The following is a 72,089-nucleotide window of genomic DNA, read 5'->3' as shown; positions in this document are numbered from 1 at the left end:
CCTCCACGCTCCTCCCTTTCCACCACCCCTAGTTCATTTCCCAGAGTTAGGAGTCTCTCATGTTCTGTCTCCCTTTCTGATATTCCCTACCCATTTCTACTCCCTTCCCCTCTATTCCCTTTCACTATTATTTATATTCCCCAAATAAATGAGACCATATAATGTTTGTCCTTCTCTGATTGACTTATTTCACTCAGCTTAATACCATCCAGTTCCATCCACGTCGAAGCAAATGGCGGGTTTTTGTCATTTCTAATGGCTGAGTAATAGTCCATTGTATACAGAAACCACATCTTCTTTATCCATTCATCTTTCGATGGACACTGAGGCTCCTTCCACAGTTTGGCTATTGTGGACATTGCTGCTAGAAACATCGGGGTGCAGGTGTCCCGGCGTTTCATTACATCTGTATCTTTGGGGTAAATCCCCAACAGTGCAATTGCTGGGTCGTAGGGCAGGTCTATTTTTAACTCTTTGAGGAACCTCCACACAGTTTTCCAGAGTGGCTGCACCAGTTCACATTCTCACCAACAGTGTAAGAGGGTTCCCTTTTCTCCGCATCCTCTCCAACATTTGTGGTTTCCTGCCTTGTTAATGTTCCCCATTCTCACTGGTGTGAGGTGGTATCTCATGGTGGTTTTGATTTGTATTTCCCTGATGGCAAGTGATGCAGAGCATTTTCTCATGTGTGTGTTGGCCATGTCTATGTCTTCCTCTGTGAGATTTCTCTTCGTGTCTTTTGCCCATTTCATGATTGGATTGTTTGTTTCTTTGGTGTTGAGTTTAATAAGTTCTTTATAGATCTTGGAAACTAGCCCTTTATCTGATACGTCGTTTGCAAATATGTTTTCCCATTCTGAACGTTGTCTTTTAGTTTTGTTGACTGTATCCTTTGCTGTGCAAAAGCTTCTTATCTTGATGAAGTCCCAATAGTTCATTTTTGCTCTTGTTTCTTTTGCCATCATGGATGTATCTTGCAAGAAGTTACTGTGGCCGAGTTCAAAAAGGGTGTTGCCTCTGTTCTCCTCTAGTATTTTGATGGAATCTTGTCTCACATTTAGATCTTTCATCCATTTTGAGTTTATCTTGGTGTATGGTGAAAGAGAGTGGTCTAGTTTCCTTCTTCTGCATGTGGATGTCCAATTTTCCCAGCACCATTTATTGAAGAGACTGTCTTTCTTCCAGTGGATATTCTTTCCTCCTTTATTGAATATTAGTTGACCATAAAGTTGAGGGTCCTCTTCTGGATTCTCTATTCTGTTCCATTGATCTATGTGTCTGTTTTTGTGCCAGTACCACACTGTCTTGATGACCACAGCTTTGTAGTACAACTTGAAATCTGGCATTGCATCACTTGCATCTTATAGTGGATTGCTGTCAGGCCTTCCCAACATTATAATGTGGTTGGTCTGTCAAAACCCAGCTCTTGATTGGTGATTCCAGAAGCATGACCACTTGCTATCCCATGGTATATATACTCTGCATCTACCAAGGCCCATTAGCACACCAGGAGTTTTTTTTAAAGGTGTATAACTCTCCAATGAAGATGGTTTGTCCTTGTCTCTCAGAAACCCACAACCTTGTATGATTCTTCCAATGAATGCAACATAAATTCTGATCAGCATATTTCCCCACTACTAAAGGCTTAATCTTTAATATTCCTTACACTTTCACTATAAGAGATTGGAGCATCTATGCAAGCTACCAAGTAGGCCTTCAGGCTTTTCAATAGCCTACTTATTAATCATGCTCAGCTTTTTATCACCTTTTTCTAGAGTGTTAATAGCACTTAGCAATAGGCAACTATATTAGTTTTCTCTTGCTGCATAACAAATTACCACAACTTTTTTAACTTAAAACATCACACATTTATTATCTCAGTTTCTATGGGTCAGCAGTCTGGACACAGCTTAGCTGGGCTCTCTGCTTAAAGTCTCATAAGGCTACAATCGAGTCATCAGCCAGGCTGCATTCTTTCCTGGAAATTCAAGTCCTCCTCCAAGCACCAGAATTCAGTTCCTACTGCTATAGACTGAGGTCCTCATGTCCTGAAAGCTACCTGCAGTTCCCTTCCATGTGGCCCTCTCCACAAGCAGTTCATGTCATAACAACTTCCTTCTTAAAAGCCAGCAGGTGAGTATTTTGCTTTAGCCTGCAAAGATGGAGTCTTATATGATGTAGCATAATCATGGTAGTGGCATCTCATTACCTTTGTCATATAACACAACCAACTGAAAAGAGTAACAGTTACACTATATTTTTCATATTATATTGGTTAGAATCAAGTAAATGGTTCTTTCTGTACTCAAAGAGAGAGAATACACAAAGGCTTTGACAGCAAGAGGTGGAAATTATCTTAAGCACCATACTAGGGTCTGTTTTCCCCACCATGTACATTAGGGTTCTCCAAAGAAACAGAAGCAACAGAATGTGTATATAGAGAGAAGGTTTAGGGACGCCTGGGTGTCTCAGCAGTTAAGCGTCTGCCTTTGGCTCAGGGTGTGATCCTGGGGTCTAGGGATCAAGTCCCTGTGAGAAGCCTACTTCTCCCTCTTCCTGTGTCTCCACCTCCCTCTCTCTCTCTCTCTCTCTCTCTCTCTCAAATAAATACATCTTTAAAAAAAAGATTAGAGAGAAGGTTTAATTTTAAGGAAGTGGCTCACAAATTGTAGAGATACGGTAAATCCAAAATCTAAAGGGTAAGCCAGCTGGAGGCTCATGGTAGAGTTGCAATTCAAGTCCGAAGGTAGTCTGCTAACACCATTCCTTTTTGCTCAAAGAGGTCATTTTTTGTTCTTAAGGCCTACATTATGGAGGGTAATCTGCTTTACTTAAAGTCTACCAATTTAATTGTTAATATCTTCCAAAAAGCACATTCACAGAAACATCCAAAATAACGTTTCACCAAATATCTGGGCATCATGGCCCAGCCAACTGACATATAAAATTAACCACTACATTATCCCATCCCATTGTCCTTATAGGTATTATTTACATCACATTTCTCAAACATGCCAGGTCCCTAAAATTAATACATGTCACCAGCTGGTTTATGTCCCTCTCTGGTAACATACCAGACCACTTCACCAGTATTGAAAGTTTTAACAATTAGGGGAAGCCCTAATTGGATGCCTGGGTGGCTCAGTGGTTTAGCGCTCCCTTCAGCCCAGGGTGTGATCCTGGGGACCCGGGATCGAATCCCACATCAGGCTCCCTGCATGGAGCCTGCTTCTCCCTCTGCCTGTGTCTCTGCCTCTCTCTTTCTCTCTCTCAAATAAATAAATAAATAAATAAATAAATAAAATCTTTTTTTTAAAAAAAAGAAAGCTTTAACAATTAGTCTATGTAGTAGACAATACATATTCCAAAGATGAACACATTAATATATACTATCCCACAGAGGGAAAGATTCATGCTCCTTGGAAAAATATATATATTTTGGAAATCCAAATTGTGAATTTGGCTTGGGAAGTTAAGTTGGCATAGTAGTAGGTGAACCTTATACTTGTTTCATCACTTGACAACAGCTAGATAAATAACAAATCATTCTGAACACTTGGGATATCTATCTCAGGACTGAGAGAGCAAAACGTACAACTAGTGGGAGAAAACAGGCCACATCGTAGAAGGTAGGAGGTGCTAAGATGTGATTTGGAGGGAAGAAAATAATCACTAGAGCTACAGAGGGGAGGGAGCCCTGATCATGAAGAGAAAGAGAGAGAGGGAGAGGAAACAGAGAGAGAGAGAGATAAGGGCCCAGGGCATTGCACAAGAAAAACATTTCCTCAAAACTATTGACAGGGAAAATGAGAGGATAACCATAGCAAGATTTTACAAGCACTGGGGTGGAACCTGGTGAGCATAGAAGTTACTCTGTGGAGAAGTAGGGTGAAGGCCTGGGAAGAGACACTGTGGTCTGAGGATTCCCTGGATCTCACTAGAAGAGATAGGACCCCTTCTTGGAGTACATTTGGGAGAGATAGTTTTGGCTTTCAGAGCAAACAAGCCAATGGGTTCCATTACCTTGTGCTGTGCATTAGCATAGGAGCAGAGATACCTGTTGATGGCACTAACCTGGACACTAATGTTTTGCTGCACTTTATCATAAATTCCAAGCCCTTGTGCATTCTCAAAACTGCCCTTCTGGGACAAATTGGCACTAGCCAAAGCCCAGCAACACCCTCCCTCAGAGGATCAGTGCCAGATCCCTAAAATTTGGAGTTTTGAAACCCAGCCAGCATGCCTGAGATAAATAAAACACAGAAGCACTGCACCACCAGGTGGGCAGATGGCTCAGACACAGAGAGGGTGAAGGCAGGGAACTGAGAGAAGCCTGGAACAAATGAGTACAGATTTTTTCACTCTTCTGTGAAGGCTTCATGAATAGCACTGGGCATAGATTCCCCTCTCTGGGAATGAGAGATTTGGTCATTCCCCACCCCTCACCCCAGCAATTAGCACAGATAGACTCTGCAGAGGACCTACCTGCAGGAAACAGCAGCCAAAACACATCAACAGAGTGCACACATCATACACCAGACACACTCTCTGAAGCATCAGGCTTTGGACAGTATATGACCTCTTTTTTTAAGGTTTTATTTATTTATTCATGACAGACACACAGAGAGGGAGAGACACAAGCAGAGGGAGAGGGAGAGTAGCGGGCTCCATGGAGGGAGCTTGATGTGGGACTCGATCCTGGGTCTCCAGGATCATACCCCAGCCAAAGGTGGCACCAAACCGCTGGGCCACTGGGGCTGCCCTGACCTCTTCTTAATAGAGCCGTTACTCTCAGGAGCAGGAATACAACAGACCTTCCTAACATTTAGAAAACAGAAACCTAGATAAAAATGTCACAATAGAAGAATTCATCCAAAAGAAAGAACAAGAAGAGGTCACAGCCAGGGATATAATTGAAACAGATATAAGTCATATGCCTGAATTTGAACTTAAAACAACAATCATAAGGATAGGAGGAGCCGGGCTAGGGAGAGAGCCTCCAGGGACAGGAAAGCAGTCCCGGAGAAGCAGGAACTTTGAAAATCTGCACTAGATTCTTCCTGGATGGAAAGGTGCTTAGCACGGAAAACAGGTAGAACCACAGGAGGAACAGTGGACCCTCCAGGTTGCCAGGGACCCTAACAGAGGAAGGGCACCCGGGGGAGAGTGCGCCACAGACTGTGAGCCAAGCTCAGTAAAGGTTTGGAGCATGCCCAACAGGGCCTTGGGGAGAAGCCGGTGGGTCAGGGGGAGCTCTGGGTGGAGGGGACTGTGCCCTATGCCTTTGGGAGCCGTGGCCCCAGGAGGGTGATTCCAGCAGCACAGGCCCCAGATCCCAGGCCGCCAGGGGACACAGCCGCTGACCCTGTGCTCCCCCAGGACAGATGGACTGGGGAAGGCCCAGGACAGCGAGGACGCTCCTGCTGCCAGGCGCCCCCAAGCTGTACAGGTAAGCACATCCACCCCCAGAGCATCCAGGTCAGTGCAGACTGAGAGCTGTGGAGGTTACTGGGGGAGCGGACACCAGGGCTGGAGAGCTAACTGCCAGCAGTGTTGTTAGTCCTCCTGGTGTCACCCTGTGCCTGGGACTGAGAGGGGCCTCCAGAGAACAGGGGCCAGGGAGTAAACAGCTCCCACTAAGTTGTGCACACTCCTTAGAATAAGCACAGACACCCTCCCCAGAAGACCAGCTGGAAGGACAGGGGAAGAGCAAGTTCTTGGCCCAGCAGCGCTGGAGAGCTCCATATATAAAACCAGAAGAACCCGTCCTTGTTTTTGTTTGTTTTCCCCTCCCTTTTTTGTCCTTTCCTTCCTTTTTCCAGTACAACTTGCTTTTAACCTGTCTGCACTGAGCAAAATGACTAGAAGGAAGAACTCACCACAAAAGAAAGAATCAGAAACAGTTCTCTCTCCCACAGAGTCACAGAATTTGGATTACAATTCAATGTCAGAAAGCAAATCCTGAAGCACAATTAGAAAGCTACTGGTGGCTCTAGAAAAAGCATAAAGGATTCAAGACAATTCATGACTGCAAATTTTAGATCTAATCAGGCCAAAAATAAAAATCAATTAAATGAATTTCACTTCAAACTGGAAGTCCTAATGATGAGGGTTCACAAGATAGAAGAATGAATAACTTACATAGAAGACAAGTTGATGGCAAGGAAGGAAGCTGAGGAAAAAAGAGAAAACAATTAAAAGATCATAAAGAAAGGTTAGGGGAAATAAATGACAGCATCAGAAGGAAAAATCTACGTTGAATTGGGGTTCCAGAGGGCCACGAAAGGGACAGAGGACCAGAAAGTGTATTTGAACAAATCATCACTGATAACTTCCCTAACCTGGGAAGGGAAACAGGTATTCAGATCCAGGAGATAGAGAGGTCCCCCTCTAAAATCAATAAAAACCGTTCATCACCCTGACATTTAATACTGAAACTTGCAAATTCCAAAGATAAAGAGAAGATCCTTAAAGCAGCAGGACACAAGAAATCCCTAACCTTTATGGGGAGAAGTATTAGGTTAATAGCAGACCTCAGCAGAGACTGGGCAGGCCAGAAAGGGCTGGCAGGATATACTCAGGGTCCTAAATGAGAATAACATGCTGCCAAGAATACTCTATCCAGCAAGGCTCTTATTCAGCATAAAAGGAGAGATACAGAGCTTCCAAGATAGGCAGAAACTGAAAGAATATGTGACCACCAAACCAGGTCTCCAAGAAATATTAAGGGGGACTCTGTAAAAGAAAGAGGAAGTCCAAGAAAACAATCCACAAAAAAGGGACTGAATAGGTATTACAATGACGCTGAATTCATATCTTTCAAAAGTAACTCTGAACGTGAATGGCCTTAAAGACCCCATCAAAAGATGCAGGCTTTCAGACTGGATACAAAGCAAGACCCATCTCTTTGCTGTCTACAAGAGACTCATTTTAGACATAAGGACACCTACAGCCTGAAAATAAAAAGTTGTAAAACCATTTACCATTCAAATTGTACTCAAAAGAAAGCAGGGCTAGCCATACTCATATCAGATAAATTAAAGTTTATCCCGAAGACTGTAGTAAGAGATGAAAAGGGACACTATAACCTACTTAAAGGATCTATCCAACAAGAAGATCTAACAGTCATGAATATTTATGCCCCAAATGTGGGAGCTCCCAAGTATATCAATTAATAGCCAAAGTTAAGACATACTTAGATAATAATACACTTATAGTTGGAGACTTGAATAGAGTGCTTTCTACAATTGATAGATATTATAAGAACAACATCTCCAATGAAACAAGACCTCTAAATGATACATTTACAAGATGGATTTCACAGATATTTACAGAACTTTACATCCAAACGCAACTGAATACACATTCTTCTCAAGTGCACATAAAACTTTCTCGAGAATAGACCACATACTAGGTCACAAATAAGGTCTTAACTGATACCAAAAGATTGGGATCATCCCCTGCATATTTTCAGACCATAATGCTTTGAAACTAGAACTAAAACACAAGAAGAAGTTTGGAAGGATTTCAAACACGTGAAGGTTAGAAACCATCCTGCTAAAAGTTGAAAGGGTCAACCAGGAAATCAGAGAAGAATTAAAAATATTCATGAAAACTAATGAGAATGAAGATACAACCGTTGAAAATCTTTGGGATATGGCAAAAGCAGTCCTGAAGGGAAAATATTTTTTTTTCGCATTTCTTTTTTTTTAATAATAAATTTATTTTTTATTGGTGTTCAATTTGCCAACATACAGAATAACACCCAGTGCTCATCCCATCAAGTGCCCCCCTCAGTGCCCATCACGCATTCACCCCCACCCCCTGCCCTCCTCCCTTTCCACCACCCCTAGTTCGTTTCCCAGAGTTAGGAGTCTTCATGTTCTGTCTCCCATTCAGATATTTCCTACCCATTTCTTCTCCCTTCCCTGAAGAGTAAATATATCACAATACAAGCATCCATCCAAAAATTGGAAAGAACTCAAATGCAAAAGCTAAACTTGCACCTAAAGGAGCTGGAGAAGGAACAGCAAATAAAACCTTCATCCAGCAGAAGAAGAGAGTTACTGAACATTAGAACAAACTCAATGAAATAGAGACCAGAAGAACTGAGAAACAGATCAACAAAACCAGGAGTTGGTTCTTTGAATTAAAAAGATAGATAAACCATTAGCCAACCTTATTAAAAAGAAGAGAGAGAAGAATCAAATTAATAAAATCATGAATGAGAAAAGAGAGATCACTACCAACACCAAGGAAATACAAACAATCTTAAAAACTTATTATAGCAGCTATACGCCAATAAATTAGGCAATCTCAAAGAAATGGACGCATTTCTGGAAAGCCACAAATTACCAAAACTGGAACTGGAAGAAATAGAAAACTTCAACAGGCCGATCACTATGGAGGAAATTGAAGCAGTCATCAAATACCTCCCAAGACACAAAAGTCCAGGGCCAGATGGCTTCCCAGTGGGATTCTATCAAACGGTTAAAGAAGAAACCATACCTATTCTACTAAAGCTGTTCGGAAAGATAGAAAGAGATGGAGTACTTCCAAACTCACTCTATGAGGCCAGCATCACTTTTATTCCAAAACCAGACAAAGACCCCACCAAAAAGGAGAATTACAAACCAATATCCCTCATGAACATGGATGCAAAAATTCTCAGCAAGATACTAGCCAATAGGATACAACAATACATTAAGAGGATTATTCACCATGACCAAGTGGGATTTATCCCCAGGATGCAAGGCTGGTTCAACATTCGATAAACAATCAATGTGATTCATCACATCAGCAAAAGAAAAAACAAGAACCATAGGATCCTCTCAATAGATGCAGAGAAAGCATTTGACAAAATACAGCATCCATTCCTGATCAAAACTCTTCAGAGTGTAGGGATAGAAGGAACATTCCTCAACATCTGAAAAGCCATCTACAAAAAGCCCACAGCAAATATCATTCTCAATGGGGAAGCACTGGGAGCCTTTCCCCTAAGATCAGGAACAAGACAGGGATGTCCACTCTCACCACTGCTATTCACCATAGTACTGGAAGTCCTAGCCTCAGCAATCAGACAACAAAAAGACATTAAAGGCATTCAAATGGGCAAAGAAGAAGTAAAACTCTCCCTCGTCACCGATGACATGATACTCTACATAGAAACCCAAAAGCCTCCACCCCAAGAATGCTAGAACTCATACAGCAATTTGGTAGCGTGGCAGGATAGAAAATCAATGCCCAAAGGCAAAAAAAAAGAAAATCAATGCCCAGAAATCAGTGGCATTTCTATACACGAACAATGAGACTGAAGAAAGAGAAATTAAGGAGTCAATCCCATTTACAATTGCACCCAAAAGCATAAGATACCTAGGAATAAACCTAACCAAAGAAGTAAAGGATCTATACCCTAAAAACTATAGAACACTTCTGAAAGAAATTGAGGAAGACACAGAGATGGAAAAATATTACATGCTCATGGATTAGAAGAATTAATATTGTGAAAAAGTCAATGTTACCCATGGCAATTTACATGTTTAATACAATCCCTATCAAAATACCATGGACTTTCTTCAGAGAGTTAGAACAAATTATTTTAAGATTTGTGTGGAATCAGAAAAGATCTCGAATAGCCAGGGGAATTTTAAAGAAGAAAACCATAGCTGGGGGCATCACAATGCCAGATTTCAGGTTGTACTACAAAGCTGTGGTCATCAAGACAGTGTGGTACTGGCACAAAAACAGACACATAACAATAGCCAAACTGTGGAAGGAGCCCTAGTGTCCATCGAAAGATGAATGGATAAAGAAGATGTGGTTTATGTATACAATGGAATATTACTCAGCCATTAGAAATGACAAATACCCAACATTTGCTTCAACGTGGATGGAACTGGAGGGTGTTATGCTGAGTGAAATAAGTCAATCAGAGAAGGACAAACATTATATGTTCTCATTCATTTGGGGAATATAAAAAATAGTGAAAGGGAATAAAGGGGAAAAGAGAAAAAATAAGTGGGAAATATCAGAAAGGGAGACAGAACATGAAAGACTCCTATCTCTGGGAAATGAACTAGGGGTGGTGGAAGGGGAGGTGTGCAGGGGGTGGGGGTGACTGGGTGGCGGGCACCTACGTGGCACTTGAAGGGATGAGCACTGGGTGTTATTCTATATGTTGGCAAATTGAACACCAATAAAAATAATTTTATAAAAAATAAAGAAAGTGTTGCTGTCTATTAATCCAAGCAATTCAAACAAACAAACATACAAACTAAACCTTTGGGATACAGCAAAAGCAGTCCTGAGAGGGAAATACATTGCAATAGAAGCAGCCACCCAAAAACTGGAAAGAACTCAAATACAAAACTAACCTTACACCTAAAGGAGCTAAAAAAAAGGAGAGTTAATTAAGATTCGAGCAAAACTCAATGAAATCGAGACCAGAAGAACTGTGGAACAGATCAACAACGTCAGGAGTTGGTTCTTTGAAAGAATTAATAAGATAGATAAACCATTAGCCAGCCTTATTGAAAAGAAGAGAGAGAAGACTCAATAAAATCATGAATGAGAAAGGAGAGATCACCACCAACACCAAGGAAATACAAATGATTTTAAAAACATCTTAAGAACAGCTATGTGCCAATAAATTAGGCAATTTAGAAAAAAATGGACGCATTTCTGGAAAACCACAAACTACCAAAACTGGAACTGGAAGAAATAGAAAACCTGAACAGGCCAATAACCACGGAGGAAATTGAAGCAGTCATCATTAAATATAACAAAGGTATCTTTAGCATTATGCCCAGCATATAGCAAACTTCTCAAAAAACATGCTGTTTAAAAAAAAAAAAGTTGTTTTCTATTTCCTGTTATTAATCATTATCATTACTTGGTTCCCACGTGGCTTTTGTACTACACCGACAGTCTCCTGTTAACTTCCTCAGAGTCCCTTTGGATTTCTTCCCCAACTCCTTATTAGAAGTTCAATTCCAGAGTTCCCAAGAAAAGAGGGTTCATTAGTGTGCTCTGAAGGTTGGCCTCCTGGGATCTTTGATTTCCTTCTTTAACTGATCATGCTGAGGTCTCTTCTGAATAGAACATTTAAAATACACTTCAGTATGTTATAAAATCACAAGCCACACATACTCATCCTCAAACAAGTCAGAAGAGAAGAAATAAGACTTTGAATGAGGATGCTCTGAATATTACTACTTAAGTATGCTTAATGTAAATAAATCACATCTCAAGGGTGTGAGGCCAGGGTGTATTTTAAATTATGGTGGAATGAAGAAGTGGCAAATGACAGCTAAGCTGATATAAAGCAGGATGAGTAGGATTTTTCCTATTAAATTTTCATAAGTTTGGGAACTTTTGTGAATAATTAGGTCAATAAGTAGTGGTGAGAAAACCAACAATTTCAGTTTTATGCCACCATTCACTCACATCAGACTTCTAATTGTGATTCATCCCATGGACATATATGGGTAATACCCTGCAGAACTTGCCCTGAAAGTTAAGTGTAAGTATATTCTCAGTTTATAATTATACCAATGTTAACTCTTTGAGCTTATGGAGCATGAAATCATGTAACTGTGTTTTTTTTATTAAAATGTAACTTTTCACATTCAGTAGGTTGCCTATTCATTTTGTTGATGGTTTTACAGAATATCACGCTAAGTAAAATAAGTCAGTGAGACAAAAACAAATATCTCATGATTCACTTACATTTAAAAACAAGCAAACAGTAACAGACTCATAAATAGAGAAAAAACTGATGGTTGCCAGAGGGGAGGGGTGATAGGATGGGTAAAATAGGTGAAGGGGATTAAAAGGTTCAAACTTCCACTTAAAAAATAAATAAATCAGGGACACCTGGGTGGCTCAGCAGTTAAGCACCTGCCAGGGTCGGGGATCGAGTCCCACATTGGGCTCCCTGCATGGAGCCTGCTTCTCCCTCTGCCTATGTCTCTGCCTCTTTCTCTGTGTGTCTCTCATGAATAAATAAATAAAATCTTTTTAAAAATTAAATTAAAAAGTCATGGGTTTGAAAAGCATAGCATGGAAATATAGCCAGTAATGTTGAAATAACATTATATGGTGACAGATCGTTAACTATATTTACTGTGGTGAGCACTGGGTAATGTATAGAATTGTCAATTCATTATTTTGTATATGAAACTAATATCAAATTGTATGTCAACTATACTTCAGTTTTCAAAAGTAACTTATAGCATTTATACAATATAGACAAGTATAAAGGAAAAGAAGATAGCTCCCCATATGTCCCTCACTTCCCCCATCTAACTTCATAAAGGCAATACTGTCTAAATTTATTGTCCCAGATCTACGTGACTATGCACATAAAAATAGTTTTATATAAGATATAAGATACATAGATATAAAAATGTCTTTTTTTACCCAGTGGGATCATAAAATATACTACAGTTCAGCAGCTTTCTTTGTTCACATAGCACCATACCAAATATATCTTTCCAAGTGAGTTCAAATAAATAAATAAATAAATAAATAAATAAATAAATTCCAGTTAGTTGATATACAATATTTCCATCTTGCTTTTATTGGTTTGTCACATTTTGTAGTTTGCATGTGCCAAAATTATTCTGTCCTTTCCTTACTGGTGGAAATTTAGATTATTTCCAACTTTTTACAACAACAAACAATGCTACAATGATTTGTAATATTATTGAAGTAGATTTATTACAGAACTTAAGTGGAACATAAATGTGATGTCTTGTAATGATAACTAAGCTATTCATCAAAGACCAGAAATTCATAGTTAGGAAGTACAAGAGCCTAGTCATTCACATCATTGGATGGCATGACCTTTTTCACACATCCTTGAGATTATGATATTCTCGGAGACAACAGCAAAGATGGCTCTCTGGTGTTCCAGATAGGCACACAGCTCAGCAGTACAGGGTTTAGGATCCCAAGGGCTTAGGATTTCTTTATTTCAGGAAACTTAGAATATCAGAATATTAAGACACCCACAGGATTCTAGACATTCAAGGCTTTTCTTGGGAAAATCGCTGAACTTTCTGGAAAAGATTATGACCAAGTAATCTGATAGCCCTTTTCCTGATTCTGCATTGAGGCTATACTTGTATGGCAAGAAAAGTGACTCAGCTTATCCAGGAGGCTTAGAGAGATAGGATGGAGGAGTCCAGGTGCACATGAACACTTCTCTCTGAGAGTCAGTGGTAAGCATTTTAAGTAGTTCCTGAAAGCTCTCCCTTGAAATCATTTGATGTCTGAAGTTTCTCTTTCTTTCCGTGACAGACAGCTCAGTATCCTGAAAACTAAGCACTGGGAGTTCTGTGCCCAAACAAACCTTAACTCATTAAGTAATTTCAAATTTCAATTACAAATAGAAGAAATACATATTTTTATTATTTGGTGATGGAAGAGCACCAACTATGAAAAAGGAAAATCTCAAAATACAACCTTGCTGATAGAGGCCTGGGTCTCCACTCAAAATCCCAGCAGAACCAGGTAATATTTATGACTTAGTGACCATTCATCAGTGGAATAGTGAAGGAAATGGTAACAATTTATGTATTCAAGCGACTTTACCCTGAACTGGCTCTGGAAAGTTCCTATCAGTTACTAGACCAAAACAAGGCAAGAAAAAGTATACAATATATGTGGCAAATTGCCAAAGATAAAAGGGTAAATAGAGAATAAACTAAGGGAGATAAAGAGAAAAAAAAGAGCAGGATCTTTTTTTCATTTTTTGTAACAACTACCTATTTTGATCATACTGTATGTTTTTGCCACTGTTGTTGGGAAATAAAAGAATACCAAAATAAATACCAAACATATACCATAAATATATTTATGATGAGCCTAGCATAAACCAGTACTAGAGTCATTCAGGAAGTGTTGGTTCTTCTGTCCTTCCCTGATCTTAAGGAATTTATAGTCTATTTTTGTAAAGGTGATATATACATGTAAAAGATAAAATAGATAATGCCTGAATAAAAAGCATTTATTTAATTTTTATCTTAGAATTAGGCATCTCTCTGCATTTATGTTGTGTCACAGATATTTAGATATTCATTTTGTCTTTTGTTTTTTTAAGTTAATTTTCTTTTTTTAAAGATTTTATTTATTTATTCATGAGAGACGAGAGAGAGAGAGAGAGAGAGAGAGGCAGAGACACAGGCAGAGGGAGAATCAAGCTCCATACAGGGAGTCCGACATGGGACTTGATCCCAAGTCTCCAGGATCATGCCCTGGGCTGAAGGTGGCACTAAACCGCTGAGCCACCTGGGCTGCCCCAGATATTCATTTTGGTGTAAAAATTCAAATAGAATACAGCCACTATGGAAAACAGTACATTGGTTCCTCAAAAAACTAGAAATAGAGTTACCATATGATTCAGCAAGATAGGCTGCTGGCTATATAGGCAAAAGTACTGAAAGCAAGAATTTTTTTAAAACAGGATCTTGAATATTTGCACACTCGTGTTCATAGAAGCATTATTCACAATAACCAAAACAGAAGCAACAAAAACATTCATCAACAGATGAATGGGTAAACAAAATGTGATATGTATATGCAATGGAATATTATTCAGCCTTTAAAAAGAAGGAAATGCCTTGAGAATATTATACCAAGTCACAAAGAGACAAATATTGTATGATTTTACTTATATGAGCTAACTAAAGTAGTGAGATTCATAAAAATTGAACATAGAATGGTGCTTACCAGGGGTAGGAGGGAGGTGGAAAGAGGAGTTGTTTAACGAGTACAGAGTTTGTTTTACGAGATAAATTCTGGAGATCTGTTGCAAATCAAAGTGAATATAATTAACATTACTGAACTTAGAAATGGCTAAGATAGTAAGTTTTATGTTCCGTGTTTTTTACCACAATTTTTTATAATTCCATAAAGCATCTCACGAGTACTAATTATACTCTGTCTATTCAGGTTGTGTTACTCAGATAATAGTGCTTAGCAATTGGACTCAATTTACTAATTTTCTCTCTCCTCTTGCATAAGATCTGCTGGAAGTAGAAGAAGAGATAAAGTTTCATTTCTATAGTGTCCTGACTACAGAAACAGAGAAAGACTCTGGTAGCTTGAGCCACATGTCTTTCAAGATCAATGTATGAAGTATCTTCCAATTAAAAGTTTGCCTGACAATACTAAAAATTTCCTTTGGGATGTGTATGGTTAAATATACAGGAAATTAAATATAGATCAATACTCTCGAAAGAGAACTTGTTCAACTAGCTTCTGATAGAAAACTTGGGGGTGACAGAACTAAGTTTTTATAAAATAATATTTTAAAAATAATAATTAACATAATGATGCATTCTATTCAGGAATTAGCCATTTTCTACTTTATGCATATATGACATCTTTCCAAAAATAGACTGCTTTTTAAGTACCTTAAAAGCAGGGAAAAAGCAAGAGAACCAACGCTTATTAAATGACTTTTAAGAGTTAGTTTTTCAAAAGTAAATTTCTTGACATTTACCAAAAAGCCTATCAAGGAGTTTGGAATTTTAAATAGGTTTCATCATAGTGAAAAATGATGCTGAGATATATTTTAAAATATTAAGTTTAATTTGAGCAGAATATGCCCAAAAGATAATGTATTATAGAGAGTTAAAAATATGGGACTAAAAATGAAATAAGAATTCAGGCCTAGGAATAGCCATTTAAGAGGCACCATGAGATAGATGTAAGACAGGATTATTTCACTCATTTAGAAACTAAAGCTGGCAAACAACTTCTGAAAAATGTATTTAGGAGAAAGTGCAGCCAGAGACAGAGACATTAGAGCCTGGAGAAGGGAGGGGAAAACTAGTTAAGAGCCATTGCTTAAAGGTAGAAATTAAGAAAATACTAGTAGAAAAAATCAAAGTCAATGTAGAGACAAAATATAAATATACAGAAGTTTTCTAAAGAATACACAATCACTGTTTAATAAATATGTTAAAAAATAAAGATGCAGTTCTGATCCATGTGTATTTTAGAATAGAAGAATTTGTTGGCTGTATATATTTGGCCAAATCACTAAAACTTTCCCAACCTCAGTTTCATCATAATCACCACTATTATCCTCATAGGATCACTAATGCGGATTGTCTGATCTGTAAGATTCAGATAATAGTTGTAATTGTTCTGCCCCTGGATGAAGATGGGAAATCAGCACTACCTGGCAGTTGAGTGTGCAGACTATGGATCAGGCAACAGTGGGCTAGAATTCTGCTCTACAATACACTAGCTGAGGGATTCGGAACAATTTATCAACTGCTCCAAACCTCATCTGCAAGATGGAGATAGTAATAGCACCTGTCTTGTGAGAATCAAATAAAATAATGATAAGGTTGGGCACCTATTAAGTCCTCAATTTTTTAGAGGAGGGAGGGGCAGAGCGAGAGGGAAAGAGACTCTTAAGCAGGCTCCATGCCCAGTGGGGAGCCCAAGGTGGAGCTCAATCTCACAACCCTGAGATCATGACCTGAGTCAAAGTCAAGAGTTGCACACCTAACTGACTAAACCATCCAGGTGCCCCACAACAGTTATTATTCATTATTATCATAGTTATAACCAAGTAAAACAATATACTAAATGCTTTTTATTGTAAAGAATAGTAAAATAAAAATGTTTGTGACTTGTTTGTATTTTCAAGAGTCAGAAAGAAATTGACCTGGAGACCCATGTGCAACTCAATCCCACGACCCTGAGATCATGACCTGAGCCAAAATCAAAGTCAGAAACTTAGCTGCCCACGCACCCTCTCCATGAGAACTTTTTAAAAATAATTCTTGTGAAAAGACACTCTCTGTGCAATAGAAACTCTCACTTGAGTCAAGCGGACAGAAAGTAGATATTTGAACCAATTCAATGAAAAGGCTTAGCTACTCCTAAATGTAGCTCCTCTTCCATTCTCATCACTGACTTCTTTCCTTTGTACTTTTATAGGCAGCAAATGTTAGCAATGAAAAACCAAACCCTTCTGACAGAATTCATTCTCCTGGGACTAACAGAAATCCCAGAGATCCAATTTGTAGTCTTTCTATTTCTCTTCCTCACCTACATATTCAGCATCATTGGAAACCTCACAATCATCACACTTACACTACTGGACTCACACCTCCAGACTCCCATGTATTTCTTCCTCCGGAATTTCTCCTTCCTAGAAATTTCCTTTACAACCACCTTTACTCCTAGGCTGCTGTTCAGCATCACAACTGGCAACAAGAGCATTAGCTTTGCTGGCTGCTTCACTCAGTATTTCTTTGCCATCTTCTTTGGAGCCACAGAGTTTTACCTTCTGGCTGCCATGTCCTATGACCGCTATGTGGCTATATGCAAACCCCTGCATTACATGACCATTATGAGCAACAGAGTCTGCATTCAGCTGGTTTTCTTCTCTTGGTTGGCTGGATTTCTAATCATCATATCCCCAATCATCCTGACCAGTCAGCTGGATTTCTGTGCCTCCAACATACTGAATCATTATTATTGTGACTACGGACCCCTGCTAGAAATATCTTGCTCAGACACAAGACTCTTAGAGCTGGTTGACTTTATCTTAGCAGCTGTGACGTTGGTGGTCACCCTGGTGCTGGTGATTCTCTCCTACACAAGCATCATCTGGACCATCCTCAAGATCCCATCTGCTCAGCAAAGGAAAAAGGCCTTTTCCACATGTTTTTCCCACATGATTGTCATTGCCCTTTCTTATGGCAGCTGCATCTTCATGTATATAAAACCCTCAGCCAAAGAAGGAGTTGCCTTCAATAAGGGGGTAGCTGTGCTCAATACCTCAGTTGCCCCTTTATTGAACCCATTCATTTACACTTTAAGGAATAAACAAGTAAAACAGGCCTTCAAGGATGTCATCAAAAAGGTTATGAGCATTTGGTGAATGTAAAAATCTCAAACTCAATGAAAAATCAACAATATGAATTCCTCCCCATGAAACATAAGGAGAGCTTCTCTAACCCTCTCATTAAAGCAACACTTCAGATGAATTTATCATAAAGAGGTGTCAAATTATGTTTCAAAGCTGTGAATGAGGGGTAACTTTTCCCAAAAAACAGTTCACATATTTGTTTCTAGTTAACAGACTTTTTAGCTAGACAAACTCTTCACATTATTTTGAGATTATAGTTATTTAAAATAAAAATACATTATTTGTGCTAAGAAGAAATGTATTTATTATACTTATTTTAAAATAATATATATATTTTTAAGTTCTATTTTAATTTCTAATATAATTTTAAAAATATAAATATAGCCCCTTAGTAAATAAACTTTATAGGAAAGATTTGCCACTGGATAACACTGTTAGTCTGAGTATAAGAAGGGAGTATCTGAATAAAATTACTAGGATGTCACAAGCCCATGTTCCTGGGCTTCTAGTAAAGTTTAGCTTTTATATGTGATGCTCTTAATTTAATCAAAGTCTTTCAGAAAATTGTCCAAAAAATCAGATATATTAGATGCTTTCCCAAAGATGCTAATAATTACATCTTGCAATAAAGCTCTACTCTTGCAATAAGACCATCTTTTCTCAAGTTTCAGACAATTTTCTCACTCATTTTTATTGTTCTGACAATTCTAAAACTATCTCCTTTACACACTTAATTCAAAAAGGATTTCCAGGGATGATATTTCTGACTCTATCTGTCCTTCCAGTTAGGAAATTAAAGTGAAAACTATTACCAAGGATATCCCTAACAGAGTGAATATCCAATCTCCTCTTAAGGGAAGATTCAGAAGAGTAGGAATCTTGAGCCATGTTAGCTATGGTCAAAACTTTTAGGGTCCTATAGTGTGCCTTGGCTTTAGCATCATTTTGTAGATGAACCAAAGGAGGCTGAGAGTAAAAGGGATGCCTAAAAATACCTTAGGAAACAGCATCCAAAGTTTTTAAGGATTGATGTTTTGAAGGGTAAAGTGGAGAGGGAAAAGAAATATATGATGTAAAGATTTCTATATTCTATTTAAAGTGGTACATTCTTTCTTTAAATTCAGTTAGCTAACATATAGTACATCACTAGTTTCAGATGTAGTATTCAATAATTTATCAGTTGTATATAACACCCAGTGCTCATTACATCACATGTCCTCCTTAATGCCCATCACCCAATTACCCCAGCCCTCACTCACCTCCCCTCCAGCACTTCAGTTTGTTTCCTATAGTTAAAAGTCTCTCATGGTTTTTCTCCTTCTCTGGTGACTTCCACATATAAGTAAAATCATACAATGATTGTCTTTCTGATTGACTGGGTATTGAGCTGAGTGAAATAAAGTGGTAAATTCTTGACTTTAGGTAGCCTGGGAAAAGTTAAATATGTGTATTGTAATTTCTCAGAAATTGTTTTATACATTAAAGAGATACTGTCAAAATCATAATAAATAAATGAATTTAAATGGAATACCAAAAAATTTTTCAAATAGCCCAAATGTAAGCATGAAAAGAGAAATGAAGGAACTAAAACAGGGGAAAGAATGAGGGAAAAATAACCAAAAGATAGATTTAAATCCAAACACATCAGTAAGTACATTAAATGTAAATGATCCAAACATGTTATTTAGGAATTTTTTAAGATTTTATTTATTTATCCATGTGAGACACAGAGAGAGAGAGAGAGAGGCAGAGACACAGGCAGAGGGAGAAGCAGGCTCCATGTAGGGAGCCTGACATGGGACTCGATCCCAGGACTCCAAGATCACGCCCTGGGCCAAAGGCAGCGCCAAACTGCTGAGCCACCCGGGCTACCCTAGAATGGATTTTTTCTAAATGACCTAATAACATGCAGCCTACAACAAACTCTTCAAATATAATGATTTAAGTAAGTTAAAAGTAAATAATAGAAAAAGACATAAACACTAATCAAAAGAAAGATGTGGGCACCTTGGTGACTTGGTTAAACATCTGACTCTTGATTTTGGCTCAGGTTATAATCTCAGGGTCCTGAGATCAAGCCCTGAACTGGGCTCCATGTTCAGTGGGAAGTCTGCTTGAGATTCTCTCTCCCTCTTCCTCTGCCCTTCCCCCACCTCCCTGTCTCTCTAAAATAAACAAATAAATATTTTCTTAAAAGAAAGAATAAGGAAAGAAAGAAAGAAAGAAAGAAAGAAAGAAAGAAAGAAAGAAAGAGAAAGAAAGAAAGAAAGAAAGAAAGAAAGAAAGAAAGAAAGAAAGAAAGAAAGAAATGTACATATTAATATCAGACAAAGTAGACTCCAGAGCAAAGAAAATTCAAGAGATAAAGAGAAATGCTTCATAATCATAATGAGGTCAATTCACTAAGAAGATATCCTAAATATATATGCACTTCACACAGTTATGAGATATATAAGTAAAAACTTGTAAAATTAAAAGAAGAAAGAGAAAATCTACAATTATAATTGATAGCTTCCCATACTCCTCTCAGTAATAATTAGTAGATAGAAATTAATCAAGGATATAGAAGAACTGAAAAATGTAATCAACTGGATATAATTGACATTTACAGAACACTCCACATTATTATAGATATAGTTGTTTCGTTTTTAATACTATTATCTTCTAACATTTATGCTAGAGATAAAAGTGACTTATCCATCACCATTATAGCATTAGGTTATTCTGAATTGGGACATATATTTGGGCTTGCCAGTGATTTTATACTTTTATATGTTTTCATATTATTACTTAGAGTCCTTTCATTTCAACTTGAATATCTTCCTCTAACATTTCTTGTAAAAGAGATTCAGTGATGATTAATTCCCTTAGCTTCTGTAGTCAGGAAATGTCTCTCTCTTCTTCATTCTAAAGAACAATTTTACCAGTTATAGTACTCTTTGTTGATAGTCTTTTTCTTTCAACACTTTGAATATATCATCCCACTCCTTCCTGCCCTGCAAGGTTTCTGCAAAGAAACCCACTGTTAACCTTATGGGGGGTGGGGGGGGCCGTTGGATATGTAATGAGTTGTTTTTCTCTTGTTGCCTTCAAGATCTTCTTTGTCTTTGACTTTTAATGCATTTATAATGTGCCTTGAGGTATTCTTTGAGTTGATCTTACTTGGGGTCTTTTTGTACTTCCTGTATCTGGTGTCCATGTCTCTCTGAAGATCCAAGATTTGAGAAGTTTTCAGCTATAATTTTTTTTAAGATTTCATTTTTTTAAACTTTTTTTAAATTTTTATTTATTTATGATAGTCACAGAGAGAGAGAGGCAGAGACATAGGCAGAGGGAGAAGCAGGCTCCATGCACCGAGAGCCCAATGTGGGATTCGATCCCGGGTCTCCAGGATCGCGCCCTGGGCCAAAGGCAGGCGCCACCCAGGGATCTCTTAAGATTTCATTTTAAAGTAATCTCTACACCTAACACAGGACTCAAACTCATAATCCCAATAATAAGAGTTGCAAGCTCTAGCAACTGAGCAAACCAGGCTTCACAGCTATAATTTCTTTAAATAAGTTTTCTTTTCCTTTCTCTATCCTCATAGATATGCATGATGGGAATGTTATTTTGCTTGTTTGTGTCCCATAATTAACATAAGCTTACTTCACTAACTTTAATTCTTCTTGTTTCCTTTTGTTCCTCTAAATGTCCAATTTCAAATAACCTGTCTGAATTCACTGATTCTGTCTTTGAATAAATGAGTCTTCTGCTAAAGCTTTCTATTGAATTTTTCAGTTCTCTCATTGTATTTTCAGCCTCAATATTTCTGTGTGGTTCTATTTTTGGTGTTTATTTTTTATAATTATATGGAGAAATAGTTGATATATATCCCTGTGTAAGTTTAACGTGTATATCATGATGATTTAATTATTTACATATTGTGAAATGTATGTCCCAATAGATTTCATTAAAATGCTTCATCTTATATAGATACAATATAAAGAAAAGAAACAACAAATGAAAATCACATTGTTCTTTTATATATATTTATTTTTTTAGTTGATTTACTTTATCTTTTTAATTATAAATTTATTTTTTATTGGTGTTCAATTTGTCAACATATAAAATAACACTCAGTGCTCATCCCGTCAAGAGCCCACCTCAGTGTCCGCCACCCAGGCACCCCCACCCACCGCCCACCTCCCCATCCACCACCCATAGTTCCTTTCCCAGAGTTAGGAGTCTTTATGTTCTGTCTCCCGTTCTGATATTTCCTACTCATTTTGTTCTCCTTTTCCCTTTATTCCCCTTCATTATTTTTTATATTCCTGAAAAGAATGAGACCATATAATGTTTGCCCTTCTCCGATTGACTTATTTCACTCAGCATCATACCCTCCAGTTCTATCCATATAGAATCAAATGGTAGGTATTTGTCATTTCTAATGCCTGAGTAATATTCCATTGTATACATAGACCACAGCTTCTCTATCCATTCACATTTCGATGAACACCAAGGCTCCTTCGACAGTTTGGCTATTGTGGACATTGCTGCTAGAAACATCAGGAAGCAGGTGTCCCGGAGTTTCATTGCATCTGAATCTGTGGGGTAAATCACCAGCAGTGCAATGGCTGGGTCAGGACAGATCTATTTTTAACTCTTTGAGGAACCTCCACACACTACTCCAGAGTGGCTGCAGCAGTTCACATTCCCACCAACACTGCAGGAGGGTTCCCCTTTCTCCACATCCTCTACAATATTTGTGGTTTCCTGCCTTGTTAATTTTCCCCATTCTCACTGGTGTGAGGTGGTAAGTCATGGTGGTTTTGATTTCTATTTCCCTGATAGCAAGTGATGCAGAGCATTTTCTCATGTGCTTGTTGGCCATGTCTATGTCTTCTTCTGTGAGTTATCTGTTCATGTCTTTTGCCCATTTCATGATTGGATTGTTTGTTTCTTTGGTGTTGAGTTTAAGAAGTTCTTTATAGATCTTGGAAACTAGCCCTTTATCTGATACATCATTTGCAAATATCTTCTCCCATTCTGAGGGTTGTCTTTTAGTTTTGTTGACTGTATCGTTTGCTGCACAAAAGCTTCTTATCTTGATGACGTCGCAATAGTTCATTTTTGCTTTTGTTTCTTTTGCAGTCGTTCGTGGATGTATCTTGCAAGATGTTACTGTGGCCAAGTTCAAAAAGGGTGTTGCCTGTGTTCTCCTCTAGGATTTTGATGGAATCTTGTCTCACATTTAGATCTTTCATCCATTTTGAGATTATCTTTGTGTTTAGTGCAAGAGAGTGGTCTAGTTTCATTCTTCTGCATGTGGATGTCCAATTTTCCCAGCACCACATACTGAAGAGACTGTCTTTCTTCCAGTAGTAGTCTTTCCTCCTTTATCAAATATTAGTTGACCATAAAGTTGAGGGTCCACTTCTGGATTCTCTATTCTGTTCCATTGATCTATGTGTCTGTTTTTGTGCCAGGACCACGCTGTCTTGATGACCACAGATTTGTAGAACAACCTGAAATCTGGCATTCTGATGCCCTCAGATATGGTTTTCTTTTTTAAAATTCCCCTGGCTATTCGGGGTCTTTTCTGATTCCACACAAATCTTAAAATAATTTGTTCTAACTCTCTGAAGAAAGTCCATGGTATTTTGATAGGGATTGCATTAAAAGTGTAAAATGCCCTGGATAACAGTGACATCTTCATAATATTAAATCTGCCAATCCATGAGCATGGAGAATTTTTCCATCTCTTTGTGTCTTCCTCAATTTCTTTCAGAAGTGTTCTATAGTTTTTAGGGTATGGTTCCTTTACGTCTTTGGTTAAGTTTATTCCTAGGTATCTTATGCTTTTGGGTGCAATTGTCAATGGGAATGACTCCTTCATTTCTCTTTCTTCAGTCTCATTCTTAGTGTATAGAAATGCCACTGATTTCTGGGCATTGATTTTGTATCCTGCCACGCTGCCAAATTGCTGTATGAGTTCTAGGAGTCTTGGGGTGGAAGCCTTTGTGTTTTCTATGTACAGTATCATGTCATTGGCAAAGAGGGAGAGTTTGAATTCTTTGCCAATTCGAATGCCTTTAATGTCTTTTTGTTGTCTGATTGCTGAGGCTAGGACTTCCAGTACTATGTTGAATAGCAGTGGTCAGAGTGGACATCCCTGTCTTGTTTCTGATCTTAGTAGAAAGGATCCCAGTGCTTCCCCTTTGAGAATTATAGTTGCTGTGGGCTTTTCGTAGATGGCTTTTAAGATGTTGAGGAATGTTCCCTCTATCCCTATGCTATGAAGGGTTTTGATCAGGAATGGATGCTGTATTTTGTCAAATGCTTTCTCTGCATCTAATGAGAGAATCATATGGTTCTTGGGTTTTCTCTTGCGATATGATGAATCACATTGTTTGTTTACAAGTGTTGAACCAGCCTGGGGTCCCGGGAATAAATCCTACTTGGTCATGGTGAATAATTTTCTTAATGTACTCTTGTATCCTATTGGCTAGTATCTTGTTGATAATTTTTGCATCCCTGTTCATCAGGGATACTGGTCTATAATTGTCCTTTTTGGTGGGGTCTTTGTCTGGTTTTGGAATTAAGGTGATGCTGGCCTCATAGAATGAATTTGGAAGTACTCCATCTCTCTCTATCTTTCCAAACAGTTTTAGTAGCATAGGTATGGTTTCTTCTTTAAACGCTTGATAGAATTCCCCTGGGAACCCATCTGGCCCTGGACTTTTGTGTCTTGGGAGGTATTTGATGACTGCTTCAATTTCCTCCCTGGTTATTGGCCTGTTCAGGTTTTCTATTTCTTCCTGTTCCAGTTTTGGTAGTTTGTGGCTTTCCAGAAATACATCCATTTCTTCTAGATTGCCTAATTTATTGGCGTATAGCTGTTCATAATAGGTTTTTAAAATCATTTGTATTTCCATGGTGTTGGTAGTGATCTCTCCTTTCTCATTCATGATTTTATTAATTTGAGTCTTCTCTCTCTTCTTTTTAATAAGGCTGGCTAATGGTTTATCTATCTTATTAATTCTTTCAAAGAACCAACTCCTGGTTTTGTTGATCTGTTCCACAGTTTTTCTGGTCTCGATTTCCTTGAGTTCTGCTCGAATCTTTATTAACTCTCTTCTCCTGCTGGGCGAAGGATCTATCTGCTCTTTTTTCTCTAGCTGCTTTAGGTGTAAGGTTAGGTTTTGTATTTGAGTTCTTTCCAGTTTTTGAATGGATGCTTGTATTGCGATGTATTTCCCCCTCAGGACTGCTTTTGCTGCATCCCAAAGATGTAGAATGCTTGTATCTTCATTCTCATTAGTTTTCATGAATCTTTTAAATTCTTCCTTAATTTCCTGGTGGACCCTTTCATCTTTTAGCAGGATGGTCCTTAACCTCCACGTGTTTGAAGTCCTTCCAAACTTCTTGTTGTGATTTAGTTATAATTTCAAGGCATTTTGGTCTGAGAATTCACAGGGGACAATTCCAATCTTTTGGTACCATTTCAGACCCGATTTGTGACATAGTATGTGGTCTCTTATGGAGAAAGTTCCATGTGCACTTGAGAAGAATGTGTATTCAGTTGAGTTTGGATGTAAAGTTCTGTAGATATCTGTGAAATCCATCTGGTCCAGTGTATCATTTGAAGCTCTTGTTTCTTTGGAGATGTTGTGTTTAGAAGACCTATGGAGTGTAGAAAGTGCTAGATTGAAGTCACCAAGTATAAGTGTATTATTATCTAAGTATGTCTTAACTTTGTTTTTTTTTAATAATAAATTTATTTTTTATTGGTGTTCAATTTACCAACATACAGAATAACACCCAGTGCTCATCCCGTCAAGTACCACCCTCAGTTCCCGTCACCCATTCACCGACCCCGCCCGCCCTCCTCCCCTTCCACCGCTCCTAGTTTGTTTCTGAGAGTTAGGAGTCTTTATGTTCTGTCTCCCTTTCTGATATTTCCTACCCATTTCTTCTCCCTTCCCTTCTATTCCTTTTCACTATGATTTATATCCCTCAAATAAATGAGAACATATAATGTTTGTCCTCCTATTGACTTATTTCACTCAGCATAATACCCTCCAGTTCCATCCACGTTGAAGCAAATGGTGGGTATGTGTCATTTCTAATGGCTGAGTAATAGTCCATTGTATACAGGAACCACATCTTCTTTATCGATTCATCTTTCGATGGACACCGAGGCTCCTTCCACAGTTTGGCTATTGTGGACATTGCTGCTAGAAACATCGGGGTGCAGGTGTCCCAGCGTTTCATTGCATCTGTATCTTTGGGGTAAATCCCCAACAGTGCAATTCCTGGGTTGTAGGACGGATCGATTTTTAACTCTTTGATGAACCTCCAGACAGTTTTCCAGAGGGCTGCACCATTTCACATTCCCACCAACAGTGTAAGAAGGTTCCCTTTTCTCCACATCCTCTCCAGCATTTGTGGTTTCCTGCCTTCTTAATTTTCCCCATTCTCACTGGTGTGAGGTGGTATATCAGTGTGGTTTTGATTTGTATTTCCCTGATGGCAAGTGATGCAGAGTATTTTCTATGTGCATGTTGGCCATGTCTACGTCTTTTTTTGTGAGATTTCTGTTCATGTCTTTTGCCCATTTCATCATTGGATTGTTTGTTTCTAAGGTGTTGAGTTTATTTTTTTCTTATAATAAATTTATTTTTTATTGGTGTTCAATTTGCCAACATACAGAATAACACCCAGTGCTCATCCCATCAAGTGCCCCCCTCAGTGCCCATCACCCATTCACCCCCACCCCTCACCCTCCACTCTTCCACCACCCCTAGTTCATTTCCCAGATTTGGGAGTGTTAATGTTCTGTCTCCCTTTCTGATATTTCCCACACATTTCTTCTCCCTTCCCTTGTATTCCCTTTCACTATTATTTATATTCCCCAAATGAATGAGAACATATAATGTTTGTCCTTCTCCGATTGACTTACTTCAGTCAGCATAACACCCTCCAGTTCCATCCACGTTGAAGCAAATGGTGGCTATTTGTCATTTCTAACGGCTGAGCAATATTCGTTTGTATACATAAACCACAACTTCAAAAAAAAACACACATCTTCTTTATCCATTCATCTTTGGATGGACACCGAGGCTCCTTCCACAGTTTGGCTATTGTGGACATTGCTGCTAGAAACATCGGGGTGCAGGTGTCCCGGCTTTTCATTGCATCTGTATCTTTGGGGTAAATCCCCAACAGTGCAATTGCTGGGTCTTAGGGCAGGTCTATTTTTAACTCTTTGGGAACCTCCACACAGTTTTCCAGAGTGGCTGCACCAGTTCACATTCCCACCAACAGTGTAAGAGGGTTCCCTTTTCTCCGCATCCTCTCCAACATTTGTGGTTTCCTGCCTTGTTAATTTTCCCCATTCTCTGGTGTGAGGTGGTATCTCATTGTGGTTTTGATTTGTATTTCCTTGATGGCAAGTGATGCAGAGCATTTTCCATGTGCATGTTGGTCATGCCTATGTTTTCCTTTGTGAGATTTCTCTTCATGTCTTTTGCCCATTTCATGATTGGATTGTTTGTTTCTTTGGTGTTGAGTTTAAGAAGTTCTTTATAGATCTTGGAAACTAGCGCTTTATCTGATACGTCATTTGCAAATGTCTTCTCCCATTCTGAGGGTTGTCTTTTAGTTTTGTTGACTGTATCCTTTGCTGCGCAAAAGCTTCTTATCTTGATGACGTCCCAATAGTTCATTTTTGCTTTTGTTTCTTCTGCAGTCGTGGATGTATCTTGCAAGATGTACTGTGGCCGAGTTCAAAAAGGGTGTTGCCTGTGTTCTCCTCTAGTATTTTGATGGCATCTTGTCTCAAATTTAGATCTTTCATCCATTTTGAGTTTATCTTTGTGTATGGTGCAAGAGAGTGGTCTAGTTTCATTTTTCTGCATGTGGATGTCCAATTTTCAGAGCACCATTTATTGAAGAGACTGTCTTTTTTCCAGTGGATAGTCTTTCTCCTTTGTCGAATATTAGTTGACCATAACGTTGAGGGTCCACTTCTGGATTCTCTATTCTGTTCCATTGATCTATGTGTCTGTTTTTGTGCCAGTACCACACTGTCTTGATGACCACAGCTTTGTAGTACAACCTGAAATCTGGCATTGTGATGCCCCTAGCTATGATTTTCTTTTGCCATATTCAGGATGTGGGAGGTACAGGCCATTAGCTCAACTCTCAGAAGTGTATGCCTTGGAGGCAGATGTCTTCTAGCCACTCATTTATGGGAGTTAGAACCTAGCTACACTCTAATTGAACAAGTCCTTTGGCAATCGCTGTAATGAACTCAGATACACGTGAATACAGGCCTGACACTTCACTTGCTTTCCACACAATCTCTTCCAGCATGTAACATAAGGGTGTTAGGATCTATGTCTACAGGCAGTCAGGATGCGGGAGGGTCCTGCCCTGAGCTCGGCTCTCACAAGGAAGCGTGCATAGAAGCCAGCTTTCAACAAGCTGTGTTCTTATTGCAGTGAGAACGTAGCAGCGCTCTAAGTCAGGAGGTTCCATGAATACCACTCTAATGCACCTGGAGATACATCTTCAAAGCCTGCAGTTTCCACTTGCGTCGCAAGAGCTTCTGACAAACATCTCTAGTGAGGATGTTCGAAACTCAAACTGCAGGCAGTGTGGAACTGTGAGGGACTGAGTGTGAGCTCAACTCTCAGAAGCAAGTTCCCCTTGGACATTGCTTTCAACTAGCTTCTCAGGTATGGAAGTTAGTATGTAGCTCCAACTTAAGGGAGTAGGATTCGGGCAGTAGGATTCGGGCAGGAGGATTCGGGCAGGAGGATTCGGGCAGGTCCTGCTCTGAGCTCAGCTCTCACAAGCAAGCATGCCTAGAAACCAGCTTTCAACTAGCTTCCTTCTCCTTTGAGTGAGAACACAGCAGCATTGTAAGTGAGGAGGTTCCGTGAATACCGCTCTCCTGGACCCGGAGACACAAGCCTTCCAAGGCTGCAGCCTGCCTTTTGCCCCCCCACTAGCTTCTGACCAACATCCCTAGTGAGGATGTTCAAAAGTCCATCTGCAGGCAGTGTGGAACTGGGAGGGACCGCGTGAGAGCTCAACTCGCAGAAGGAAGTTCCCCTGGGAGACAGCTTCCAACTAGCTTCTCAGGTATGGAAGTTAGTATGTAGCTCCAATCTAAGGGAGGAATTCCTCGGAAGTCACTGGATTGAGCTTGGTGGCACAAGTCTTCTGGGTCTGCACCTTCCACTTGCCTCTCACACCATCACCTCGAACTCCAGAATCTGGTCTCAACCTGGGCCTTATTCCTACATGATGACCGTGGTGCCCACCTGGGCCTCATCAGGAAATGGTTACTCTGTCCTCACCTGGGCCTCACCGGGACCTGGTGACTCTGATTCCCACATGGACCTCATCTGGAGCTGGTGACTGTGGTATCCATCTAGCCTCACCTGTACCTGGTGACTCAAGTCCCCACCTGGGCCGCACCTGGACCTGTTGACTCCGGTCCTCAGCCTGGCCTCACGTGGATCTGGTGACTGTGGTCCCCACAGGGACCTCACCTGAGCCTTGTAACTGTGGTCCCCACCTGGGCCCTACCCACGCCTTGTGACTCTGGTCCCCATCTTGTCCTCCCCTGGACCCAGTGGATCTTGTCCCCACCTGGGCATCATCTCTACCTGGTGACTGTGGTTCCCACATGGAACTCACCTGGACCTGATGACTGTGGTGTCCTTCTAACCTAACCTATACTTGGTCACTCCAGTCCCCAATTGGGCCTCAGCTGGACCTGGTGCCTCTAGTACTTAGCTTGACCTCACCTGGATCAGGTGACTGTGTTCCCACCTGGGCCTCAACTGGTCTTATGACTTTTGTCCCCACCTGGCCTCACCCAGACCAGGTGACTCTGTTCCACCTGGGCCTCACCTGGACCTGGTGAATCTGGTCCCCTCCTGGGAATCACCTGGACCTAGTGACTCTGGTCCTCACATGCACCTCACCTGGACCTGGTGACTCTTGTACCCACCTGGGCATCATCGGGATATGGTTACTCTGTTTCCCAACTGAGACTCTGGAACATTTAACTTTGGTCCTCACCTGGGCCTCACCTGGACCTGGTGATTCTGGGACTCACCTGGAACCTGGTGAACCTCACCTGGACCTGGTGTCTCTGCTGTTCTTCTAGCCTCACCTGTACCTGGTGACTCCAGTCCCCCCCCCCCCGGGTCTCACCTGGATTTGGTGACTCTGGTCCTCAGCTTGGCCTCACCCGGACCTGGTGACTGTGGTTCCCACCTGGGCCTCACCTGTACCTGGTGATCTGGTTCTCACATGGACCACACCTAGACCTGGTGACCATCCTGTCCTTCTAGCCTCACCTTTAACTAGTAACTCTGGTCTCCACCTGGGCCTCACCTGGCCTCACCCGGACCTGGTGTCTCTGGTCCTCAGCCTGGCCTCACCCGGATCTTGGAGACCGTAGTCAGCACCTGGACTTCAACTGGATCTGGTGACTCTGGTCCCCACCTTGGCCTCACCTGGACCTGGTGAATCTGGTCCCCACTTGGTCCTCAAGTGGACCTGGTGACTCTGGTCCCAAGGTGGGCATCATTGGGACATGGTTATTCTGTTCCCCACCTGGGACTCACCTCAACCTGGTAACTCTGGTCCTTACCTGGGCCTCACCTGGACCTGGTGATTCTGGTCTGCACCTGAGACTCACCTGGATCTGGTGACTGTGGTCCCCACCTGGGCCTCACTTGGACCTGGTGACTCTGATCCCCATCTGGGCCTCACCTGGCCCTGTTGACTCTGGTCCTCAACTGGGCATAATTGGGACCCGGTTACTGTGTTCCACAACTGTGCATCACCTGGACCAGGTGACTCTGGTCCCCCTCTGGGTCTCACCCTGGTGACTGTGAACCCCACTTTGGTCTGATATGGACCTGCTGACTCTAGTTCCCACCTGTGCCTCACCTCGAACTGTTGACTCTGGTTCTTTCAAGGGCCTCACCTGTACCTGGTGATTCTGGTCCCCACCTGGGCCTCACCTGGACGTGGTGACTGTTGTCCCCACCTGGGACTCACCTGGACCTGGTTACTGTGTTCCACACCTGGGCCTCACGTAGACCTGGTGACCGTGGTCCCCACCCAGCCTCACACAGATCTGTTGCCTCTGGTCCCCACCTGGGCCTCATGCGTACCTGGTAACTCTGGTCCTCACCTGGGCCTCATCTGGACCTGGTGACTCTGGTCCCCACCTGGGCCTCACCTGGATTTGGTGACTCTGGTCCCCACCTGGACCTCTCCTGGACCTGGTGACTCTCTTTCCAACATGGACCTCACCTGGACCTGGTGACTCTTGTCCCCACTTTGACCTAACTCAGACCTGGTGAATCTCATCACCACCTAGGCCTCACCCAGACCTGATGACTCTTGTCCCCAGCTATGCCTCAACTCGACCTGATGAGTCTGGTCCTCACATGGGCCTCACATGGACCTGGGACTCACCTGGATATAGTGGCTCTGGTTCCCACATGGGGCTCACCTGATACTGGTGACTGTGGTCTCCTTCTATGCCTCACCAGGACCTGGTAATTCTGATCCCCATCTGGGCCTCGCATGGCCCTAGTGACTCTGGTCCTCACCTAGGCATCATTGGGACCTGGATACTCTATTCCACACCTGGGCCTCACTTTGACCGGGGACCTCTGGTCCCACTCTGGGCCTCACCCTTACCTGGTGACTCTGGTCACCACCTGGGTCTCACCTGGACTTGGTGAATCTTGTCACCACCTGGGCCTCACCTGGACCTCGTGACTGTGGTCCCCACCTGGGCCTTACCTGGATCTGGTGGCTCTGGTTCCCATATAGGGCTCTCCTGGACCTGGTGAATCTGGTCCTCACATGGGCATCATGGGACCTGGTTACTTAGTTCCACATCAGGGCCTCACCTCAGACCTAGTGACTCTGCTCCCCCTCTGGGCCTCACCCTGATGTGGTGACTCTGGTCCCCACCTGGTTGTCACCTGGACTGGGTGACTCTGGTCCCCCTCTGGACCTCAGCCAGAGCTGGGGACTCTGGTCCTCAACTGGGCCTCAACTGGACCTAATGAATCTACTCCCCACCTGGGCCTCAATCTGGACCTGGTGACTGTGGTCCCCACCTGGGTCTCACCTGGACCTGGTGACTCTCATTCCCATATGAACCACACCTGGACCTGGTGACTGTGGTGTCCTTCTAGCCTCACATTTACCTGGTGACTCCAGTCTCCACCAGGGCCTCACCTGGATCTGGTGACTCTGGTCTGCAGGTTGGCCTCACCTGGACCTGGTGAGTGTGGTTGCCACCTGGGCCTCCCTCACCCATACCTGGTGACTCAGGTCCCCACGTGGGCCTCACTTGGACCTGGTGAATCTGGTCACCACCTGGGCCTCACCCAGTCCTGGTGACTTTGGTCCCCACCTGGGCCTCACCTGGACCTGATTGCTGTGGACTCCTTCTTGGCCTCACCTGGAACTGGTGACTCTGATCTTATCTGGGCCTCACCCAGACCTGGTGACTCTGGTCCTCACCTGGGCATCATTGGGACCTGGTGACTCTGTTCCACACCTGAGCCTCACCTGGACATGATGACTCTGGAACCCCTCTGGGTCTCACCCTGACCTGGTGACTCTGGTCCCCATCTGGAAGTCACCTGGACCGGGTGTTTCTGGTACCCCCCTGGGCCTCAACCGGACCTGGTGACTCTGGTCCTCAACTGGGCCTCACCTGGACATGGTGAATATGCTCCCCACCTGGGCCTCATCTGGACCTGGTGACTCTGGTCCCCACCTGGGCACCATCGGGACATGGTTACTCTATTCCCCACTGGGACTCACCTGGACCTGGTAACTCTGGTCCTCACTTTGGCCTCTTCTGTACCTGGTGACTCTGGCCCCACCTGGGCCTCACCTCGAACTGGTGACTCTGATTCTCAGCATGGCCTCACCTGACTGGTGACTGTGGTTCCCACCGGGACCTCACTTGGACCTCATGTCTCTGGTCCCCACCTGGGCTTAACCTGGACCTGCTGTCTCTGGTACCCACCTGGGTAGCATCAGGACATGGTTACACTGTTCCCTAACTGGGACCCACCTGGACCTGTTAACTCTGGTCTTCACCTGGGTCACACCTGGACATGGTGACACTGGTTCCCACCTGGGTCTCACCTGGACCTGGCGAATCTGGTCCCCACCTCGGCCTCACCTGTAACTGGTGACTCTCGTTCCCACATGGACCTCACGTGGACCTGGTGACTATATGTTTCTAGCTTCTCATGTACCTGGTGACTCTGGTCCCCACCAGGGCCTCACCTGGACCTGGTGAGTGTGGTTGCCACCTGCACCTCAGCTGGACCTGGTGATTCTGGTCCCCACCACCAGAGCCTCACCCATACCTGGTGACTTAGGTCCCCACGTGGGCCTCACTTGGACCTGGTGAATCTGGTCCTTACCTGGTCCTCACCCGGACCTGGTGACTCTGGTCACCATCTGTGCCTCACCTGGCCCTGGTGACTCTGGTCCCCACCTGGACCTGGTGACTGTGGTCCCCACCTGGGCCTCACCTGGTCCTGATGACTCTGATACCCACCTGGACCTCACCTGAGTCTTACCGGGACCTGGTGACTCTGGTCCTCAGCTTGGCCTCACCTGGATCTGGTAACTGGTCCCCACCTGGGCCTCACCTGGACCTGGTGTCTCTGGTACATACCTAGGCATCATCAGGACAAGATTTCTCTGTTCCCCACCTGGGACACACCTGGATCTGTTAACTTTGGTCCTCACCTGGCCTCACCTGTACCTGGTGACTCTGGTTCCCACATGGACCTCACCTGGACCTTGTGTCTCTTGTTTCCTTCTAGCCTCATCTGTACCTGGTGACTCCAGTCCCCACCTGGGCCTCACCTGGAACTGGTGACTCTGGTCCTCTGCTTGGCCTCACCTGGGCCTGGTGACTGTGTTCCCCACCTGGGCCTCACCTGGACCTGGTGAATCTGTTTCCCATCTGGGCTCACCTGGACCTGGTGACTCTGGTCCCATTCTGGGCCTCATCTGGATCTGGTTTCTGTGGTCCCCACATGGGCCTCACCTGTATCTGGTGGCTCTAGTTGCCACATCGGGTTCACCTGGACATGGTGACTATGGTCCCCTTCTTGGCCTCACCTGAACCTGGTGACTCTGATCACCATCTGGGCCACACCTTGACTTGGTGGCTCAGGTCTTCACCTGGGTGTCATTGGGATCTGGTTAATCTGTTCCACACCTGGGCCTCACCTGGACCAGGGGATTCTGGTCCCCTTCTGGGCCTCTCCTTGACCTGGTGACTCTGGTCCCCTCCTGGGCCTCACCTGGACCAGGTGACTCCGGTTCGCACATGGACCTCACCTGGAGCTGGTACGTGTGGTGTCCTTCTGGCCTCACCTGGACCTGGTGACTCTGGTCCCCTCCTGGGCCTCACCTGGACCAGGTGACTCCGGTTCGCACATGGACCTCACCTGGAGCTGGTACGTGTGGTGTCCTTCTGGCCTCACCTGGACCTGGTGATTCTGGTCCCCATCTGGGCCTCACCTGTACCTGGTGACACTGGTCCTCAGCTTGGCCTCACCTGGACCTGCTGAGTGTGGTTGCCACCTGGGCCTCACCTGGACCTGGCGACTCTGGTCCCCACTGGGGCCTCACCTGGACCTGGTGAATCTGATCTTTACCTGTTCCTTATCCAGACCTGGTGACTCTGGTCACCACCTGGACCTCACCTGGTCTTGGTGAATCTGGTCCCCACCTGGGCTTCACCCAGACCTGGTGACTGTGGTCCCCACCTGGGCCTCAAATGGACCTGGTGGCTCTGGTTCCCACATGGGGTTCACCTGGACCTGGGTCCTGTGGTCTCCTTCTAGGCCTCACCTGGGCCTGGTGACTCTGATCCTCATCTGGGCCTCACCTGTACCTGGTGACTCTGGTCCCCTCTTGTGCCTCAGCTGGACCTGTTGACTCTGGTCCTCAGTTTTGCCTCACCTGGACCTGGAGACTGTGTCCCCACCTGGGCCTCACCCAGACCTTGTGACTTTGGTCCCCACCTGGGCCTTACCTGGAGTTGGTGAATCCGGTCCCCACCTGGGATACACCTGGACCTGGTGAATCTGGTTGCCACCTGGGCCTCAACCTGGACCTGGTCTTTTTGGTCCCCACCTGAGCCTCATCTGGTCCTGGTGGCTCTGGGTCCCACATGGGGCTCACCTGTACCTGGTGACTGTGGTCCTCACGTGGTCCTCACCCAGACCTGGTGACTGGTATGTGAGGAGTCTTCTCCAGATTCTTCCCTCCCTCCACCCCTCCCCACTGCACCGTCTCTCAAATAAATCTTCTGAAAATTAACATCAAGACATGTGAGTATCTTTATCCCCTCTTCAGAGGTGCCTTCATATGTGTAATGACCATTTTAATGCCTTTCATGGACCCACTGTGAGTCCCAACAGAAACCCCTTTTCTTTGATATTTATTGAAGTACAGTCAACACACAATGTTACAGTAGTTTCAGGGCTACGACTTAGTGATTTGACAATTCTGTGCATACTCAGATCTCCCCACAAGAAGTGTCATCACCATCTGTCCCCGTACAAAGTTGTCACAATAGTACTGACTCTATTGCCTAGGCTGTACTTTCAAAAAATATCTGTGATTATTTATTTGAGAACCAGATGCTTATAGCTCTTAATATTCTTCATCTATTTTGCCCATCTCCCACCTGTGTCCCCTCTGGCTATCAGTCGCCATGATCCATCACATTAACAAGGGAAAGGACATGGGGCAGCCCAGGTGGCTCAGCGGTTTAGCACCTGCCTTTGGCCCAGGGCATGATCCTGGATTCCTAGGATTGGGTCCCACGTCGGGTTCCCTACATGGAGCCTGCTTCTCCCTCTGTCTATGTCTCTGACTGTGTCTCTGCCTCTCTCTCTCTCTCTCTCTCTCACTCTTGCTCTCTCACTCTCTGTCTCTCATGGGTAAATAAATAAAATCTTAAAAACAAAAACAAGAGAAAGGACAAAGGCATACGATCCTCTCAAGAGTTGCAGAAAAAGCATTTGACAAAATACAACATCAAAAGCATAGTGGGGGAAATGAACTAGGGGTGGTGGAAGGGGAGGAGGGCGGGGGGGGTGGGGGTGAATGGGTGACGGGCACTAAGGGGGGCACTTGACGGGATGAGCACTGGGTGTTATTCTGTATGTTGGTAAATTGAACACCAATAAAAAATAAATTTATTAAAGAAAAAAATAAAATCTAGTTTGATATAAAAACAAAACAAACAAAAAAAAACAAAAGCATAGTGGGTTTATAAAAAAAAAATTTTTTTTGGCATAGTGGGTTTTGAGGAAATGTATATCAACAGAATAAAGGCCGTGTAAGATGGCCCGCAGCTGACATCATCCTCAAGGCTGAAAACTTGAAATCGTTTCCCGTAAGAGCAGGAACAAGCCAAGGAAGTCCCCTCTCAGCACTGGAAGTCCTACGTTGTCAACAGACAGGAAACAGAAAAGGTTCCACACCTGTAAGGAGGGCGTCAAACTGTCCCTATTTGCTGAAGACGTGGTATTAGAAACAGGAAACCCTAGAGACTCCACCAAAAACTGTTAGAACTAATGAGTGAATTCAGTAAAGTTGTGGGACACAAATGAACAGAGATCAGTATAGCCTTGCTGTGTCCCGACAATGAGCACTCAGAAAGGAAATTAAGGACATGACTCCCTTATCAGGAGCATCAAAAAGAACAAAATAATTAGACTGAACCAAGGGAGTGCAAGACTTGTACACTGAAAATTATAAGACTTTGGGAGGACATCCTGGGCTCGTGGGGAGGGAGCCTTCGTCTTGTTAAAATGTCCACAGTTCCAGAAGCCACCCGCAGTTCCAATGTCATTCCTATCAAAATCATGGTGGCCGATTTTAGAAATAGAAAAAGCACTCCTAACATTCATCCGCCCCCACAAATGACCCTGGACAGAAAATCAGTATTGGAGAAGCAGGACAGAGCTGGACGCAGCACTTTCCTATTTCAAACGATGTCACAGAGACACAGGATAAAGCAGTGTGGTTCTCGGGCCCCCGGCTGGCTCCGTTGGTTAAGCATCCAACTCTGACCTCACCCCTGGTCTTGATCTCAGGGTCATGAGTTCTAGCCCTGTGCTGGGCTGTGGACGAAGCATGGAGCCTACTTAAACAAACCAAACCCACAGGGGTGTGGTTCTGGCATAAGCTGAAGGGGCAGAATAGAGAGCCTGGAAGAAAATGCACTCTGATATAGTCAACTGATTTTTTAAACTTAATTTAATTTAAAACCAATTAATTAACAGTATAGTGTATTATACTTTCAGAGGTAGAATTCAGGGATTCACCAGTTGGAGATAACTCCAGGGCTCATGACATCACATGCCCTCCTTCATGCCCGTCTACCAGTTACCCTGTCCCTCCACTCCCCTCCCCTCCAGCGACCCTCAGTTTGTTTCCTGGGACTGAGTCTCTTTTTCCTCCATCTCTGTTTTCATCTTATTTGTTTTTCCTTCCCTTCACAGATGTTCATCTGCTTTGCTTCTTTAATTTCACCTATGAATGACACCATACGGTCATTTTCTTTCCTGACTTATTTCACTTAACATGATCCCTCTAGTTCTATCCACGTCATTGCAAATGTCAAGATTTCCTTCTCTTTGATAGCTGAGTACCATTCCTATCATCTATCTATCATCTATTACCATCATCTATCTCCCATCCTCTTTATCCATCATCTGCCCAAGGGCACCGAGGCTCCTCCCACAGCGTGGCTACTGTGGACCCGGCTGCTGTGGACATTGGGGTGCAGGTGTCCCGGCGTCTCACTGCATCTACATCTTTGGAGCGAGCTCCAGGCCGTGCACCTGCCGGTTGCAGGGCGGCTCTATTTGTAACTTCCTGAGGAGCCTCCGCACTGTTTCCAGGGCGGCTGCACCAGCCCGCGGTCCCGCCCACAGTGGAAGAGGGTTGAGTGAGTTTTGCAGGACGTGGTAAAAGTTTGGTCCACATTTCATTTCGCGTCCTGTGGATTCCAATTCATCGTCCCTAAGTATTTCTGGGGAAGCCGGGTGTTGGGCTCCGTTTCAGTGACACGTTTCCGAAGCTCACAGGCCTCAGCTGAAGCCTGGAAGGAGGCAGGTGCGGCCCTGGGCACCGGGGCGCGGCCTACTGCACGGCCTCCTGCAGTGCCGGAGCGTCCCGCAGGGGGCGCCCGAGCCCAGGCCCCGCCCAGGGGGCCCGAGTGCGCAGGAGGCCTCGTCCACCTGCACTAATAGGAGCCCGCCTGTGCTGGGGAGGCCTGAGGAGGACGTGGGGACGTGTCCACGCTGATGAGCCCCAGCCTCCTCAGGACCCGCGGGGAGGCTTCAGGGGGACATTGGGCCGCGTTCACACTGACAGGAGCCCTGGTCTTCTCAGGACCCGCGGGGAGGCTTCAGGAAGATGTGGCGCCGCGTCCACTCTGGCAGGAGCTCCCGGGCTCCTCAGGACCCAAGTTGAGGCTTCAGGAGGACATGGGGCCACGTCCACACTGACAGGACACTGACCTCCTCAGGACCCCCGGTGTAGACTTTGGGAAATATGGGGATGCGTCCATGCGGAGAGAAGACCCCAGCCTTGTCAGGGCCCATGGTGAGGCCTAAGAAAGATGTGGGGACCGCATCCACACTGACAGGAGTCTCCGGCCTCCTCAGGACCCACTGTGAAGGTTTGGGAAGATTTGGGGCCTCATCCTTGCTGACAGGAGCCCCCAGCCTCCTCAGGTCTTATGGTGAGGCTTGAGGAAAATGTGGGGCCATGTCAACACTGACAGGACCCCCGTCCTCCTCAGGACCTGCACTTTGGCTTCGGGACATATGGGGCTGCGTCTATGCTGACAAGAGCCCACAGCCTCCTCAGACCCGCGGTGAGTTTTCGGGGGCACGTGGGGCCATGTCCAGGCTGACAGGAGCCCCTGGCCTTCTGAGGACCTGTGTGAGGCTTCCAGAGGATGTGAGGCATAGTCCACAGTGTCAGGAGTCCCCGTCGTCCTCAGGACCCGCTGACTATGACTCAGGAACACATGGGGCCGCGTCCGCACTCACAGGAGCCCGGCTTCCTCAGGACCCCCTGGAGGACTCTGGAGGCACCCGTGGGGGCCACATCCACATCAGAAGAGACTACTCAGAACCACAGGGTAAGTGAATGGGTAGAATTAATGGTAGGGTCAGGGGAGGGGAGGCAGTTGGTGGTTAGGGTTAGGTTAGATGTTAGGGGTTAGTGATTATGCTTATGATTATGGATTAGAGGTTAGGGTGAGGGATAAGGGTAAGGGTCAGTGGTTAGGAGTTAGGATGGGGGTTAGGGATTAGGGAAAGGGGTTAGGGTTATGGATAGGATTTAGAGTTAGGGTTAGGGTTAAGGCTTTAGGTATTAAGGCTGGAGGTTAGGAGTTGGGGTTAGGGTTATGGTTAGAGTTAGGGTTGGGCTTAGGTTTGCTGTTAGGGTTAGGGGTTAGGATGTGAGTTAGGGTTAGGGTTAGAGGTTAGGGTTAAAGTTAGGGCTAGGTTTAGGGTTAGGGCGAGGGTTAGGGTTAGTGTTTGGTTAGGGGTTAGGGTTAGGGTCAGCTCAGGGTCAGGGTCAGGGTATAGTTTAGGGTTAGGTTACGGTAGGGTACGGTTTTGGAAAAGGGTAAGAGATAGAGTTAGGGATGGATTAGGGGTTAGTTTTAGGGTACGGGTTAGGGTACTGTTTGGGGTATGAGATAGGGTTAGTATTAGAGGCTTAGAGTTAGGGTACAGGTTAGGGTTAGGAATAGGATTTGAGTACATTAAGTTAAGGTTAGGATTAGAGGTTAGGGTTAGGGTTAGATTTAAGGTAGGGGGAGGAGGGGCAAGATGGCAGAAGAATAGGGTCTCCAAATCACCTGTCTCCACCAAATTACCTAGGAAACCTTCAAATTATCCTGAAAATCTATGAATTCGGCCTGAGAATTTAAGAGAGAACACCTGGAATGCTACAGTGAGAAGAGTTCGCGCTTCTATCAAGGTAGGAAGACGGGGGAAAAAGAAATAAGGAAACAAAAGGCCTCCAAGGGGGAGGGGCCCGCGAGGAGCCGGGCTGAGGCCGGGGCGAGTGTCCCCAGGCCAGGAGAGCCCCGACCCGGAGAAGCAGGAGCTGCACCAACCTTCCCGGGCGGAAAGGGGCTCCCAGGGAGTTGGAGCAGGACCCAGGAGGGCGGGGATGCCCTCGGGCTCCCTGGGACAGTAACAGAGCAACTGCACGCCCAGGAGAGTGCGCCGAGCTCCCTAAGGGCTGCAGCGCACACGGCGGGACCCAGAGCAGCTCGGAGGGGCTCGGGCGGCAGCTCTGAGGAGGGTGCTGCGGGGCGGGAGCAGCTCGGAGGGGCTTGGGCAGAGGAAGAGGCTCCGTGCAGAGGGGGCTGCGCGGTTCCAGGAGCAGCTCGGAGGGGCTCACGGCGGCTCCACGTAGGGGGCTCCACAGCCGGGAGCACGAATCCAACAACGCAGGCCCCGGAGCACAGGGGCCGGGACACAGCCCAGGATCCGGCCTCCCCCTGGGACAGGAAGAGGCCGGGAGGGCCCAGGACAGCAAGGACGCTCCTGACCCGAGCTGAGCAGATCAGCGCCCCGCCCTGGAGCCTCCAGGCCCTGCAGACGGAGAGCTTCTGAGTTACTGCCGGGGCTGACTCCAGGGCTCCAGAGCTGGCCCCGCCACTGGGGCTATTCCTCCTGGGGCCTCACGGGGTAAACAACCCCCACTGAGCCCTGTACCAGGCAGGGGGCAGAGCAGCTCCCCCAAGTGCTAACACCTGAAAATCAGCACAATAGGCCCCTCCCCCAGAAGACCAGCTAGACGGACAATTTCCAGGGGAAGCCAAGGGACTTAAAGTACACAGAATCAAAAGATACTACCCCGTGGTTCTTTTTTTCTTTTCATTTTTTTTTTGTTGTTGGTTTGTTTTGTTTTGTTTTGCTTTTTGATTTGTTTCCTTCCCCCACCCCCTTTTTTCCTTTCTTTCTTTTTCTCCTTTTCTTCTTTTTTTTTTCTCCCTTTTTTTTCTCTTACTCTTTTCTTTCCTTCTTTCTCTCCTCTCTTTTTCTCCTTTTCCCAATACAACTTGCTTTTGGCCACTCTGCACTGAGCAAAATGACTAGAAGGAAAAACTCACCTCAAAAGAAAGAATCAGAAACAGTCCTCTCTCCCACAGAGTTACAAAATCTGGATTACAATTCAATGTCAGAAAGCCAATTCAGAAGCACTATTATACAGCTACTGGTGGCTCTAGAAAAAGCATAAAGGACTCAAGAGACTTCATGACTGCAGAATTTAGAGCTAATCAGGCAGAAATTAAAAATCAATTGAATGAGATGCAATCCAAACTAGAAGTCCTAACGACGAGGGTTAACGAGGTGGAAGAATGAGTGAGTGACATAGAAGACAAGTTGATAGAAAAGAGGGAAACTGAGGAAAAAAGAGACAAACAATTAAAAGACCATGAAGATAGATAAAGGGAAATAAACGACAGCCTGAGGAAGAAAAACCTACATTTAATTGGTGTTCCCGAGGGTGCCGAAAGGGACAGAGGGCCAGAATATGTATTTGAACAAATTCTACTGAAAACTTTCTTAATCTGGGAAGGGAAACAGGCATTCAGATCCAGGAAATAGAGAGATCCCCCCTAAAATCAATAAAAACCGCTCAACACCTCAACATTTAATAGTGAAGCTTGCAAATTCCGAAGATAAAGAGAAGATCCTTAAAGCAGCAAGAGACAAGAAATCCCTGACTTTTATGGGGAGGAGTATTAGGGAGGAGTATTAGTATTAGGAGTATTAGGGAGTATTAGACCTCTCCACAGAGACCTGGCAGGCCAGAAAGGGCTGGCAGGATATACTCAGGGTCCTAAATGAGAAGAACATGCAACCAAGAATACTTTATCCAGCAAGGCTCTCATTCAAAATGGAAGGAGAGATAAAGAACTTCCAAGACAGGCAGGAACTGAAACAATATGTGACCTCCAAACCAGCTCTGCAAGAAATTTTAAGGGGGACTCTTAAAATTCCCCTTTAAGAAGAAGTTCAGTGGAACAATCCACAAAAACAAGGACTGAATAGATATCATGGTGACACTAAACTCTTATCTCTCAATAGTAACTCTGAACGTGAACGGGCTTAATGACCCCATCAAAAGGTGCAGAGTTTCAGACTGGATAAAAAAGCAGTACCCATCTATTTGCTGTCTACAAGAGACTCATTTTAGACAGAAGGACACCTACAGCCTGAAAATAAAAGGTTGGAGAACCATTTACAATTAGAATGGTCCTCAAAAGAAAGCAGGGGTAGCCATCCTTATATCAGATAAACTAAAATTTACCCTGAAGACCATAGTGAGAGATGAAGAGGGACACTATATCACACTTAAAGGATCTATCCAACAAGAGGACTTAACAATCCTCAATATATATGCCCCGAATGTGGGAGCTGCCAAATATACAAATCAATTATTAACCAAAATGAAGAAATACTTAGATAATAATACACTTATACTTGGTGACTTCAATCTAGCTCTTTCTATACTTGATAGGTCTTCTAAGCACAACCTCCAAAGAAACAAGAGCTTTAAATGATACACTGGACCAGATGAATTTCACAGATATCTACAGAACTTTACATCCAAACTCAACTGAATACACATTCTTCTCAAGTGCACATGGAACTTTCTCCAGAAGAGACCACATACTGGGTCACAAATCGGATCTGAACCGATACCAAAAGATTGGGATCGTCCCCTGCATATTCTCAGACCATAATGCCTTGAAATTATAACTAAATCACAACAAGAAGTTTGGAAGGACCTCAAACACGTGGAGGTTAATGACCACCCTGCTAAAAGATGAGAGGGTCAACCAGGAAATTAAGGAAGAATTAAAAAGATTCATGTAAACTAATGAGAATGAAGACACAGCCGTTCAAAATCTTTGGGATGCAGCAAAAGCAGTCCTAGGGGGGAAATACATCGCAATACAAGCATCCATTCAAAAACTGGAAAGAACTCAAATACAAAAGCTAACCTTACACATAAAGGAGCTAGAGAAAAAACAGCAAATAGATCCTATGCCTAGGAGAAGAAAAGAGTTAATAAATTTTCGAGCAGAACTCAAGGAAATCGAGACCAGAAGAACTGTGGAACAGATCAACAGAACCAGGAGTTGGTTCTTTGAAAGAATTAATAAGATAGATAAACCATTAGCCAGCCTTATTAGAAAGAAGAGAGAGAAGACTCAAATTAATAAAATCATGAATGAGAAAGGAGAGATCACTACCAACACCAAGGAAATACAAACAATTTTAAAAACATATTATGAACAGCTATACACCAATAAATTAGGCAATCTAGAAGAAAGGAACGCATTCCTGGAAAACCACAAACTACCAAAACTGGAACAGGAAGAAATAGAAAACCTAAACAGGCCAATAACCAGGGAGGAAATTGAAGCAGCCATCGAAAACCTCCCAAGACACAAGAGTCCAGGTCCAGATGGCTTCCCAGGGGAATTCTATCAAATGTTTAAAGAAGAAACCATACCTATTTTCCTAAAGCTGTTTGGAAAGATAGAAAGAGATGGAGTACTTCCAAATTCGTTCTATGAGGCCAGCATCACCTTCATTCCAAAACCAGACAAAGACCCCATCAAAAAAGAGAATTACAGACCAATATCCCTGATGAACATGGATGCAAAAATTCTCAACAAGATACTAGCCAATAGGATCCAACAATACATTAAGAAAATTATTCACCATGACCAAGTAGGATTTATCCCTGGGGCACAAGGCTGGTTCAACACCCATAAAACAATCAATGTGATTCATCATATCAGCAAGAGAAAAACCAAGAACCATATGATCCTCTCATTAGATGCAGAGAAAGCATTTGACAAAATACAGCATCCATTTCTGATCAAAACTCTTCAGAGTGTAGGGATAGAGTGAACATTCCTCAACATCTGAAAAGCCATCTATGAAAAGCCCACAGCAAATATCATTCTCAATGGGGAAGCATTGGGAGCCTTTCCCCTAAGATCAGGAACAAGACAGGGATGTCCACTCTCACCACTGCTATTCAACATAGTATTGGAAGTCCTAGCCTCAGCAATCAGACAACAAAAAGACATTAAAGGCATTCGAATTGGCAAAGAAGAAGCCAAACTCTCCCTCTTCGCCGATGACATGATACTCTACATAGAAAACCCAAAATCCTCCACCCCAAGATTGCTAGAATTCATACAGGAATTTGGTAGTGTGGCAGGATACAAAATCAATGTCCAGAAATCAGTGGCATTTCTATACACAAACAATGAGACTGAAGAAAGAGAAATTAAGGAGTCAATCCCATTTACAATTGCACCCAAAAGCATAAGATACCTAGGAATAAACCTAATCAAAGAGGTAAAGGATCTATACCCTAAAAACTATAGAACACTTCTGAAAGAAATTGAGGAAGACACAAAGAGATGGAAAAATATCCCATGCTCATGGATTGGCAGAATTAATATTGTGAAAATGTCAGTGTTACCCAGGGCAATTTACACTTTTAATGCAATCTCTATCAAAATACGATAGACTTTCTTCAGAGAGTTAGAAAAAATTATTTTAAGATTTGTGTGGAATCAGAAAAGACCCCAAATAGCCAAGGGAATTGTAAAAAAGAAAACTATATCTGGGGGCATCACAATGCCAGATTTCAGGTTGTACTACAAAGCTGTGGTCATCAAGACAGTGTGGTACTGGCACAAAACAGACACATAGATCAATGGAACAGAATAGAGAACCCAGAAGTGGACCCTGAACTTTATGGTGAACTAATATTCAATAAAGGAGGAAAGACTATCCATTGGAAGAAAGATAGTCTCTTCAATAAATGGTGCTGGGAAAATTGGACATCCACATGAAGAAGAATGAAATTAGACCACTCTCTTGCACCATACACAAAGATAAACTCAAAATGGATGAAAGATCTAAATGTGAGACAAGATTCCATCAAAATCCTAGAGAAGAACACAGGCAACACCATTTTTGAACTCGGCCACAGTAACTTCTTGCAAGATACATCCATGAAGGCAAAAGAAACAAAAGCAAAAATGAACTATTGGGACTTCATCAAGATAAGAAGCTTTTACACAGCAAAAGATACAGTCAACAAAACTAAAAGACAACCTACAGAATGGGAGAAGATATTTGCAAATGACATATCAGATAAAGGGCTAGTTTCCAAGGTCTATAAAGAACTTATGAAACTCAACACCAAAGAAACAAACAATCCAATCATGAAATGGGCAAAAGACATGAACAGAAATCTCACAGAGGAAGACATAGACATGGCCAACATGCCCATGAGAAAATGCTCTGCATCACTTGCCATCAGGGAAATACAAATCAAAACCACAATGAGATACCACCTCACACCAGTGAGAATGGGGGAAATTAAGAAGGCAGGAAACAACAAATGTTGGAGAGGATGCGGAGAAAAGGGAACCCTCTTACACTGTTGGTGGGAATGTGAACTGGTGCAGCCACTCTGGAAAACTGTGTGGAGGTTCCTCAAAGAGTTAAAAATAGACCTGCCCTAAGACCCAGCAATTGCACTGTTGGGGATTTACCCCAAAGATACAGATGCAATGAAACGCAGGGACACCTGCACCCCGATGTTTATAGCAGCAGTGGCCACAATAGCCAAGCTGTGGAAGGAGCCTTGGTGTCCATCGAAAGATGAATGGATAAAGAAGATGTGGTTTATGTATACAATGGAATATTACTCAGCTATTAGAAATGACAAATACCCACCATTTTCTTCAACATGGATGGAACTGGAGGGTATTATGCTGAGTGAAGTAAGTCAGTCTGAGAAGGACAAACATTATATGTTCTCATTCATGTGGGGAATATAAATAATAGTGAAAGGGAATATAAGGGAAGGGAGAAGAAATGTGTGGGAAATATCAGAAAGGGAGACAGAACGTAAAGACTGCTAACTCTGGGAAACGAACTAGGGGTGGTAGAATGGGAGGGGGGAGGAGGGTGGGAGTGAATGGGTGACAGGCCCTGGGGGTTATTCTGTATGTTGGTAAATTGAACACCAATAAAAAATAAATTAAAAAAATAAAGGATAATGAAGAAAAAAAAAGCTTCAAACATACTGTAGCACAAAGCTGTCATCTGATAAACATGTGTATTGCTAGTAGCATATAGCTAATTTTTGCTAATTTCATCTGGCTTAATTCATGCCTTTGCATGACAACATACCATTAAAAATATGAAGTCTGTCCTGAATTTGAACAAAATGTCGCTTCACTTACAGCTAAGCTATAAATATAGATTTTTTTCATATATTTACATTAGTCTTCTCTTTCTAGAGCCTCCATGTTTTGAGGACACATACTGTATTCTATCTTCCTGTACACACAATAAAATGTTTGATTGATCAGAAAAAAAGAAGATTTAAGGTAGGGCTCAGGGTTAAGGGTTTAGAATAGGTTTAGGTGATATGGTGAGGGTTGGCAGGAAGGTTCAGTGAATGCGTTTCGGTCTTGGGGTTTGTGTTTGGTTTTCAATTAGTGATAGGTCTTGTTTAAGGGTTAGGTTAACGTTAGGATTAAGGGAGAGAGGAGGGGCAAGATGGCTGAAGAGTAGGGTCCCGAAATCACCTATCCCCACCAAATTACCTAGATAACCTTCAAATCGTCCTGAAAATCTACGAATTCGGCTTTAGATTTAAAGAGAGAACAGCTGGAATGCTACAGTGAGAAGAGTTCGTGCTTCTATCAAGGTAGGAACGTGGGAAAAAGAAATAAAGAAACAAAAGGCATCCAAGGGGGAGGGGCCCCGCGAGGAGCCGGGCTAAGCGAGTGCCCCCAGGACAGGAAAGCCATGGCCTGGAGAAGCAGGAGCTGCATCAATCTTCCCTGGTGGAAAGGTGCCCGCAGAGAGTTAGAGCCGGACCCCAGGAGGGTGGGGATGCCCTCAGGCTCCCTGGGACACTAACAGACACCTGCAAGCCCAGGAGAGTGCGCCATACCCCGCGGCCGAGCTCCCTAAAAGACTGCAGCATGCACGGCTGGACCCAGAGCATCTCGGAGGGGCTCGGGCGGTGGCTCTGCAGAGGGGGCTGCCCAGCCGGGAGCACGAATCCAACAGTGCAGGCCCTGGAGCACAGGGCGCCGGGACACAGCCCAGGATCTGGCCTCCCCCCGGACAGGCAGAGGCCAGGAGGGCCCAGGACAGCAAGGATGCTCCTGCCCGGAGCTGAGCATATCAGTGGCCCCACCCCGGAGCCGCCAGGCCCTGTAGATGGAGAGCTCTGTAGTTGCTGCAGGAGCTGAATCCAGGCTCCAGAGCTGGCTGCCACCACTGGGGTTGTTCCTACAGGGGCCTTATGGGGTAAACAACCCCCACTGAGCCCTGCACCAGGCAGGAGGCAGAGCAGCTCCGCCAAGTGCTAACACCTTAAAATCAGCACAACAGACCCCTCCCCAGAAGACCAGCTAGATGGACAAGTTCCAGGGGAAGTCAAGGGACTTAAAGTATACAGAATCAGAAGATACTCCCCCGTGTTTTTTTTTCTTTTTGATTTCTGTTTGCTTCCCCCACCCTTTTTTCCTTTCTTTTTCTTTCTCTTTTTTTTCTCTTTTTTCTTTTTTTCTTCCATTTTTCCTTTTTAATTTTTCTCTTTTCTTTCCTTCTTTTTCTCTCTTTTTCTCCTTTTCCCAATACAACTTGTTTTTGACCACTCTGCACTGAGCAAAATGACTAGAAGGAAAATCTCACCTCAAAAGAAAGAATCAGAAACAGTCCTCTCTCCCATAGAGTTACAAAATCTGGATTACAATTCAATGTCAGAAAGCCAATTCAGAAGCACTATTATACAGCTACTGGTGGCTCTAGAAAAAAGCATAAGGGACTCAAGAGACTTCATGACTGCAGAATTTAGATCCAATCAGGCAGAAATTAAAAATCAATTGAATGAGATGCAATCCAAACTAGAAGTCCTAACGATGAGGGTTAACGAGGTGGAAGAACGAGAGAGTGACATGGAAGATGAGTTGATGGCAAAGAGGGAAACTGAGGAAAAAAGAGACAAACAATTACAAGATCATGAGGATAGATTAAGGGAAATAAGTGACAGACTGAGGAAGAAAAATCTATGTTTAATTGGGGTTCCCGAGGGCACTGAAGGGGACAAAGGGCCAGAACACGTATTTGAACAAATCATAGCTGAAAACCGTCCTAATCTTGGAAGGGAAACAGGCATTCAGATCCAGGAAATAGAGAGATCCCCCCCTAAAATCAATAAAAAAACATTCAACACCTCGACATTTAATAGTTAAGCTTGAAAATTCCAAAGATAAAGAGAAGATCCTTAAAGCATCAAGAGACATGAAATCATTGACTTTTATGGGGAGGAGTATTTGGGTAACAGCAGACCTCTCCACAGAGACCTGGCAGGCCAGAAAGGGCTGGCAGGATATATTCAGGGTCCTAAATGAGAAAAACATGCAACCAAGAATACTTTGTCCAGCAAGGCTCTCATTCAGAATGGAAGAAGAGATAAAGAGCTTCCAAGACAGGCAGGAACTGAAAGAATATGTGACCTCCAACTAGCTCTGCAAGAAATTTTAAAGGGGACTCTCAAAATTCCCCTTTAAGAAGAAGTCCAATGCAACAATCCACAAAAACAAGGACTGAATAGATATCATGATGACACTAAACTCATATCTTTTAATAGTAACTCTGAAAGTTAACAGGCTTCATGACCCCATCAAAAGGCACAGGGTGTCAGACTGGACACCTTTTTTAAGCAGGATCCATCTATTTGCTGTCTACAAGAGACTCATTTTAGACAGAAGGACACCTACAGCCTGAAAATAAAAGGTTGGAGAACCATTTACCATTCGAATGGTCCTCAAAAGAAAGCAGGGGTAGCCATCCTTATATCAGATAAACTAAAATTTACCCCGAAGACTTTAGTGAGAGATGAAAGGGACACTATATCATACTTAAAGATCTATCCAACAGGAGGACTTAACAATCCTCAATATATATGCCCCGAATGTGGGAGCTGCCAAACATATCAATCAATTAACAACCAAAATTAAGACATACTTAGATAATAATACACTTATACTTGGTGACTTCCATCTAGCACTTTCTACCCTCGATAGGTCTTCTAAGCACAACATCTTCAAAGAAACGAGAGCTTCAAATGATACACTGGATCAGATGGATTTCACAGATATCTACAGAACTTTACATCCAAACTCAACTGAATACACATTCTTCTCAAGTGCACATGGAACTTTCTCCAGAAGAGACCACATACTGGGTCACAAATCAGGTCTGAACCGATACCAAAAGATTGGGATCGTCCCCTGCATATTCTCAGACCATAATGCCTTGAAATTAGAACTAAATCACAACAAGAAATTTGGAAGGACCTCAAACACGTGGAGGTTAATGACCATCCTGCTAAAAGATGAAAGGGTCAACCAGGAAATTAAGGAAGAATTTAAAAGATTCATGGAAACTAATGAGAATGACGATACAACCGTTCTAAATCTTTCAGACGCAGCAAAAGTAGTCCTAAGGGGGAAATACATCGCAATACAAGCATCCATTCAAAAACTGGAAAGAACTCAAATACAAAACCTAACCTTACACCTAAAGAAGCTAGAGAATAAACAGGAAATAGATCCTACGCCCATCAGAAGAAAAGAGTTAATAAAGATTCGAGCAGAACTCAACGAAATCGAGACCAGAAGAACTGTGGAACAGATCAGTAGAACCAGGAGTTGGTTCTTTGAAAAAATTAATAAGATAGATAAACCATTAGCCAGCCTTATTAAAAAGAAGAGAGAGAAGACTCAAATTAATAAAATCATGAATGAGAAAGGAGAGACCACTACCAACACCAAGGAAATACAAGCGATTTTAAATTCTGAGTCATGAAGTCTCTTGAGTCCTTTATGCTTTTTTCTAGAGCCATCAGCAGCTTTATAATTGTGCTTCTGAATTGGCTTTCTGACATTGAATTGTAATCCAGATTTTGCAACTCTGTGGGAGCGAGCACTGTTCCTGATGCTTTCTTTTGAGGTGAGGTTTTCCTTCTTGTCATTTTGCTCAGTGCAGAGTGGCCAAAAACAAGTTGTGTTAGGAAAAGGAGAAAAAGAGAGGAGAGAAAGGAGGAAAGAAAAAGAAAAAAGAAGAAAAAAAGAAAAAATAAAAAAGAAGAGAAGAAAAAGAAAAAGAAAAAAATGGACGGGGAAGCAAACACAAATCAAAAAGCAAAAAAAAACCAAACAAACAAACAAAAAAACCACTAGGGGGAGTATCCTCTGATTCTGTATACTGTATGTCCCTTCACTTCCCCTGGAACTTTCCAGTGCTGCTGGGTCAATAATTTGTTTTTCCCCTGACTGTCTAGCTGTTCTTCTGGGGGAGGGGCCTGCTGTGCTGATTTTCAGCTGTTAGCATTTGGGGGAGCTGCTCAGCCCCCTGCCTGGTGCAGGGCTCAGTGAAAGATGTTTAAGCTGTTTATCTGGTGAGGCCACTCTGAGGCTCACTGGGGGTTGTTTACCCTGTAAGACCCCAGGAGAAATAACCACAGTGGCAGCGGCCAGCTCTGGAGCCCTGGAGTCAGCTCCTGTAGTAACTACAGAGCTCTCCGTCTGCAGGGCCTGGAGGCTCTGGGGCAGGGCCGCTGATCTGCTCAGCTGCAGGAGCGTCCTTGCTGTCCTGTGCGCTCTTGGCCTCTGCCTGTCCCGGGGGGAGGCCAGATCCTGGGCTGTGTCCCTGGCGCCCCGTGCTCCGGGGTCTGCGCTGTTGGATTCGCGCTCCTGGCCGGGCAGCCCCCTCTCTACGGAGCCACTGGCCAAGCCACTCCGAGCTCCTCCTGGGTCAAGCCCTGCACACGCTGCAGCCCTTTAGGGGGCTCAGGGCACTCTCTCAGTGTCGCAGGTGTCTGTTAGTGTCCCAGGGAGCCTGAGGGCATCCCCACCACTCCTGGGGTCCTGCTCTAACTCCCTGTGAGTGAGTGCCTTTCTGCCCTGGAAGATTGGTGAAGCTCCTGCTTCTCCTGGACGGTGCTTTCCTGTCCTGGGGGCTCTCGCCTGGGCCTTAGCCCGGCTCCGCATGGGGCCATTCCCCCTTGGATGCCTTTTGTTTCTTTTTTTCTTTTTTCCCCCCAACTTCCTACCTTGATAGAAGTGTGAACTCTTCCCACTATAGCATTCCAGCTGTTCTCTCTTTAAATCTCAGGCTGAATTCGTAGATTTTCAGGATGATTTGAAGGTTATCTAGGTAATTTTGTGGGGACAGGTGACTTGAGGACCCTATTCTTCTGCCATCTTGCCCCTCCTCCACTTCCTCGGGATTTGCTTCGATGTGGGACACAAGTTTTGTGAGAGGCAACTGTCTCTTAGTTCAGTCCAGACACTTCTGAGGAATTCCTCCCTTAAATTGATGCTACATACTAACTTCCATACCTGAGAACCTAGCTGAAAGCTGTCTCCCTAGGGAACTTCCTTCTGCAAGTTGAGCTCACACGTGTTCCTCCCAGTTCCACACTGCCTGCAGATGGAGTTTCGAGCATCGAGCATCGTCACTAGAGATGTTTGTCAGAATCTTGTGGGACGCAAGTGGAAAACTGCAGGCTTTGAAGGTTGTGTCTCCAGTAGAGTGGTATTCATGGAACCTCCTGACTTAGAATGCTGCTACGTTCTCACTGGAATAAGAACGCAGCTAGTTGAAAGCTGGCTTCTAGGCATGCTTCCTCATGAGATATGAGCTAAGAGCAAGACCCTCATGCATCCTGACTGCCTGTAGACAACTCTCTTAATATCCTTATGTTACATGCTGGAAGAGGTTGTGTGAAAAGCATGTGGAAGTGTCAGGCCTGTACTCTCTGTATCTGCATTCCATACAGTGATTGCCAACTACTTGTTCAATGAGAGTGTAGCTAGGTTCTAACTCCCATAAATGCATGGCTAGCAGACATCTGCCTCCAAGGCATACACAGTCCTGAGAGATGAGCTTATGGCCTGTACCTCCCACATTCTGACGGTCTGTATGCTTCACTTCCGCAGGATTTCGTTTAATTCGGGACAGAAGTGGTGTGAGCAGCAAGTGTCTCCAAGGTTGATCCAGCTCCTAGTGGACAGCTGCCTCCAAGGCATACACCCTCCTGAAAGTTGAGCTTTCAGCCTCTACCTTCCACATGCTGACTGCTGTATGCTTCCCTTCCACAGGATTTCGTTTGATGTGGGACAGAAGTGGTGTGAGCAGCAAGTGTCTCCAAGGTCAGTCCAGTGCCTAGCGTACAGTTGCCTCCACGGCATACACACTCCTGATAGTTGAGCTTATGGCCTGTACCTCCCACATCCTGACTGCATGTACACTTCACTTCTAACAGGCCTAGGTTTGATGTGTGAGAGAAATGGTGTGAGAGGGAAGTCGAATGTGCAGGCCAGAAGACTGGTGTCTCCAAGCTCAATCCAGTGCCTAGCAGACAGCTGCCTCCAAGGCAGACTCCTGAGAGTTGAGATTATGGCCTTTATCTCCCACATGCTGACTTGCTGTACTTTGCTTCCTCGGGATTTCGTTCAATGCGGGACATTAGTGGTGTGAGCAGCAATTGTCTCCAAGCTCCATCCAGCGCCTAGGAGACAGCTGCCTCCAAGGCATACACACTCCTGATAGTTGAGCTTATGGCCTGTACCTCCCACATGCTGACTGCCTGTACATTTTGCTGCCACAGGATATCTTTCAACACAGGAAAGAAGTGGTGTGAGCAGCAAGTGTCTCCAAGCTCAACCAAGCACCTAAAGGACAGCCTCATCCAAGGCATACACACTCCTGAGAGTTGAGCTTATTGCCTTTACCACCCACATGCTGAAGGCCTGTATGCTTCACTTCCACAGGATTTCGTTCAATGCGGGACAGAAGTGGTGTGCACAGCATGTCTCCAAGCTCAATCCATCGCCTAGTGGACAGCTGCCTCCAAGGCATACACACTCCTGAGACTTGAGATTATGGCCTGTACCTCCCACATGCTGAGGGCCTGTACCCGTCGATTCCACAGGTTTTCGTTCAAGGCGGGTCAGTAGTGGAGTGAGAAGCAAGTGTCTCCAAGGTCAACTCACCGCCTAGCGGACAGCTGCCTCCAAGGCATACACACTCCTAAGAGTTGAGATTATGGCCTGTACCTCCCACATGCTGACTGCATGCAAGCTTTGCTTCCACAGGATTTCATTCAATGCGGACCAGAAGTTTTGTGAGTGGCAAGTGTCTCATAGCTCAATCCATCGACTTCCGAGGAATTCCTCCCTTAGTTTGGAGCTACATACTAACTTCCATACCTGAGAAGCTAGTTGAAAGCTGTCTCCCTGGGGAACTTCCTTCTACGAGTTGAGCTCACACGTGGTCCCTCCCAGTTGCACACTGCCTGCAGATGGACTTTCGAACACCCTCAGTAGAGATGTTGGTCAGAAGATGGTGGGAGGCAAGAGGCAAGCTGCGGGCTTGGAACGCTTGTGACTCCGAGTCCAGGAGAGCAGTTTCATGAAACCTCCTCACTTGGAATGTTGCTGCCTTCTCACTCCAATGAGAACGCAGCTAGTTGAAAGCTGGCTTCTAGGCATGCTTCCTTGTGAGAGCTGAGTTCAGGGCAGGACCCTCCTGCATCCTGAGAGCCTGTGGACTTAGGTCCTAATATCCTTAGGTTGGATTCTGGCAGAGGTTGTGTGAAAAGCATGTGGAATTGCCAGGCCTGAGGTCTTGTGTATCCGGGTTCAATACAGCATTTTCCAAACATTGTCTTCAATTAGAGTGGAGATAGATTTTAACTCCAATAAATGAGCGCCTAGGGGACAGCTGCCTCCAAGGCATACACACTCCTGAGAGTTGAGCTTATGGCCTGTACCTGCCACATGCTGACTGCCTGTATGCTTAGCTTTCACAGGATTTCATTCAATGCAGGACAGAAGTTTTGTGAGAGGTAACTGTGTCTTAGCTCAATCCAGCGATTTCTGAGGAATTACTCTCTTAGATAAGAGCTACATACGAACTTCCATATCTGAGAAGCTAGTTGGAAGCTCTCTCCCAGGGGAACTTCCTTCTGCGAGTTGAGCTCACACCCTGGCCCTCCCAGTTCCACACTGCCTGCAGATGCAGTTTCGAATATCCACACTAGAGAGGTTTGTCAGAAGCTTGTGGAATGCAAGTGGCAAACTGCAGGCTTGGAAGGTTGTGTCTCCAGGTGCAGTAGAGCGGTATTCATGGAACCTCCTCACATAGCATGCTGCTATGTTCTCACTCCAACAAGAACGCAGCTAGTTGAAATCTGGCTTCTAGGCACGCTTGCTTGTGAGAGCTGAGCTCAGGGCAGGACCCTCCCGCATCCTGGCTGCCTGTGGAGTTAGCTCCTAACATCCTTAGGTTCGGTGCTCATAGAGTTTGGTTGAAAAGCATGTGGAGGTGGCAGGCCCGTAGTCATGTGTATCCGAGTTCAATACAGCAATTTCCAAACACCGTCTTCAATTAGAGTGGAGTTTGGTTCTTTTTCTGAATTTATTTTATTTTTTATTTTTATTATTTTATTTATATTTATTTTAATAAATTTATTTTTTATTGGTGTTCAATTTGTCAACATACAGAATAACACCCAGTGCTCATTCCATCAAGTGCCCGCCTCAGTGCCCGCCACCCAGTCCCCCTCACTTCCCCCCCACCTCCCCTTCCACCACCCCTAGTTCGTTTCCTAGAGTTAGGAGTCTTCATGTTCTGTCTCCCTCCCTGATATTTCCCACTCATTCTTTCTCCTTTCCCCTTTATTCCTTTTCACTATTTTTTATATTCCCCAAATGAATGAGACCATATAATGTTTGTCCTTCTCCAATCGACTTATTTCACTCAGCATAATACCCTCCAGTTCCATCCATGTCGAAGCTGTCCTGACCCCCAAAGCTGGGCTGAGATGAGTAAGAATATGGAGAGGGCAGCAAGTCACAGGAAACTGGAAACCTCCCAGCTCCGCAAGCTGCCAGCACCCTGGCCGAACAGGAGTGGCCTGGGGGCACCTGGGGGCCTGACTTCGTGGCCTGGCCCAGCCCAGGGCACGTCCGCTGAGACCTTCCCCCTACGAGGCCTCCTTTCGAAGAAGAGTAACTCCAGATCCCGGCTCAGGCTCACGGAGGACGCCGGAAAGCCAGAGACTTGGGGAAAACTTATTGAAACAATCGAATTTTGAAAAATATAAATGACCCATTCAGGAGGATGAAAGGAATTGAAGTCACCCAGCCCCCAGAGGGGTGGAGATGGCAGAGGGTCTCCCCCGCCCCCGGGGTCGTCCTCCGCCTTTCTGCCCAAATTCTGCCAGAATTTTTCAGACTTTAATTACGCGGGGAGGCCCCGCATGTTGACCCACCGCGTGGGCGACCCGGTTTCACACCCAGCAGGATCCGGGCCTGGCTCCAGAGGCGCGTGTGCCCCCGGAACCGCTTGGCCGCCCCCGCCTTCGGCCCACCTGTGCCACCCGAGCCACCGGTGCCGGGCCCCTCCCCTGCACCACTTCCTCCCCCACCGCACCCCTTCCTCCCCGCCTCTCCCTGTAGCCCTTCCTGCCTCTCCCTGCACCCCTTCATCCCCGCCTCTCCCCTGCACCCCTTCCTCCCTGCCTCTCCCTGCACCTCTTCCCCACCTATCCCCTGCACCCCTTCCTCCCCACCTCTCCTTGCACCCCTTCCTCCCCGCCTCTCCCTGCACCCCTTCCTCCCCGCCTCACCCCTACACCCCTTCCTCCCCACCTCTCCCCTGCACCCCTTCCTCCCCGCCTCTCCCTGCACCCCTTCCTCCCCCCATCCCTCCACTCCTCCCTCCCCGCCTCTCCCTGCACCCCTTCATCCCCGCCTCTCCCCTGCACCCCTTCCTCCCCGCCTCTCTGCACCTCTTCCTCCCCCACCTCTCCTCTGCACCCCTTCCTCCCCACCTCTCCTTGCACCCCTTCCTCCCCGCCTCTCCCTGCACCCCTTCCTCCCCGCCTCACCCCTACACCCCTTCCTCCCCGCCTCTCCCCTGCACCCCTTCCTCCCCGCCTCTCCCTGCATCCCTCCCTCCCCCCTCATCCCTGCATCCCTCCCTCCCCCCTCATCCCTGCACCCCTTCCTCCCCCCTCCTCCCTGCACCCCTTCCTCTCCACCTCTCCCTGCAGCACTTCCTCCCCGCCTCTCCCCTGCACCCCTTCCTCCCCGCCTGTCCCTGCACCCCTTTCCTGCCTCTCCCCTCCCCTGCCGCGAGGGCAGGAGGCCCGGGACCTAGGCAGCCGCAAGGAGCCGGGGCGGAGGCCCTGCCTTGGGGATGCTTCTCAGGCGACTGGCACGATGAGCCCGGAGGGGGGGCTCAGTATCTGCCTTCGGAGCCGCCGAGCCAGCGAAGGGCTTTAGCCGCACCCTGCTGTACACCAAGAACCTGGCAGTGACCCTGGCCCCCCCTTCACTCCGGGTCCCCAACATCCGGCCAACCCACCGTCGCCCAGCGGGGTCCTCACACTATTTTTCTTATTGCGGTAAAATAGACATAACAAAATTTACCATTTTAGTGTATGAACTCGGGGGCATTTACCGCGTTGGCAATATTGCGCAGACACCAGCACTACCTTGTTGGAGAAGGTTCTCGCCGCCCGGACCCCGCGTCCTGCCCGCTTCCTGCCAACCTCGCCTGCGCTTTCCGCGTGTTCCGGGCGCCGAGGCCCAGCGCAGCGCGGCGCGGCTCGGCCTCCTCGGGACGCTTGGGGCGGAGCCGCGGAGCCCGAGCCGTTGCCAGCAGCGCCCGTGCCCCTCCGCGGCCGCCTAGTAACCGCGCGTGCGCACATCGCCTTTTGTCTTCCACGTCTCAGTTCAGAGATACCTGGTTTGCTTCTACATTTGGGTGATGGTGAATAGTGTTGCTATGAACATTTGTGTATGTTTTTGTTAGAACACGTTATTTTATTTTTTTAGAGATTTTATTTATGAAAGACACAGTGAGGCAGAGACACAGGCAGAGGGAGAGGCAGGCCCCAAGTAGGGAGCCCGATGTGGGACTAGATCCTGGGACCCCAGGATCAGGCCCTGGGCTGAAAGCAGCGCCAAACCGCCGAGCCACCTGGGCTGCCCTGCTTTAATTTTTAATTTTATTCTGTGTGTAATTTGTTTTTTCCCCTCTGGCTACTTTGAACATTATTTCCTTATTATTGATTTTTGGCAATTAGATTGTGATTTTTCCGTGTGGTTCTTCTACTCGGATTTCATTGCCAGTCTTAGATCGGTGTGCTTATAGTTTTAATCCCACTTTGGTGTCTCCGGTAACCTCTGCCCCCGGTGCATGTGCGCTGAACAGCTTGGTGTGGCTCCACACTGTATTGAGCCTCTGGGCAAGGATTTCTGGCTGCCCTTCAGCTTGGGAAGCTTCTACTGCTACATCCTCAAGTTCATCCATCTTTTCCTCTGCACTAGTCAGTTAATCCCACCCAGTACATATTTCATTCCAGGTATTTTTCCCCTCTAAAAAACTCCGTTTGATTTTTTTCATCTTTCATTTCTCTTCATGGCCTTGCCACTAACTTCATCTTCTCTATCGTTTCCTAGCTTGTTTTTAATGACTGATCTTTCTTGTGATGGGTCCCATTCTCCTGCTTCTTCATTTGCCTAGTGATTTTTGACTGGATGCCAAACATAGTGTATTTGTTATCACCAAATGCTGGATTTATATTCCTTTAAAGAATATAACACTTGGCAGGCCATTTAAGTTACTTCTGGGTTACTGTGATCCATTAGAATTCTGATTTTTCAGCTCCTTTAAGAGAGCTGTAGAGAACTCAATAGCCTAAACCCAACTTAACCCTACTTTTTTTTCTATTATTGAAGTTTGATTTGCCAACACATAGTATAACACCCAGTGCTCATCCTGTCAAGTGCCCCCGTCAGTGCCCATCATCCAGTCACCCCATCACCGCCCACCTCCCCTTCCACTACCCTTTGTTCATTCCCCAGAGTTAGGAGTCTCTCATGTTTTGTGTCCGTCGCTAACTTTTCCCACTCAGTTCCTCTCCTTTCCCCTTTAATCCCTTTCACTATTTCTTATATTCTCAGTATGAGTCAAACCATATAATGATTGTCCTTCTCCGACTGACTTACTTCACTCACATAATACCCTCCAGTTCCATCCACATCAAAGCAAATGGTGGGTGTTCGTCCTTTCTGATGGCTGAGGAATATTTCACTGTATACACAGACCACAGCTTCCTTATCCATCATCTGTCGATGGACACCGAGGCTCCTTCCACAGTTTGGCTATTGTGGATATTGCTGCTATAAACATCAGGGTGCAGATGTCCCGGCTTTTCACTGCATCTGTATCTTTGGGGTAAATCCCCAGCAGTGCAATTGCTGGGTCGTAGGGCAGGTCTATTTTTAACTCTTGGAGGAACCTCCACACAGTTTTCCAGAGTGACTGCACCAGTTCACTTTCCCAACAGTGCAAGAGGGTTCCCCTTTCTCCACATCCTCTCCAACAGTTGTGGTTTCCTGTCTTGTTAATTTTCACCCTTCTCACTGGTGTGAGGTGGGATCTCATTGTGGTTTTGGTTTGTATTTCCCTGATGACAAGTGATGCAGAGCATTTTCTCATATGCTTGGTGGCCATGTGTAGGTCTTCTTTGGTGAAATTTCTGTTCATGTCTTTTGCTCATTTCATGATTGGATTGTTTGTTTCTTGTGAACCCCACTTTTAAGGCCTGGCCCTTCTGGGGTCTCTACTGAATGTCCCAGGTATTCAGTGAGATCTCTCTACCCTGACTTGTGGGAAATTAAATGGTCAGGCCTCTATGAGATCTGAAATTTATTTATGTCGTGGCTCCCTGTCAAGTATTCCTTTCTTGGAAGTTGTTGTCCAGACTAGTGGGACTGCACCATAGGCATAAATAAGATCAGTATCGAGCCTAAATCTCAAGAGAGACCCTATGTGGATATCTGGAGGTCTGTGTAACTCCTGCCTTTTAAGTACTCTGGTCTGGAAAGTTTAGCTACCTTGATCTTTCTATACTCCAGTCTCTATCTAGGCTTCTCCTTTTGCACCACAGTCTGGTAATTTCTCGCAGGCAGAAAGCCTAGGTGGTGGTAAGGCTCACCTCATTTTTTCCCTTTCTCAGTTTTGTGTTGCCTATTGTCCAAGCCTGAAAACTGTTGTTGTTTTATATGTATACGTTGTTGCCAATTTTCGAATTGTTTGTTGCGGCAGGTACTTCTGAATCATCTTATCCATGAGAGCACAGTAAGCGCCCCACTCTTTCTCTTTCTGCAGCACTAGGGTTTATTAAGCTGTGCCTTAGCGCAGATGCTGGGCCTCGCCCATGGTGCTCTCCAGGTTCAAAGCCCAGAGGCGCTGGCAGTTCTTCCAGAGTAATGACACCAGGAAATTGAGAGCGAAGCGGATATGGTACACAACCTCATTATGTGTCACCTCCACGCAGCCATGGCCAAGGCCAGACACAGTACCTTTTTCATCTGGAATTTGATTCTGGACTTTACTTCATCCACTTTGGCCACCATGTTCTCCTTGTGGGTCAGCAAGAATGGGAACTGGCCAGGCTGATTCAGGCCTGGGCCCAAGATTCATGGGATCTGCTGGATCAGAGATTCTGAAGCCAAAAAAAAAAAAAAAAAGAAAAAAAGAAAAGGAAAAAAAAGGAAAGGAAAGGAAAGGAAAGGAAAGGAAAGAAGAAAGAAGAAAGAAGAAAGAAGAAAGGAAAGGAAAGGAAAGGAAAGGAAAGGAAAGGAAAGGAAAGGAAAGGAAAGGAAAGGAAAGGAAAGGAAAGGAAAGGCATTATATGTCTTGGCCAGCTTCTTGACTAATTTTTTATTCTTGTTGAGTTCCTTCAGTGCCTCAGTGTCCATGGGGGAATGCCCACAGGCTCGGCCTCACCATAGCACTGCTGCTCCCCCCAGGCACATGTGGAGAATTTGGGGGCAAGGAATGGAGTTAAGCCTTATGGTGCCTGAGAAGAGTTTGTCCTTCTAAGGTCTTAATTCCTCAAGCTGATGTACAGTTCCACCATCCCCCAAAACATGGGTGCTCGTACTGGCTCCCATGCAGGACTTCCTGCACCGCCTCATACAGGGCATCTTGGGGGACTGCTGCTGATGGTGCTGTGCCACAATAACCAGAAGGGACTTTTTAAAATATTTTATTTATTCATGAGAGACACACAGAGAGAGGCAGAGGGAGAAGCAGGCTCCTTGCGGGGAGCCCGATGCAGGACTCGATTCCAAGACCCCGGGATCACGCCCTGAGCCAAAGGCAGATGCTCAACCACTGAGCCACCCAGGCACCCCAAGTGCTCCACTCTTAAGTGGAGCATTGGATTACCAGATTGAGGGAGCCCCAGGACAAAACACAGACACTGAAATAAAAGGGGAAGAGGAACCAAAAAACAAAACAAAAAAACCCAGAAACAAACAAACAAACAAAAAAACCCAAACAAACCACCCAGCTAACGCAGAGAACAAAGTTAAAAAAAAAAAAAAACTTTAATGAAAAGCCTAAAAACCACCGAGAAGATACTGCATCCCCGAAATCACAGAAGGCCATGATTTTTTTTTTTTAACGCAGGGAATAAGAAAGTTTTGGAAATTAAAAATATGCTAAAAGAAAGAAAAAATTCAGTATAAAGCATGAAAGGTAGAGTTGAGGAAATTTTTCAGACAAAAAGACAAGGAGAGAGAAAATACCGGAGAAGAGACAAAATCACCACAGGATCAATCAAGAGAGCCCAAATTTTCAATTCAAAGTCTTTAGGGAAAAAAAAGAACAGGGGAAAAAATGAAGGACAGGAAATTATGGAAAAAGAAAAGAAGATTTCCCAAATAGGAGCATGAGCCTCTGGATTTAAAAGGCCCACTGATGACACAGCTCAATAAATTAAGGAAAGATCCTCACCAGGTAAGTCATGACTAAATCTCCGGATGCCTCTGCAAATGAGAGGAGATGCTCCCAATAGCACAGGAGAGGCAGGGCCACAGACAGCGCTAGTGCCCACAGCTTCTAAGACATGGTCGTCACCTGGAGATTCATACCCTGATGAACTATCAGGTGAATTTAAAGGTATAATAAAAATATTTCCTAACCCACACAGCAACAAAAATTTGACCCTCCATTCAGTCTCATGAAGCAGCAGAAGGATGTGCCCCATCAATCACAGTGACAACCCAGGGGAAAATACAGGGACCAGAAGATGAGGCATCTTGAACAAGAGATTGTGGGAACCCACTGGAAAATGCTGGAGGTGGGGAAGTCCAGGGTCACAGCTCTGCAGCCAGCCCAGAGGACGATCAGCGTAGAACAGGAGTGGGACGCGGCAAGGGAATGTGCAGAGGAGGCGGCAAAGGGACCTGATTACTTACTTGATGTGAGTGACTGTACTGCAATGAGTTTTTATTTAGCATGTTTTTTTTTTTTTTTGAAGATTTTATTTATCTATTCATGAGACACAGAGAGAGGCAGAGACACGGAGAGAGAGAGGCAGAGAAGCAGGCTCCCTGTGGGGGAGCACGATGCAGGACTTGGCCCCAGAACCCCGGGATCACGACCTGAGCCAAAGGCAGATGCTCAACCACTGAGCCACCCAGACGTCCCTATGCAGCAATTCTTTAGAATTATGAAGGCAAGTAGAAAAACTGAAAAGATTTGAAAGTGGTTGCTCTGGGTGGTGGGAGTGAAGATCAGGAGGGCCTTGGGGAGTGACTATTATTTTTTGTTTTAACCCTGTATTTCTGTTTGATTTTTAAAATTCTTCATTTATTTGTTCAATAAGTAAAAAAAATAATAATAAAAGGGCAAGAGGCCTAGAGATAAAAAGTACAGGGCAGGTGCAGCCATAATGTCCAGGGAAGCTAGAGCCCTGGAAAACTGGAGTTCCCCGGGGTGACTTTGTAAGGGGCCATACCAGAGGGCCCATTTAGTGAAAACTCTAAGCGTGAAGGCTATTGGAAATTCATGTTACCAAGTCTACACTTAATAGAGAAACAGATTCAAGGAATCTAATTACATTCAGGTTGCTTGATAGAGGAAATCAAAGTGAAGGGAGTTGTCTAGTCCTCAGAAATATTTCAATCAGACCACAATCAAAATAGCCTTATGGGTAACCTAGTCCTTTCAGAGCTTTCAGAGATCGGCAGACTTTCTCAATCAAGGTCTAGATACTCGACGTTTCCAATTTGCAGGCATCTCTGTCACAGCTGATCAACTCGGCTGTTACACTGGTCAGAAGTTTTATCTGGCGTGGCATTAGCATGTTTCGCTTTTTCATTCAAGTCCTATTTTTGCTTTTATTCCAAGGAAAATAACAAAATTTGCACCAATGGACTTTCTAGAACAAGTTGGATAATGGCTAAGATGTCAGGGAGAGTCTATTCAATTTTGGTTTGTCATTAGGATTTCATTTCATGAAAGGAGGTGTCATGAGATTCTCACTGACATGCCAGGACACCTTCAGGTCATTCTGTGGACACACCGGTGCTCATTAAAGAGCTGCAGAGGGGGGGTCCCTGGGTGGCTCAGCAGATTAGCGCCGCCTTGGGCCCAGGGCATGGTGGCCCTGGAGCCCGGGACCGAGTCCCACGTCGGGCTCCCTGCATGGAGCCTGCTTCTTCCTCTGCCTGGGTCTCTGCCTCTCTCTCTCATTTAAAAAAAAAAAAAGAAAAAATAGCTGCAGAGGTTTCCTCATAGGCTGGCTATCTGACCAGCTCTGCCTTTCACGTTCGTTTGTTTTCACCACAGTTAAAAACCACAGCAGTTACTCAAATGCAAAGATCTGAAACAGCAAGAATTAATGTTTGGCTCTTTGAAACTGAACATTTTGCTTTCCACTTGCTTGCAGTCTATGCTATCTAATCTGCAGAAGCAAAAAGGCAAAATACACAATGTTTTCCAAGAGCTGCATCAGTTCAGAGGACAAACCAGCAATTGTAGCTTCAGTCACAGAAAGCTCAGAATGTCAGTGTTCAACACCCACTCGCTGGATGTTTACTGTGTGGCTGCTGCAAACGCACAACAGGGCGCTGGATGATGCACTACGTCCCTGTCCTCATGGAATTTCAGTCTAGTTGGGGAGACACGGGTTTAAAAAAGAAAACCACTACGTATGGAATTACAGATTGTAGTAAGTGCCATACAGGAAAAGTCAAGAGAATATCATTTAGACTGTGGCCTCTCTGGAGAGATGTTATTTGATCTGGGACTTCTAAGTTAGGATTAGGAATTTCCAATTATTTATAACTGCATGACAAACCATCGCATACCTAGTGGCATAGAAAACCACTGCATGCTCAAAAATTCTCCAGCTCGGGATTTCAAAGAGCATGGTGACAACAGCTTATTTCTGCTTCACATTTAGAGTCTCTGTTGGGAAAATGAGAATGTCTGGGAATAATTCAAACAGCCCGGGGCTGGAATCCTCTCTGGGCTTCCTCATCCACATGGCTGGTACTATAGTGGGCTGAGCATTGGCTCCAAAGACATATGCTCAAGTGCTACCGTCACTACTTGTGACTAGGACCTGATCTGGAGAATGGATCTTTGCAGATGGGATCAAGTCTGGGAACTTGAGTTGAGAACATTGTGGATTTCAGGTGGGCCCTAAAGGCAATAGCCAGTGTCCTCCTAAAAGAAAGCAGGGGGTAAGTTAGGAGGAGAAACACAGGGAAGAAGGGAAAGTGAGGAAGGAGCCAGAGACTGGAGAGACGGGTCTACAAGACCGTCAAGAGTGCCAAGAATGGGTGACTACCACCAGAAACTTCGAGGCAGGAATGGGTCAAATTTTCTCTCAGAGATCCCAGAAGAGAGCAGCACCCACTGACACCCTGATTTCAGGTTTCTGTCAGATCTCAGAACTGCCAGAGAATGAATTTCTGTTGTCTCAAGCCACCAAATTTGTGGTCATGTTTGATGGCAGCCACAGGGAACTACTAGAGTTAACTATGCTGAGCCACCTCAGGGACCTCGCAGCACCAGGTGGCCTCTTTACGAGGTTTCACCTTCTCGCACTATTACTGAGGTTTGGAGACAGAGCTTCCTGGTGGCAAGGGTCCCAAGAGCACAGCCTTCAAGAGAGCAGCCAGAGGCTTTTCCTACCTGGCCTAGGTAAAATCACTAAAAATCACCTCCGCCGTCTGTCACAAGCTCACCCAGAGTCAAGGAGACGGAATACAGGCTCCATCTCTCGGTTGGAAAATGCATGGCTGACTCCTAAAACCACCTCATGGAGCTGGCTATTTGCTGCAGGGAGTAGAGTGAGCAAGAGCTGTCCTGTGCACTTGGGCTGCGTGGGGCTGGGCCCCCGCTGGGCAGCGCTGCAGGGACTTCTGTTGGACGCTGCTGCCCCAGACTGACACTCCAGTGTGGGCCAAGGCTCCAAGTCGGAATATAAAAGGACTTATAAGTAGAACAGAAACAAAAAAAGGCTCTAAGGGCAGGTTCTTTGACTGTTTTTTGCTGTTCTGAGCATAGTATCTGGTGCATAACAGGCCATCCAGTTTTTCTGTGGAATGATGACAGAATGTATAGGTAGGGAAAGCTTAAGTATACCATGTGCCCTGCTCGGGCAAAATGGCTTCAGATGAGATTGGAGGAGTGGCCTGGGGTCAGATCACACAGGGCCTTTGTTTCGTAAGGAGTTTATATTTTGTTTTAAGTCAAGTGGAATGCACATAATATGTTGTTTCATATTTTTAATATTTATGAGAGCCCTAAAAAGAAAAAAATTTATTGTGGCTAGTTGGTTTGTTGGTAAAAAAAAAAAAAAAAAAGGCAAAAGACAGAAATCCAGAAATAACAAAGGTTTAGCCAAATTAGAAATCTGTTTATCTCTGTTTATTAAATGTAGGCTGCTATGGCATGGCAACTCTACAATCATCAGGAACCCAGACTCTTGGTTGAGGCTTCTACCTTGTTATCCAAGATGCCTACTTTGGTCCAGTTTTTTTATCTGCTTTCTAGACAGAGAAAGAGAAAAGGGGAGAGCGAGAGAGCTGCTGGCCTTCATATCCAGGATAGTCTCACCTCCTCTAGGTCCTCTTTTTTTTTTAAGATTTCATTCATTTACTTGAGAGAGAGAGAGAATGAGTGAGGGGAGGAGCAGAAGGAGAGAGAAAAGCAGATTCCCTGCTGAGCCCAACACTCGGTTTGATCCCAGGACCCTGAGATCATGACCTGAGCCAGTCAGACAATCTACTGAGCCACCCAGGCGCCTCTTACCTCTAGATTCCTAACTTAATTATATCTGCAAACACTCTCCCTTCAAATAAGGTCATATTCAGTGATGGGTGGAGGTCTTGGACATCGGCTCAATTTAAGGACACTCCTCAGAAAGTGCATGTGCACATAAACGTGCACGTAAAACTTCCACTATATCCCTTTGGCCACTTCTTTATCACATGATTACACCTACCTTGCCAGGGAGGCTAGGAAATATGATGATCTTTCTTTTGGGAAATACGTCCTTAGGGAGGAAGAAGAATTCTATTACTATAACGGGAGCCAAGGGCAGCCCGGATGGCTCAGTGGTTTAGCGCCTGCCTTTGTCCCAGGGCATGATCCTGGAGACCTGGGATCGAGTCCCGCGTTGGGCTCCCGGCATGGAGCCTGTGTCTCTGCCTCTCTTTCTCTCTGTGTGTCTCTCATGAATAAATAAAATCTTTTTTTTTTAATAAATAAAATCTTAAAAAAAAAAAAAAAAGAAGCCGAGACAAAACCTGTGGGGCAGCAGGTACCAAACTCTCTGGCAGAGCCGTGCACACACGGCCACGTCCCCTAGACGGCGAGCCCCTGGGAAGGACCTAGTCCGCCTCATCCCCAGTCCCCAGCACAAAGCACGGTGCTTAACGCGCAGTAACTTATCACTAACTGCTGAATTGCAAGCATCTCGATGTCAAGGTTCTTAAATTCCAATCTCTTTCTCAGAAATACTTATTGCCCAGAAGCACATGCCCCCCTCTGGGCCCCGCGTGCTGAAGCACAAGGAGAATTTCCTCCCACCTTCACCCCGAGAAGCTGATGGGGCTCCTGGAGATCAACACAAGTGTAGCGTCCCCCTGGAGTTCCTCCCAGAACTTTGACCTCTCAAGCCTGTCCCCAACCGAGCCCCCAGCAACGTGCCACTTATCGAAGTGGCACAGGCTACAGCTGTGGATTGCTGCTCCGGCTAAGTTGGTGACCCCTCTGTATTTGGCTGTCTCTCTGAGTTTCAAGGGGACAGTGCGCCTGTGACATCCGTCCTCTCAGGGATCCAGAAAAGGTTGTTGGTTTTCAGTTTGTTCAGTTTTCTTCTCACTGAGATTGTTTGGAAGAGGATGGATTGGTAGGGGGACAACAAGAGAGAGGGAGAAGGTGAGGGTCAGTGAGGAGAGGTGGGAAGCCCTGGAAATCAAGACAATCAGGAGCCAGGAGTTCCGCCTTCCTGCCCCGCCTCACCTCTTCCACCTGGCCAGGTGTGCACTCACCTGGCCATGCAGCTCTTGCTGCCACTTCTGCCTCCACATGGGCAGTTTTCTACTCTGGTTGGTCATTGGAATCCCCTTGGGAGCTTTCTTAGCCTCCTGCACCTAGGTTTTCCCTAATCAGACACACTCTAGTGTCTTCTGATGTGTAATTGGTGCGGAGAACCAGTGACCTAGGTTCTTGCTCTTCAGAGGATGGTCCATGGCCAGGCAGCACGGGTATCAGTTGGGAACTGGTCAGAGAGGCAGCGCCTCAGGCCCTACCCAGCCTGACCAAAGCAGAATTTTCATTTTAACAAGATCTACAGGTGATTTCTGTGCACATTAAAATTTGAGAAGCTCTGATGAGATGATTCTCCTATAATCCTGAAGCAGATGGCTCCCTGAGAAGTGTGATGCGAGCCCAGCACCCTGCTGAACACATGGTGTCGGTGGACAAGTCCCACGCGGCCCGCATAGACGGCCTGCCTGCTGTCATTGCCCAAGGGAATGTATCTGAAATACAGAGAATTAGATCTTCCAATAGGGAAAGGGGCTTGGGCCCCTTTAGTCTGAAACACCGCTATAGGCCTCATTGGCTATAGAGGAGTAAAAACAGCACTAACTGAATTAATTGAAGGTTATAGTTGAAGAATTGAGATTAACTTGGAGGCTAGGCTTGGCAGGATTGGAAGTGGCTTCGGTGGAAAAGCAGATTCGAGCATGAGGCCGAGAGAACGCCGCAGAGAGTAAGGCAGTGAGGGGGGAAGAGCACAGGTCAAGGCAGCTCAGGGCGGGCAGGGGGAGCACTACGGAGAGAGCTGGTGGCCTCCCACAGAGTGACTAGCAGAGGAAAAGCAACAATGGCCCCAAATGTCCACTGCCCCCAAGGCCCACGGATGAATTCCTCAACCCTGGACCAGTGCATAAAGCAAAGGTGGTGTTAAGTGGCTGAGAGCTTGGCCTTTGGAGCCACAAAGCCTCAATTTCAAACTCAGCCCTGCTGCTTATTAGCTGGTGACCTTGGACAAGCCTGTTGGTTTCCTTAGGGTTCTTCATCATCTACAAAATAAAGATGATATAGGCAACCATTCATAACAGTAAATGTAGGATTTGAAAGAAAGAGTACCATGCTTGGCAGAGTGATGTACACATACACACATGTACCTATGGTATATTTTTAATATATATTTATATGTATTTAATATATTTAACATATAACATTAAATAGTATTGAATCTAATAATATCTGAGAAGGAACTGCGATCTGATTCTTTTGGCTTTTTTTGTCAGAAGACTGTTCACCATTCCATATTTCTTCGAGAGTGCTAAATGAGAATAATAACGCAAGAAATGTTATTTTATTTTATTATTATTTTTAAAAGATTTATTAATTTATTTTAGAGAGACAGTGTGAGTGAGTAGGGGGAGGAGCAGAGGGAGAGTGAAAAAGCATCCTCAAGCTGACTTCATGCTGAGTGTGGAGCCCACGTGGGTCTTGATCCCAGGACTCCAAGATCATGACCTGACCTGAAATCAAGGGTTGTCTACTTAACCAAGTGAGCCACTTAGGTGCCCCTTAAAAAGTGAATCTGAACAAATTACTGCTCAGAACTTATTTGGATCCTCATTTAAACAAATGGTGGCTACAAAGATATATTCGATGCAACTGGGAAATTTTGAAAATGAACTCAGTGTTACATACTAAGGAATTGTTAATTTTGTTAGGTGTGGTAATGACATAATGGTCAGGTTTAAAAAAAGATCTTTAACACTTAGATTTATATTGAAGTATTAGGTAAGACCATCTAATATTGCTGTTGATCTATAAAAACAGCAATTGCATAATATGGTTCAAAAATGGACAAACCAGGCATGTGTCTGGCACTTTTCCACTCACCAGGACCAGAGCATAAAGCACAAGTGGACTATAGGAGCTAAGTGAGGTAATATGTCTGGGATTTTTTTTTTTTTTACTTAAAATTTTTTTTATTTAAATTCAATTAATTAACATATAATGTATTATTGGTTTCAGAGGTAGAGGTCAGTGATTCCTCAGTCTTATATAACACCCAGTGCTCATTACATCAGGCACCCTCCTTAATGTTCATCACTCAGTTACCCTTGTCCCACCACCCCTCTCTGGGATTTTCTTTTAAAATATTCTGGGGAAAACAAGATTGTCAAAATACTAGTAAATGTGAGGCTGAGTAATGAGGATTTATCATGCCATCTCTCTATTTTTATGTTTATTTGAAATGTTTCATAATAAAATGTTTAAAGTTTTGTTTGATGGTATTCTATGGTATATTATTAGTATTTATGACCACAACCAAAAGAAACTCAACCCAGTCTTCCTTAAACAAACAAAAGGAGGGCTTTAGTTGGGCTAACTGACCAGAGGGTAGAGGAACTGGTCTCAAGAAAGACTAGATTCATTTCCTTAAACACCTTGAGGATCCTTTCTGTCCTCTATTCCTAATCTGTTCCTTTTGGCACAGACTTCATTGATACAACCTTGTCCAGGTGTGGTGCGGTACAGGGCTGCCCGTGGCTAGTGGGCCCATATCCTGAGGTTTTTGTGATCAGAGAGAAACAAGAGGTTCTCTCTCTCTTTCTCTCTCTTTTCTTTTTTAAAAATGGATCAGCCTCTTTGCTTTCTTTTCAGGAGCAAGAGGTTATCCCCTGGCAGGAATTTGCAAGGTCCCAGGAACCCTGATTAGCCTAATTTAGGTCATGTGTCCACACCATAGACCGATCACTATGGCAGTCAAGCCCATGCCTATCTGTTCTGTAGCCAGGAGGACTGTTTTCTGAAGACTCGGGAAGGAGAAAGGCTCAGTAGACCCAAGTGATAGCCACCTTTACGAGCCCTCTGGTTGTTATAAACCATCTTTGCTTGCAGATTACATCTTTTTCCCTCCTGGTTGCTTAATTGGCTTTTTTCCAGCTTATGTTTAAGTTTATAGAGCTGATTGCAAAGTTTGTTGCAAAAAAAAAAAAAAAAATCAGCAATTTCCATTTCTTCCCCCATTTCCCTTCTTCAGTGGCAACTAGTTTCAACTCTCTGAACTGGTTCTTTCAGTTTTATTTCTACCTACCCAAATCACATTTTTATATTGCTATACTTGATTTTTCAGTTTTAGGCATAATCTGTTGATTCCTACCATGAGAGAGAGTATCTTTCACACACATACCTACACTGCCCAGCCCACATATTCATCCTTTCTATCCCCTCAAATTCACAATAAACTGAATCAGTATCATGTTGACTAGATCAGGATTTAAAAGTCACATGTTAAATATTACGTGATTAACATTATATGATCATGACCATGTAAACAGTATCTCTAACTGAGCCATAGCTGCACGACTTTTTGTTCTCCTGTGGGCTCCTTATTTTTTTCCCACATTCAGTCTCTAATTCTCCAATGGTCTAATCTGTCTCTAAGCAAATACATTCAGATTTATGAGACATTCTCTATCTTCATCATCCTGAAGAAATATCTGAAGCTCTGACCTACTCCAGTGTGAACTGAACACCACTCCACTTCCCTTCCGTGTCGGACTCCTGACCTCCTGAGGAGGTAGCCTTCCCAACAGCACCTGGTGAAACTACCTGTAAAACTGGATCAATAAATTATTAGTAGCCATTGAGGGTAAATTAAATCATGGACCAGAATTATTGCAATGAAACTTTCCTGTTCCATGTGGCTGCTTAAAACAATAGAAAAAGTAGGAGCTAGTGTCCTTTGCAGATACATTTTGCTGAGTTTTCTAGGTCTTTTTAAAATTTTATTTATTTTATTTATTTATTTTTTGAGCATCCACCCATGGTTGAAGTAGAAACTTAGAAACATCTATAAGATGACATATAACTTTGTATCTATTTGGCATTGGCTGTCCTGTAGCAGCTTGAAATGGTGAAGTTAGAATGATACAGCTCCCTGTTTCAATATTTAAAAATTTTTTTGGACTGTCACATTGAAATGCTCTGAAAAATTCCATCCAGATACTTTGTCTCACCAGCATACATCTTGAAGAGAATTCACACCCAGGTCTGAATTTTAGACTTCAGTACAGCAATTTCAGGTTAATCATACCCCCAAAATTCATTTGTTTTTATTACATTTCATACAATGATTCCAAATGAGGCAGCAACGTGGTTGAAAATAATTTTAGGAGGACCTAAAATTTTAGGAGGACAGTTAGGGAAATATATCAACTTTAATTGTTATTAAAAACATATAATCAACCCCTTAATAATGTAAAGAGTGCACACAAGGCAGAGCATTTAACTTATTTCTGAACTTCTGATCTCAGTTATTTAGAATCTGGAGATGTGTGTGCTTATTGTAATATTTGGTGCTTTCTAAATGCTAACTTGACCAAATGTTTCCAGTCTAAAGAAACAATTTCAGGAGAGATACCCTAATAGTGGTTCTTAAAGTGTGGTCTAAAAGAGCATCAGTGAATTCTCCTCTCCCTCCACCACTCCACTTGAGGAAGAATTGAACAGAGGAGAGGGGGAGCAATGTGTTTTAACAAGCCCTCTAAGTGATTCTGCTGCAGACTGAAGTTTGAAAACCATCGTCTTAGGAAAATACCCTAAGTTAGGAATCATGTTCCACTGTTAGTAACCAAGACCCGAGGTAACAGTAGTTTAAAGCATATATCAAGCTTTTTTCACCCATAAAAGAAGACAAAGTAGGTGGTCTTGGATGGTTCAAATGTCCTATTTTCACTCTCTGCTTGCCCTAGAACTTGCTTCCCCAGAGTTTTAAAATGGCAGCTGAAATTCGAGCTACTACAAATACATTCTAGACAGTAGGAAAAAGCAAGAGAGGTGGAGGGAAGGTGAACCAGGTAAGCCATGTTTGAGTATATTCTCAGATGCCCCATCCAGTGGATTCTGCTTTTTCTTATTTGCTATCCCTAGTTGAAAGGAAGGCTGGGAAATAACAGTTAGTCATATTATTGCTCAGACTAAAAATATGCAGAACCCATGGAGACTGGGTACTAGAAGGATCCAGCAGCCTTTAGAGTCTTCCTGGAGTAGAGTTAAACATCAAACGTAAAGCTTTGGGAATACTATTCTGAACGAGCCCCTCACTAATCATACATTAAAACATCTTCTTTGATCTGTTAGAGGAATGGTTGTATCCTTGCTTTAGACAAAGGTCTTTGCTCACTTTGAGAATCAGAACATTTATAATAATAAATATATATAGTTTATTTCACATAGGTTGAGGCTGTGTTTGATATATTCCAACCAAATGTCCTATGCAATTCTTTGACAGGGGGCTATATCAAAGAATATGTAACATATGAGAAGCAATCAGAAAAAAAAAGAAATCTATTCTCTTTAGAATTATAATTCCCTTTTCAGAAAGTAATTCAAGGAAAGGAGAAGCTGTATATATGTATATATGTATGTATAAAGCTGTTCACAGCACTGTTGTATATGACAGCAAAGGAAAAAAGTTAGGTAATTTACAATCCAAATGTCCTATAATAAAGGAAAGGCTGAGTGAACTATGGTATGACCATTAGATAGCCATAAAGGTC

At 44.2% G+C, this 72,089-nt stretch overlaps 1 protein-coding gene and 1 long non-coding RNA gene across 2 annotated transcripts; one reads left to right on the top strand and one right to left on the bottom strand.

The window, feature by feature from the left end:
* Positions 1-16,969: 16,969 nt before the first annotated feature.
* Positions 16,970-17,911, top strand: LOC140609984 (olfactory receptor 6C4-like). Its single transcript, XM_072785382.1, has one exon. It carries the CDS (start codon positions 16,970-16,972, stop codon positions 17,909-17,911), a length of 942 nt encoding a protein of 313 aa, XP_072641483.1.
* A 19,317-nt stretch (positions 17,912-37,228) lies between these two features.
* LOC140615198 (uncharacterized) lies at positions 37,229-56,747 on the bottom strand. Its single transcript, XR_012015981.1, has 2 exons — positions 56,604-56,747; positions 37,229-37,522 (listed from the first exon to the last, which is right to left on the bottom strand). It is a non-coding gene; the product is annotated as an uncharacterized lncRNA (long non-coding RNA).
* Between the last annotated feature and the right edge of the window lie 15,342 nt (positions 56,748-72,089).

This window comes from Canis lupus, chromosome 2, assembly GCF_048164855.1.
Source record: "Canis lupus baileyi chromosome 2, mCanLup2.hap1, whole genome shotgun sequence".
Taxonomy (NCBI): Eukaryota; Metazoa; Chordata; class Mammalia; order Carnivora; family Canidae; genus Canis; species Canis lupus.
Note: the sequence above shows the minus strand (reverse complement) of the source record. Positions and strands in the feature narration are given on the sequence as shown.

What these genes read in the sequence shown, in the direction of transcription:
- LOC140609984 (XM_072785382.1), top strand. Translation starts at nt 16,970, where the DNA reads ATGTTAGCAATGAAAAACCAAACCCTTCTGACAGAATTCATTCTCCTG.